This window comes from Pleurodeles waltl, chromosome 3_1 (assembly GCF_031143425.1).
Source record: "Pleurodeles waltl isolate 20211129_DDA chromosome 3_1, aPleWal1.hap1.20221129, whole genome shotgun sequence".
Lineage (NCBI taxonomy): Eukaryota > Metazoa > Chordata > Amphibia > Caudata > Salamandridae > Pleurodeles > Pleurodeles waltl.
This window is the reverse complement of record NC_090440.1, coordinates 880,656,454-880,728,542: the sequence shown is the minus strand read 5'-3', so window position 1 is coordinate 880,728,542 and position 72,089 is coordinate 880,656,454.

Sequence of the window (72,089 nt, the reverse complement as noted above, 5' to 3'; positions counted from 1 at the left end):
TTGATGAGATAAGAGTTGACTGGATGATCTTATGGAAATAAAAGTGCTGCCTTTGCTTTGTTCTCACTGAGCACTGACATGCTGTGACTCCCTGGGTCTCTATGTGCGGCCCTGGGAGAGATTTTCACTTGAGAGGACAGGGATCTGTGTTCTTTGGGCTGCCACCAGGGTGCGCCCACTTGTGCACACTTGTTGGCGCTCCCTGCGACCTGCTACTGGACGCCTGGTGGGCACAAAAGTCAGAAAGCCCTTTTAGATAGATATACTGGGTGCCTGTGGGAGTCTGGGCCTGCTTATATCACCGGTGGAGGAGGCGCCATGGTCAAGCATGCCTGACTGTGATGCAACTGGGCCTACCTAAGTGCAACTAGGCAACACTGCTTTCCCCAGACCAGCTGATCTACAGCAACTCCATCCATAGTGAGTGCCATTCTGCCCTCCTGCTTGGGTTTTGTGGCCTTTGTCTTCACGTGCCCCCATGCTAAATTTACTCTCCAGGGGGTGAGGCAGGACTCAAAGTGGGCTGTACGACAACTCTAAACGGCTCTACTTTAAATTGCTGGCACTACCTTGCTATGGTTAACACACCTTGGAATACCATGGGGAAACACAATACCAAGCAGGATAAGCAGCTCTTTTAAATTTTTTTAACTTTGCAAACATACACGAGTGGCGGACTTGTTATCAGAGCCTTCATCACTGACCCAGGACCCTCCCCCGGAACCAGACATACACACCATGATCACAGACCTCAAACATAGCCTCAGTGCAATCAACACCACAATTGATTTACTGACCAACAGATTTGACTGGTTGAAAGATAAGGCTGATAAGCATGTTGAAAGACTTCAACAACTAGAGTACCGCACCGCGGAGGTCAAAGATGGACACCAGGCAAGCTGGTGAAAAGTTACCCAAATGGAAAGAGCCTTGGAGGTCATGCATAATAAAATGAGGACCAGGAGGCACACTTGAGGAAGAATAACCCCTGTATCCATGGAGTGCTGCAATCGACAGAGATGGGACACATTAAGGACTACATAGAAAATATGCTCTGCACATTGTTTGAAGACTCACCTTCCCCCTTGTTCATTGTCGAGCAAGCCCATCTGTCATTGGGCCAGAGATCCCCACTTGGAGCACCGGCCTGGCCAATAATACCTGTCTGTTAAATTACAGGGATTGAGACATGGTCATGCACCTAGCAAGAGATTGGAGCACTCTTCAGTATCAGGGAAACAAGACATCTTGTTCACCTTCCCTTTCCCCTCATATTCACTCAGTGCTGCAAAGTAGGTTCCCCCTTCTGATGCTTCCCCATCATGTGGAAAGTGTGCTTTTATTTAATCTTACGCACAGATGCAGCAAATAAAATGCTTGACATGGAATATTTGTTGTCTTAATAACTGTCATGAGGCACAACACATGCTTACCTATCTCTAACAATAGCTGATTGACATATGCATGCTGCAGGGGTTTCACCTCACAGAAATAAATAGAACCCACTTGAGAACAGGCTGGGTGGGGGAGTGCCATATGTCTTATTACTACAACTATTCCCACAGAGTTGTCATATTGATTCACAAGGGGTTACCATGGTGTTCGTGCCCCGTCCTCTGTGACCCACAGGGCAGATATGTGGTATTGTCCGGCACACTGCAGGGACACCCGATTTGACTGCTTTCAGTCTATGGACCGAACATAGATGACCCTTACTTCTTCTCTGAGGTGTGGAGGGTGGCATGCGTTATAGGCCCAGGAGTGGATCTGTGGAGTGGGGACTTTAATGTGGTCCTTCACCCCAGGTTTTACCACTTTACCGATACCTGGTGACCCCATCCAAATGTGGTGACATGACTGCACTTATTAATGACTGACAACCACCTATTAGACGTGTGGAGGGTTTGTCATACTGACAGTATGAAGAGTACATGCATAGCTGCTTCATACATTACATGATTGTGTATTGATTATTGGCTTGCTTCTTACGATATAGATGCATGGACCTCAAAGGTTGGACACTTGCTGCAGACATTTTCTGATCATGTGATAGTACTACTTGAAATGCAGCCTCCGGATGGCATCTCACGTGCCTTTACCTGGTGCATCCTGGCAGGAGCCTTGCACATCCAAATATTTTGAGAGACAGTCAGAACACTAATAGGCGAATACTTTCAACATAATGAAAAGTCAGTGACTTCACATTCCAAACCATGGGAGACCTTCAAGGCAGTGATACTGGGGTTTGCATTGTGAAGCAGGCAGGAGTGTTGCGAAGCAGGCAGGAGTGATGTGAGTGATGTGCGGGGAGCTGGCATGTCTTGAAAGTGAGATCTGCACCCTGGAGTGCCAAAATGTGTCATATATCTACCCATCTCTACTAGCCACTATCAGAGATAAGCTGGGAGAATGTGAGGAAGCGGCGCAGAGAGAAGGGCACTATTTGGGCAAGGAGATTATTGCAAGAAACTTTGGGGAGGGGGACCATGCTGGTAAATCCCTGGGCACCATTCTGCATAGGCCCTGGGCAAGCAAGTGCATTGTTGAGCTGGAGGATGACCAGCAGCGTGAGCATGTTGGTACTGTAGCACTGCAAAAAGAAATGACTGCCTTTTTCAAAAAGCTTTACACAGCAGCTCAATCTGAGCCTCCACCAGACCTTTATCCCTAGTTCGACTCACTACTGCTACTGAGGCCTGTCAACAGCCATTGGCAGTTCTTAGATGAGCCTTTCACAGTGGAAGAGATTGTGCGAGTCACTAACTTCCTGCCAGGAGACAAGGTCCCTGGGCTGGACTGCCTCACAGCTGCTTTTTACAAGGAGTACACGGATATTCTCACTCCACATCTACTAGCACTACAAGAGGAGTCCCTTGCTGAGGGCACACTCCCCCCTCATTGCACAAAGGTTTGATTATGACAATATGCAAACTTGAAAAGGACCTTTGCCACTTCAAGTCTTTCGGTCCCCCATCCATGATAAATGTGGATAATAAAATCCTTGCACAATGAATCGCCTTGTGACTATGACCACTCCTGCCTATTATCACACACCCAGACCAATTGAGCTTTGTACCCTGAAGGTCAACGACACACAACTTGTGCACCTTCTTTGCTTTGATCCACACCATAGATCCTGACCTTTGCATGGCTGTGCTGCTTCTAGATGCTGCGAAAGCATTTGACCCCCTAGAATAGCCCTATCTGTTTGTGTGCCTTCCGCTTCTGGATATGAGCCCAAATTTATCCAACTTATTCACCTGCCATATGCCCAACCTGTGGCCTGCCTGTGGATCAACGGAGAGATTACTTCTCCCTGCCCAGTATCTGGGGGCACACGCCAAGGGTGCCCCTTATCTCCACACTATTCGCTATTGCTGTGGAACCTCCTGCATGCACCTCCGACAGCACCATTCACACCTGGGTCAGACATTTACTCACCAAACTTTGGTGTCCAAGTACGCAGATGATGCAACTCTATTTGTGCGACACCCACAGGATAACTTGGGTCCACTATTATGAGAATTTCTCAGATTAGGTTCACGCTCAAAGATATCAACACATACATACAGACACCTTTGACAAAATTCTTCTTCTATCTGAATTCCCCTTTCTGCCACAAAGGGGATATTCTAAAAGTAGGCAAGGAACAACTGTGCCACATAAATATGAAACTCGGCGTTCACATTTACTTGTGAAAGCATAAATCCTGCCATTAATTACCCTGTCAGGAAACATCAAAGGTACCCACCTCGAAAATTCCTGAAAACAGTGCAGGCTTCCATTAATTAATTCTCACTCTCCTAGAAGGACGAGAGGCAGGACCAGTGCAAACAGAATAGTTATGTACGTGCTTGTGCCAGCTGTTAAGGAGATGTAATTTCTCCTACATGAAACTGATAGCAGCTCAACACTATTGAGCTAAAATAATCACCCTTTCTCCATACTACTTTAGACACACTGGTGTTACATTGTCGATTGTTGTACCCCACTTTCTTTCAGAGGGCTAGGCACATGCAAACAGTGGAAACACAACATTGATTGGCCAAGGTCTCCGGATCATGGCATAAGGCAATGAGATGCCACTGACTTTCAATGTTTTAACTACTGAGCAGATAGTGCATATGCCAAACATGCAAAGGACTGACTTCCAGGGTTGTCATGCCATGTTGTTCACTCCTACCTGACCCCTAATGGGAATGGCCCCATTCATCTCTCTGGAGTCAACTACCATCCATCTCTGGTCCCAACAACCTTCACACCCATATAAATCTAGCTGCATGTCCCAGAGTCGGACAGATCCTTGACATCCAGAGGCATTATGGGTGGCTGAGGAGCAGGCAATGGGGAGGCCCTGAAGTGACCAATGGCAATCCGAAGGGCAAAGTGCTAGGCTACAAAACTGATATCAATATGATATGGGGGAAGACGGGCATAAAATTCTACAACACAATGAGTGCAGGCTTTTGGGTACAAGAGAGAAAGAACAAATGCCTGAGGAGCAGCCACCAGGAGATGGAGGGCAAAGCAGAGGCTGCAAATACTCCAACAGTTACTAATGGCCGGGACCTCAGCAGTGCAGGAAGACCACCTGAACAGGCCCACAGTGCAACAAGAAATGGCGACAGTCGAGAATGCTACCAGAAGTTTTAAATTAGCAGACCTAGGGTTTTCAGCAGAAAGCATCTTCAATTGCTGCCAGGGAAGAGCATGAACAAATTAAAGTTGCATGTTTAGCTTCATAATGTTGACACAGAACTGTGCTGTTAGAGCTGGCATCCATGGCATAGTTTCCCCTGTCTTTTTGCCTCTGCTTCCTCTATTTTTGACTGTGTGCTGGATTTTGCTTTTGCTGGTTTTTGGTATTCTGGGCACTTCACCACTGCTGACCAGTGCTAAAGTGAAAGTACTCCCTGTGTAAATTGTGATTATGATTTGTTATTCATGATTTGCATATTTGATTTACTAGTAAGTCCCTAGTATAGTGCACCATGTGTGTCCAGGGCCTATAAATCAAATGCTTCTATTGGGCCTGCAGCACTGAGTGTGCCACCCACATGAGTAGCCCTGTAAACATGCCTGAGGGAAGGATTAGGCCTGGCAAGCGGGTGCACTTTCCCAGTCGAATTGACAGTTTAAAACTGCACAGACAGACACTGCAGTGCCAGGTCTGATCCATGTTTACAGGGCTACTCATGTGGGTGGCACAATCAGTGCTGCAGGCCCGATAGTAGCATTTGGGTTACAGGCCCTGGGCACCTATAGTGTACTTTACTAGGGTCTTACTAGTAAATCAAATATGCAAATCATAGAAAGCCAATTACACATACAGTTTACACAGAGAGCACTTGCACTTTAGCACTGGTCAGCAGAGGTAAAGTGCCCAGAGTACCAAAAACCAGCAAAAACAAAGTCCAACACACAGTCACAACATAGGAGGCAGAGGAAAAAAGGCAGGGGAGACTATGCCAAGGATGCCAGGTTGAACAGTCAATATGCACTACATCTTCACATGGCGATATCGTTATGTTTTTTAATTTTGTATTACTTTAAATCTTGTAATGCATAATAATAATAATAATAATATTATTAATAATAATAACAGTAACCATTACACGTTTGCCATTGCCTATTAGCTTTTCCACTGCTAGTTTATTGCGTGCCCAGTGCATCAGGTGTAGTAGCAGTGGGACCCTCTGGACCACACTTAAGGTTGTATTTTCCTACCTAACTATGCCACAGAAGCTTGGGTTCCTTGTTTGCACGTGGGCACATGGCACCCTTGCCAGGCCACTGTATATGCCCCTCTAGAACTTCTGTAAAACTCAGCAGGGTTACTTGATGGGGGTGTTTGTAGTAATCCCTCTATTCAGAAAGGATCACCCGAGGAAAGCAACTATGTAGAAATGGCATTGGTGGCCTGCTACCAGGGGCTGGAGAGCCCACTATACGCTGGAGAATACTATCTAAAGACATGTTAGTCCAATATAAAGAATTAACAAGTCAGTACAATTAGTCGAAAAAGAAACTGTCTCGAAAAGTAGCCCTGCAAGTGCTTGATCAGACATCCCACGTAGCTGTTGCTAGGGTTGACAATCTTCTGTAGGCCACGAGTGCATCGTATACAAGAAACACTTAACCGCACTGACATCATCAGTGGAGTGAATCTGCTGAGATCACTCTCCCTTGACAGCTAATCAGTAACGCCTGAAGCGGTAATGCGTATTTATGGCAGCGGCAGGCACTGCTGCGGCTGGCTGACCATCAGAGGCATTCTTCTGCTGCATTCCTTGACATGTGGGAAACAGGGGCCCTAAAAATGGGAAATTACGATCGTGTCCAACGAGGAGAAACAGAGACACAATTTATTTTGTTTAAAAACGTTTGATTGTTTTAAATTCACTCGTATGAACCACCTCAAACTTGCAACAAAAGTACTTGTGCTGCAGAAATTCACATGGGCATGGGCACATTTACAAGGCCCTATCGCCACTGGAGCATCACTTTTTGCAATGCTCTGGTGGCGCTAACTGCTCCATATTTACAAGGAGGTGTAACATCACTTTTTGTGGCGTTACTCCTTCTTGGAAATATGGGGCTCTCAGACAGTTTTCTTGGTGTTGCGATGGGTGTTGCGATGTGTTGCAGTGGGTGTTCCATCGCAACACCCATTGCTTTTGATGCTGCCCCAAATTTTACAAGAAAACCCCAGAGGTGGCGTTAGCATGGCAAAACGAGGGGGAATGCTTTTATTCCTCCTCGTTTTTTGCTTTTTCTATGTGTGCTGCATTCTGCAGCACATATAGAATACGCAAAATGTACTGAATCATTGTTTATGTGCAGGAAGTTGTCCCTTCCTGCACATAAACGATCATTCAAAAATTACGCTTTGCTACTTCTATGTGGGCTGCATTGTGCAGCATGCATAGAAGCATGCATAGAAGTGCCAAATCTCCATTGTAGATTGTTTATGTGCAAGAAGGGATACCTTCCTACACATAAACAATCACTCCCCTCAACGCCGACACCCTTGCACTATGGTGCAAGGATGCCTGCGTTGGTGCAGTCAGCGTAATTTAGCACTGGCGCAAGAGGAAATGCAGTGCTACACAGATTTCTTGTGAATATGAAATAGCCCTGCGTTTCAAAACTGCTGATTTTGGTGCGGCACCGTGATGCACCAGTTTCTTGTCAATCTTGCCCTGTATATTTTAGTGAAACATAAATTTTTGTCCCCAGCCCCATCCCAGAGAAAAATCATATGCTTCTACATATTATCAGTGACTTATTGTCCCAAAACTACCCTCAGACTGGGAGGCAGTTTTGAGAGATAGGCCCTCATTCTGACCCTGGCGGTCCTAAACCGCCAGGGCCGCGGGCAACGGAAGCACCGCCAACAGGCTGGCGGTGCTTCAATGCCCATTCTGACCGCGGCGGTAAAGCCACGGTCAGAAAAGGGGATCCGGCGGTTTCCCGCCGGAATACCCCTGGCAGGGCTGAACCTCCATGGCGGCGTTGCAAGCAGCGCTGCCATGGGGATTCCGACCCCCTTCCCGCCAGCCTGTTTCTGGCGGTTTTGACCGCCAGGAACAGGATGGCGGGAATGGGTGTTGTGGGGCCCCTGGGGGCCCCTGCATTGCCCATGCCACTGGCAATGGCAGTGCAGGGGCCCCCTAACAGGGCCCCAGCATGATTTTCACTGTCTGCATAGCAGACAGTGAAAATCGCGACAGGTGCAACTGCACCCGTCGCACCCCTGCAACACCGCCGGCTCCATTCGGAGCCGGCTTCTATGTTGCAGGGCCTTTCCCGCTGGGCCGGCGGGCGCCCGCCGGCCCAGCGGGAAAGCCAGAATGGCCTCCGCGGGCTTTTGACCGCGGAGCGGGCAAATGGCGGTCATGACATGGCAGGCGGCTACCGCTGCCCGCCGCGGTCAGAATGACCGCCATAGTCTTAAACTACCACAAAACCCTGTGAGCACCGTGGTGCAGGCACATCCTCCCTCACCATGAAGGTCTTAGTTTCATAAGCAACTGGTCCTCAGAGATCAAAATATCCATCATCCACTCAAGGGTAAACATTAGCACAAAAGATATCTGATAACTTGCTGCTATACAATGATCATATGCTTGAATCCGGATCATAAGTCCTAAAAAAGGAAGTGGTGGGCTACACAATTTAGGCATTATGCAGAATGACATCATGGTGCATGACATCGCACATGGCATCACAGGAAGTGGCATCACAACCAATGTCCTCACAAGAAGTGACATCACAAGAAGGGACATCAGATCTTAACACCTCAGAACTATGTTTAGTAGTTCTATCACAAGGACATCTGAGGGTGTAACGAGATTTAACAAGCAAGATTTTGCTTCTGGGTTGTGACAAAAAGTGATGCAGCCTGGACACAAAATCTGGGCCTCAATTTATACATTTAGGCCCCACTTTATGGGGATTTGGTGCAGGTCAGCACAGCAAGTCATCTTGCAGTGCTGCTCTGTGTCAAAGAGAAAGGGCAAGAATGTGCTGTAATAATGGCGTTCAGCGCATTCCTGCTCTTTCCCCCTCCACTGGCACTGTTTCGGACCAAAAAACAGGCATGTCCCATCCGCCATATTATTAGTGCCAATGACTAAACTGCACTTGTAATATGGCAAGTGGGATATCTACCCTGTTTGTGATATAGTATCATGTCCACTAAACTCTAAATAAGGCCCAATGTTCGCTCACTCATTATACTGCTCAAAATCTCAGTTGTCTTCAACATCATTGTTGAACTTGGCCCTCTCTTAGGGTCACTCAAAACTTTTTGCCTTCACTCCCTTTTCTCGCTGAACCCATTTTTGTTGGCTTTTAAGACTCTGTTTACTTTACCACTGCTAACCAGTGCTAAAGTGCTTGTGCTTTCAAACATGGTGAGATTGGACTACACCTAATTGGCACATTTAATTTACTTGTAAGTCCCTAGTAAATTGTACTACATATACCCACGGTCTGTAAATTGAATGTTGCTAGTGGACCTGCAGGACCCATTGTGCCACCCACCAAAATATGTCTCAGGACTGTCACTGCAGCCTGTAGAGCTGTTTTAAAATGCCATATATAAGCCACCCCAAGGTAGGCCTCAAAGTATGATAGTGAAGGGTGCATTGTATTCAAATGTAAGACATATGTATTAAAGTCTTTTTCACTGTCGTAAGGTCTATTTCTCCCATTGACTAACACTGGGTTGCCCTATTACATTTAATAAGATGTAACTTTGGATTGCAAGCAGATAGAGATATGCTATTAGACTCAAATACTGGTAAGTGAACTCATAACTGGACAGTTCATCTTTGTAATGGGTACAGACATCTTTACCTATACTGCTGCTCAATATCTCTAAGCCCTCTATGGTCGTTGTACTCAGAAAACTACAAAAGCACATAACACTAGGGGTAGGTGATTAGATCCTGTTTTGCCAGTGGAGTTGGAGGAATTTTGGTCACTCCACATTTTGCTTGTAATGAGGAATTGCAGCCAAATTCTGCCAACCACCCTATGGCAGAGTTTTTTCTTCTGGGGGTCTCACCAACAGTACGTCGGAGAGCGCACCCTAGATTTGGCATCCCATAGCGTGTTTTTCTGTCGCTAGGAGGGCACCCCTCAAGATTTTTCCAACATGGGCAGTCATTGGTGCTCGGGACCATTGATGCTGCAAAAACTGTAGCTTGACCAGAAATTCTACTAGAGCAGCAGTAAATCTCATTTGAGAAGCAATGCCCTCTGGCACGCTGTGCGGTGCCGTCCGTGTTGATTTTGTAGCATGGAACGAGCTCCTGGAACTAAAATTCTTAATCTCTATGATTAAAATGAATTGTAATTTGAAATCTTCTTTAATCAGTCTGATTTAAAGACCCAATTCTGAAAATGCTACTTTTAGAAAATTTAAATTGACATTTTCTTCGAACCAATTGTGCCTGCTGGCAGTGTCATGGGCCACGTGACTGTGAATGGCTCTGCTGCTGAAGTTTCTGTTTTCCTCCAAGACAGTAGCACAAAGGGGAATAGGCATGGGCAGGATGGGCAATTGTGCCGGGATGGCTGAGGGCGGAACTGTGTCCTGCTCTCTTACACTTCAAACGGCTTGCCTCAAGTATACACAAATGAACCTGACAACGATGCAGGACCTTGCATCGCAGCACCCCGCAGCTCTTAACCAATGCAGCACAATGCAAGTCGATGTGGGACCGCAAATCAAAGCCCTCACAGATACTGTGATCCTGATAATTTATTTTTTCTAAATTGGGTAAATTGGGATTGGATTCTTCTTGAGTTGTGTTTTCAATTTATTACTGATTGTGTGCTAGGTAAATACTTAACACATTGGGGCATATTTAAGAGCCCCTAGGGCCACCGTAGCATCACTTTTTGCGACACTCCGGTGGGGCTAAGCACAGTTCCATATTTACAAGGAGGTGTAACACCACTTTTTTTGTGGCGTTACGCCTCCTTATAAATATGGGCCCCTTCGATGCAGGTCTCTGCATCAGAAGAACATGAAATGGGTGTTGCTAAGGGCATTCCACTACAACACCTTTTGCTTTTGATGCTGCCTCTGATTTATGAGTTGTCGTAAACCTGAGGCAGGGCCAAAAACTAATGCCATCCTAGAGATGGCATTAGCATGGCAAAACAAGGAGGAATGCTTTTATCCCTCCTCGTTTTTTGCATTTACTATGTGTGTTGCATTTTGCAGTACACATAGAAGAAGCAAAATTCCATGGACAATTGTTATGTGCAGGAAAGGGCTCCTTCCTGCACATGAACAATCATTCAAAATGATGCTTTGCTCTTCTATGTGTGTTGCATTTTCCATCACACACAATAGTGCCAAATCGCCACTATAGATTGTTTATGTGCAGGAAGGAGTCCCTTCCAGGCACATAAAAAATCTATCCCATCAAAGCAGACACCCCTGCACTATGGTGCAAGGGTGCCTGCGTTGGCACTAGTCAGCTTAATTCAGCGCCAGCGCAGGGGAAAATGCAGGGGTGCGCTGTATTCCTCTAAATACGGCATGCCCCTGCATTTCTAAAGTGGCTCAGCGCTGTACTGCTATTTGTGGTGCAGCATCGTGCTGTACCACTTTAGCATAAATCTGGGCCATTGTTTCTAAGTTAAGCCTGACTGATTTGTGCCAAACTGCCATTTGGTTCAGCACAGGTTTATTTAGTAGCTTATGTGGTTCACCCTGATAGGGACTGTGGTTGTTGCCTGAGTGGGGCTTCCACCTCCCTCAACCAGTGATTCAGTTTCTTACTAACCATCATCCACCCTTATCGCATTCACACCCTGATAAGTGAAACATGATTTCCCAGACGTCCTCTACTGGATCTCCTCCAAACTAACAAATCCCCAGTACAATCTCCAGATAAATACCTCAGGGTCCCAAAAGTTCCCCTTCACCTTCCGCCTCTACATGAAACTCCCCTGCACCCCCTCTCACCAATTAAAACATAACAATGCAATAATGCACCTACCTGAAACACAATCCTACCAATAGATAATTCATCTTTTTCACCAACAAACACTAACTTGTCCTGAGTCACTGACAAGAACTGGATGATTTCAACACTGCACCTTTGCCAAGTCATTTGGATTTACTCTCAACTCTGACCTGTCCTGCACAGAACACATCTCCATAAAGACCAAGACAGATTGGTACTAGCTCTCCCACTTGAAAAAATTGAAACCATTTGACAGTGGAAACAATTTCAGAACTAAATGTCAGGCCCCTTTTTCTCACACATAGGTGCACCATACCATTTGTTCTGTGGCCACCCAGACACCACAGTGACACATTCTTCAAGCCCAAATGACCTTCTACACACCACAACATTCCTCATCAAATGTCCAAAGAAGTTCATCCTTATCATCCCATTCCTCGTGAGATCCCACTGGCTAATACATCACTTTCAGCGATCAGCGGTATCACCAAAGAAGCACTCCTTGCTATCTTTCAGACACCCTCGCCATCTCTAGCAGTTTACTTAAATGCCCATAGCCAATGAAAAACAGCACAAAAGAAAGAACAAGAAAACACATATCCTCCGTCTAGGCCCCCAGGATCTGTAACTATAGCCTCACATCCATCACTAATATCACAACCTTTTTCCAATTGAGAAAATAATGAAGACTCACCTCTTCAAACAAGACCGTATCATTACCATTTACTGGCCACTGGCAGCCTCCTCTCCTCTGCGATGTAAACAATCTTGGATTGTAATCATGGCCCTGAGCCTGAACAGCCCTCCACTGCTTCCACCCAAGTTAACGATCTACAATTACCTATATGTTTCCATGCATACAGATATATACATACACACATTTGTCCAGGCTGAACCCTTTTAGGCATGTAAAAAAACAATAATCTGTTCTCTCTTAACCTTCTCAAAGTGTGACATTTTTCAACAAGATATTGAGTTTTGACTGTCAACTGTGACAAAGTGTAAATCCAATTTCATCCATTTTCATCGCACTCCCAACTACTGAAACCCTCTGGTTGGCTATGATTTTCATAAAGATCTTCCAATTAATGCTTAGAAGCATGGTGGCTCAATTTGGCCACATTTTGTTGGGTCATTTGGAAATTTCCTGAAAATACAGAGATGGTCCTCCTTTAAGGTTTTCAGACATAATCCAAGAGTCTAAGGGGCATATTTATACTCCATCTGCGCCGAATGTGCATCAAACATTTTGACGCACATTTGGCGCAAACCTTGCCCCATATTTAAACTTTGACACCGAGCCCGCGGACGTCAAAATCCCACTGTGTGCATCATTTTCTGGATGCGGGAAACCGCCTTGCGTTAATCATATGCAAGGTAGGCGTGCCCGTCCAGAAAATGACTTAAACGTCGTATTTATGCTTCCGGGCAAAAATCCTGCACGGCCGGGAGGCGAAGTTGGAAAATGACGCACAGCCCGATTTGCGTAAAAAAAATAACGCCTGGGTCAGGCGTTAAAATGGGGCAAACACCTGTATATAATCAGAACACACAGAAGCAACAGCAGAGCAGCAAAAGGGAGACATGGAGGTGTTTCTCATCCAGCGTGCATGCAGACGCAGAGCCCAGCAACAACAACAGCAGCTACCACAACACCAGCAGGGACCCCAAAGACAATGCAGAAGGCAGGAGAGGATATTCCGCACCAGGACAACCCTTCATGGCCTCAGGTAACCTAACATCATCCAAGGTACAGGTTGAATTGGCAAGCCATTCAGCAGCTGCTGCGCAACATAGAGCCACAGCTGGCACCCAGCTTGCTGACACCCCGCACCATCCCAACAGAAACCAAGCTGATAGCTGTACTTCACATGCTGACAAGTGGCTCCTTTCAAACTACTGGCGCCCTGGTTGCCGGGATATCACAGGCATCATTCTCTGCCTTCTTGCCCAAAGTACTGGATGCCATCATTGGACTCATACCCCACCACATCTGCTTCCCAAACACACAGCAGAAACAGCAGGAGACAAAACAGGGGTTTTACCTCATTAATGGATTCCCAAATGTCCTTGGTGCCATTGATTGAACACATGTACGCCTTGTGCCACCTGCTGCAACTGAACATCTAAACCGCAACAGAAGCACACACATTCCATCAATGTGCAGGCCATTGTGGATCACCAAGGATTGATCATCAATATTGTGGCAAAGTATCCTGGGAGTGTCCATGGCTCATTCATCTTCCATCACTGTACCGTTAATCAACACTTCCAGGATGGATGATATGGCAATGAACTACTTGTTGGTAAGTACAGAAACCTACTTATATACACACTGCACAGCAACCCTCTAGGACACACAACACATACACCACAACAGCAACATGTGGACAGGAACACACTGAGGTTGTGACACCGCTAGCCATGTTTGATAGGTCTGCAGTGAACGTGTCACACATCTGAAATTAGTGTACAGTCTAATGTCAATACGTCAATGATCACAACATATGGAGAGGTTTGGCTAATTGTCACCTTGCAAAATGTAAGCGTCTCACTGGTGTTTAAATTAATCCATTGCATATGTCTAAAGGTATGGGATGTTCAGGGTACATAGATGCTAACGTGTTACCACCACTGTCAAATTGAATCTGTGTATGGAACTATCATCTCACCCCCAGTGAAGACACAGGGACACCTGTACCACAAGTCACAATGCTAGGGAGTGCACACTGTACTGCAAATCCCAAAACATACTGCTGACAACCGGTCAGCAGGCAAACACCTGTACACCCTAGAAGCCTAGGAATCAACACAATAACACAAAAGAGCCACAGACAACCCAAGACAACTACTGCCATGCAAGGTGATATGAATTGGGCAAGATACGTCAACATGATCCCAATCATTTTCTCTATCAGCTGATCAGGGGTATGGGATCCAGCCATGGATTATGACACCATTTGGAAACCCAAGCACTGCAGCAGAGCGTGCCTACAATGAGGCACATAGGAGGACACGCACCATAGTCGAGAGGACCTTCGGCATCCTCAAGTTGAGATTCAGGTGCCTCGACATCACTGGTGGCAGCCTCCAATATTCCCCAGAAATGGTCTGTAAGATCATTTTAACATGTGCCATCCTGCACAACATTTGTATACGAAGGAACATTCCCCATATTGGAACCAGAGCCACAAATGCCTGAAGAGGAGGAAGAGGAGGATACTGGCCTGCAACATGAGGGGGAACAACAAAACACAGCTGCTGGATTGCGTAGGCGCCAACATATTGTGAACAATTTCTTTTAAAACAATTCACCATCACCACTGTATCTACATATGTAAATAAACACCTATAATAATCACCATATCATAGTCTGGGTAATCATTTTTGCTCACCTTTATCTCTAACTATCAGAATAAGAGTGTAGCCTCATGGAGCATTGCTGATATACCGATCAGGACACAGACATTTCCGATGCAAATGTGATACGTATTATTCAACAGTCACATTCACACACACTGTAAATTACATATATCCTGCACATTTCACCTTTGAAGGACAATAGCAGAGGACCACACCTATTTCACACATACATGTTGGCAACATGGTTCATTGCAGCATATGGCACACAACTAAGACACCATCAGTCCGTAAGGGAAAAATATGCCTCATACATGAGGCAGTGGATGTGCTATTGCATTGGTAACAGGAATGTATGACCAGACTCTTGACAGCAGTAAGTCGGACAGCACCTATCTTTGCAAGGACTATCTGTGACTAGAGTTCCATATAAGCAGAACATAGACAGCACAAGTGCCACACCTATAACAAGCATTGCGCACATGACATTCCATGTACATGTCAACCCATGTCCTAACTCCTGACACACCCATGCTCTTGGTCTCACCCCACCTGTCTGAAGATGTCCCTGGAATGGCAATATGTGTACGCAGAAATTCCCTCCTCTACACACACAGACTAACAATAGTAATCCAGTGTGCTTCACCCTTTCGTATGGTATGCCATAGTCATAGTACATCTGACTGCATGGACGTCAGGTCAGGTTAATTAATATACTGGCTTGTAGTCTCTAAGCCCTGTTCTCACCTGTAGTTTGCTTCCCATGTGAAAGGTACTGTTGGCCATTTGAACTAGAATCTCACCTACAGGGCTTGTGAGAAACTGATGCAGCACACACCTGTGAGCACCTCAATGCAGACCACCCATTTGAACATGCACTGCCTTTTAGATGCTTTGAACAGCATAGAAGCTGCCATTTAGTCTATTACACTGTTATGCATTGCTAGAAAAATAAGTCATGTAACACAGCCCTTGGGTTTATGTGTCATCTTCAAAAACACAGGACAAACACAGTCTTCCATGTCAACTGTCTTGTTCTTCCTCCGACCAGTGTAAGTCAGACCACTGAGTATGTACCTTGTAAAATTGGTGGATCCTGATTGACCCTGCATCCTGTCAGCCTGACTGGCACCTGTCTGTGTGTTACCCTAAAGGTTCCTTGTGTCTACATATGTACCACACTTGCTTTCCCAAACCTCACATTCCTCAGGGGGTATTTTGTCAGGTGCTTCCTCAATGCATACTCAAATACATTGTATAGCATCATCTGCTTTTTTTATTGTACCATAATTGTAAATTTGTCTCCAAATACCAAACTCATGGCCTATCCCTTGTCTGGGTCTCATATATGTATGAACAACAAAGTGTGACAGTGTACCAGGGCCATATGCAGGGATTGGGTATGGTGCCTCCAGCAGAACCAGCTACCTCGGAAAATGTGCATGAAAATTCCACACATGTTAGGACCTTGACAGTTCACACGCTGAATCAGATCACTCACAACATATTGATGGCCTGTGCGTGCTGATTAGCTGCAAGATTAATCATTACAGAGGCTATGATGTTCCCAGATGCAGTGGAAACTTTACAGGCCAACCTGTGTACAAATGTTGCAATGACACCTGCCGGAACATGCCTCCTGAGATATGATCTCACTCAACACACCAAGGTTGTCCTGTTGACAGTCTCATAACACGTCTGCAGTAACAGGCCATGTAGGTTCTCATGTCCTCATCCACTTTACTTCCATTGATCTCCGAAGGATACTCAGTAGATACAGGAATGGCCACCACTGACTCATGATGAGACCTGGACGTAACTGTGACAACATAGACCCCTAAAAATATACAGGATCAACATTGGACCACACACATGAACCAGGCACCTCTGTGCAATTGATCACTGGAAATATGTGGCCATGTACTGCCTCGTCTGCTGGTGCACCACTGCCATTCATACAAGCATATCCAGCCTATCTCAGTTTTGTCACTAATGTTACATAACATTAAAATGGTAAAATGACCCAAACCCAGTTAATGCCCTGAAATGTTGACGCATTCGGGTCAAAAAATGGTGCACAAGCGTCAAAAAATGACGCTTATGCCTGAAAAACAACACATAGGGGGTGATTCTGACCTCGGCGGTAAAATGCCCTTACCGCCGGTCATAAAACCGCCATAACACCGCCGCGGCCGCGGTCAACCGCCACGGTCATTCTGACCCACAACGGCCAAACCTCCAAAAATCCGTCCTCCACTGCAGCCCGCCACATCGGCGGGCAGCGATAAACTGGAGATGACCAAACCTCCACCGTCACGCCAACAGAAATACGCCCATGCCATTACAACCCACGAATCCACACGGCGGTCATTCAAACGCGGTATTCCATTGGCACTACACACCGCCGCGGTCAGAATACACACACATCACCAAAACACAGCCACATTGGACAATTTGAAATACACACACCTGATACACATACACACACCACTCCCACACAATCAACCAACTATAAAACACACACCCACATCACCCACAAACCCCTGCGACCAGAATTACTGAGAGAAGGAGAGAGAGACACAGCAGACAATCCCTAGCAAGACACACTGAGGCACACTACACCATCACACACACCACATAGTAGCACAAAGGACCACACACCAACATACTCCACATCACATACACCACCCCACACCTCACCCACACCACCCCATGGCACCCCAAAGGCACCCACGCTTTTCGGACCAAGAACTCCGGGTCATGGTGGAGGAAATCCTAAGAGTGGAACCCCAGCTCTTCGGCTCGCAGGTGCAGCACACCAGTATAGCCAGGAAGGCGGAGCTATGGCAGCGGATCGTGGACAGGGTCAACGCGGTGGGACAGCATCCCAGGAATAGGGAGGACATCCGCAAAAGATGGAACGACCTACGGGGGAAGGTCCGATCGATGGTCTCCAGGCACAACATCGTGGTCCAGAAGACTGGCGGCGGACCCCCACCCACCCCTCCCGAATTTACATCGTGGGAGCAAGAGGTCTTGAACATCCTGCATCCTCAGGGCCTCGCTGGAGTAGCCGGAGGAATGGACTCTGGTAAGTCCCATCTCAACTACTATATCCCCCCCACCCCACCAGCATGCCAACCCACACCCCCACCCTCACCCCCAACACCCCAGCACATATCCTCCCTGACAATGTCTCACCAGCACAACCCACCCATCCCAACACCAACTCCTGCATGATAACACAAATCATGGGCACCCATCACCTATGCATGACCACTGCACCAACCCCTCCCCCCCACTAAATACCCTCACAACACCTCCCTCAAGGGAATGCCTGCACTGGGGAACAAGGGCACGCTATTGCACACACAGAAACAATAACCAAACTCTCTTACCCCATGCAGGACCCGAACGACAACACACCAGCCAGGAGGGTCCAGAACTGTCCATCCCACCACCGGAACAGGCCCACACTGAGGATAGCAGCTCTGTCGACAGTGAACCTGATGACCAGCCCGGACCATCGGGGACCTCTGGGCAGTCGGTTCCCCTCAGGCAGCTACAGGCCACACCAGACCCGACCCCCTCTGCCGACACCAGCACAGCTCCCACCCAGCGGGCCCATGCCTCTGTCTCTAGGACAGCTCAATCAGCGGTGTGTCTGCCACTACAGGGCACCCAGGCTAACCCAACACCCCAACAACAACAGGGACCTGGGGGCAGTGGGAGCGGGCACACCGGCCAGGGGACAGAGGCCGGGGGAAACCGGGCAGCTCGGAGGGCTGCTGTGCGACAGGGGGGGGAGGAGAGGCCCAGGGAACCCACTCTCCAAGAGGCCCTCACCACCATCATGGCAGCCTACCACCACTCCCAAGAAACGATGGCGACGGTACTGGCCAGGTTCACTGAGGTCCAGGCACAGCAGGAAGAACGCTACATGGGGTTCAGGGAGGAGCTGAGAATCATCGGGACCGCAATGGGGACCATCGTCCTGGCCCTCCACAGGATAGAGGACGCGTTGCGGGACCATGGTGCACCACACAGGGCCCCTGTCACTAGGCCGGACCAGGAACAGCCTACCACCTCCGCCGGCGCTAGTGGACAGGAGGTCCCAACACCTCGACAGCCCCCCAGACCCCCACCTCCTGCTGAAGAACAACCACCCCGTAAGAGGAGCCTGAGACCAAAGAAAAAGACAGAGTAGGATGTCAAGACCCCCGCCAGCAGGACATACCCCCTGAACTCTTCCCACTGTCCCACATTGCCACCCTGTCCAACCATGAACTGCCTATGCTCCATCCTTCCCCAGGCAAAAGAACAATGCACCTGTGAGACTGAGAACTGGACTCTGCCATGGATATTCCTCCACCCCCACCCATCACCCTTAGAATCACATGTACCGATATCTAGCACTGTAAATAAATCACATTTTGCACAATAATCTGTTTGGAGTCATGCTGTCTTATTAACAAATGTATTACATATCACTGTACAATTTCTGTTCTGTCAATTAGTCATGACAACATACCAATGTCAATACGCTGTATTTCATGGGCGAACCAAGCAGAAGTCAGGTACTGAGTCAGACAGCACTGAGAAGGGAAGGGAAAGGCAAAAATTACTGAAAAACATCTGTGGGGTACTACAGAAAGTACAGATGCAGGAGGCTAGAAGCAATTGGGAGCTGGCGTGGGTGAATCTTACCTGGGTGTCACTGGAAATACTGTTGTATCACTCTATCCCTATTGTCTGTGTCGTCCTCTGAGTCTTCCTCCTCTTCACTCTCCACAGGCTCCACGGCTTCCACAACACCACCATCTGGACCATCCTCCTGCAGGAAAGGCACCTGGCGTCGCAAAGCCAGGTTGTGAAGCATACAGCAGGCCACGATGATATGGCACACCTTCTTTGGTGAGTACATTAGGGATCCACCAGTCATATGCAGGCACCTAAACCTGGCCTTCAGGAGTCCAAAGGTTCGCTCAATCACCCTCCTAGTACGCCCATGGGCCTCATTGTAGCGTTCCTCTGCCCTTGTCCGGGGATTCCTTACTGGGGTCAGTAGCCACGGCAGGTTGGGGTAACCAGAGTCACCTATTAGCCACACACGTTGTCTCTGTAGCTGCTCCATCACATAGGGGATGCTGCTATTTCGCATCACATACGCGTCATGCACTGACCCAGGGAACTTGGCATTTACATGGGAGATGTACTGGTCAGCCAAACAGACCACCTGGACATTCATCGAATGATAATTTTTTCTGTTTCGGAACACCTGCTCATCGTCTTTTGGGGGTACCAAAGCCACATGGGTCCCATCAATGGCACCAATGATGTTGGGGATGTGTCCAAGGGCATAGAAATCACCCTTCACTGTAGGCAAGTCACCCTCCTCGGGGAAAATGATGTAGCTCCGCATGAGTTTCATCAGGGCAGACAACACTCTGCTCAAAATCTTAGAAAACATAGGCTGAGACATTCCAGATGACATGGCCACTGTGGTCTGGAATGACCCACTGGCCAAAAAATGGAGGACTGACAAAACCTGCACCAGAGGGGGAATCCCTGTGGGTTGGCGGATGGGGGACATCAGGGCTGGCTCCAGCTGGGCACACAGTTCATGGATAGTGGCACGGTCAAGTCTGTATCGAAGTATTATATGGCGTTCTTCCATTGTCGACAGGTCCACCAGCGGTCGGTACACGCGAGGATTCCTCCTTCTCATCGCAAGTCCCAGCGGACGGTGCCTAGGAAGGACAACATGGAGCACAGAGTCAGCCAAAACACAGGTACGTACAGACAGCTTGCACAGTTAAAGAATGGCAATGGGTTGAAAGGCGTGTATGTGTGGCAATGCAAGGCCTAGGCCTGTGTGTCGCAGTCAAAATTAAGCCATGTGGGCCCTTGAAATGGCGGCTGCCTGACCTGTGAAGTGGGACAATGGGATGTGAGGTCAATGCGCTGGCGGGGCACACCGTGGCGGTAGGCGGTCGCAGACCGCGGCGCAAAGCCGCATTGGTTAACATTGAAGCCTATGGGTTTCAGCAGCCAATAACGAAGTGCGCTGGCGGTCGCGGTACGCACCGCCGCGGGACGCACCGCCGCGGACGTGACCGCCATTTTCTATCTGCTTAATCACTCGAGACCTGATCATCCACAGGAGAGGACCTATACTGCAAGTGCTGCTGTGACCTCGGTCTGGAAGATACAATGGCTGCTGCGCCTGGGGAAAGGGCCCCTGCCTTCACGTCTGAAGAGTTGGACAAGCTCGTGGATGGGGTCCTCCCCCAGTATGCGCTACTCTACGGTCCTCCAGACCAACAAGTGAGTACACCGGGTGCTAATGGAATGGGCTATGCCTGTGTGGATTGGGGTGGATGTAAGTTGGTGGGGTGGGGGGCGAATGAGGAGTGCAACGCCCGACAGATGAGAGCATGTGCCATATGGCAAAGTGGGTGGGGGGGGGGCCAATTACATCTAACATACAGGTCATTGATGAGTTCCTCCTTTCCACCCTGTACATGTCTAATAGGTCAGCGCCCATCAGAAGATCGACATTTGGCGTGCCATCGCCAAGGAAGTCCGGACCTTGGGGGTCCACAACAGACGGGGCACCCACTGCCGCAAGAGGTGGGAGGACATCCACCGCGGGACAAGTAAGACCGCAGAAACACTGCTGGGGATGGCCTCCCAACCTAGGAGGGGTGCCAGTCGCACCATGACCCCCCTGATGTCCCGGATCCTGGCGGTGGCCTACCCTGAATTGGATGGGCGCTTTAAGACATCACAGCAGACACAAGGGGGTGAGTATCAGCACATTCTCCTATCTTTCTGCGCAGTGGAGGCGTCTGGGTGGGGGAGGAGGGCTGTGGGTGACATTAGGCCAGGGCGCTTTCTGTAGTGTAGTCCTCTCCCTTAGGCATGGCCCTGTGCCCCCGGCCCCCACCTCTGTAGGGTGACAAGTACAGCCATTGAAGGTCCAGCATCTCCCATGTGCGCGTTTGACGTCTCTTGGCCTGTTGTCCTAGTCAGTAGTACTGAGTAGTGTACCCCGAATGCGCGGCTTAGTGCATTAGGCACCTGTGTCTGTCCCCTCCGCCAACGGTGTTGACATTGCATGCACTCAACCTGGTCTTCTTTTTTCTCCCCCCACCCTTTCTCTTCATCTTCTTGTGCATGTGTGCATTAGCATCATCAGGCGGAGGAGATATGGCATCGGAGCACGAGGGAGCTGCAGGACACAAGGCCCCGGTGGGCCCAGGAACAGACACCGAGGGCACCAGTGATCCGGAGGGCGAGGGGAGCACCACGACGGGGACCGCTGGTGAGAGCAGCGAAAGCGACACGTCCTCGGATGGGAGCTCCCTAGGGGTGGCGGCAACATCCGTGCCCCCCGCCTCTACAGGTACAGCCGCCACCCAGCGCACCAGCCCCGCCCTCCCAGCAGCCCCTCAGCCTTCGCTCTGTGCCGGTTCGCCCAGGAAGGCGCGCGTCTCCTTCGCCCCAGGCACCTCAGCCCCTGCCCCTGTTGCCCCTGCTGCCCTCAGTGCGGAGCTCATTGACCTGGTAAGGACGCTCATTGTTGGGCAGACGACCCTTTTGAATGCCATCCAGGGTGTGCAAAGGGAGGTGCAACAGAGCAATGCGTACCTGGAGGGCATTCATTCGGGTCAGGCTGCCCATCAACGAGCGTTCACTGCTCTGGCCTCAGCACTGACGGCAGCCATTGTCTCTGTTTCCAGCCTCCCTCTTCTGACTGCCTCCAGCCTGTCTCTGTCTCCTGTTCCTCAGCCTATCCCATCCACACCATCAGACCAGCCTGCACACACCTCAACACCCAAGAGCAGCTCATCCAAACACAAGCACCACAGATCCCGCAAACACTCACCCGAGCAACACCCAGATGCAGACATGCCAACAGCCACTGCCACCCCTGTGTCCCCCTCCTCCTCGTCTCCCTCCTCCCTCCCTGTGACGTCTACACTCACACCTGCATGCACCCCAACATCAGCCAGTGCTTCCATCACCACCTCACCCTCCAGTACAGTCCACACTCGTGCAGTCACCACCCCCACTGCCATGTACACGTCCCCTGTGTCCTCTCCCACTGTGTCTGTCACCCCCTCTTCCAAGACACACAAACGCAGGCAGCCACCCACCCAACAGCCATCCACCTCACGACAGCCTACAGCACCAGCACCTTCACCCAATGACAGCACACCTGACTCTCCTACAACCACCTCCTCTACCTCCACTTCCATCTCCACTCCTCCTACCCTTTACCTTGGCCCTAAAAAACTTTTCCTGGCTAACCTTAACCTCTTTCCCCCCGATGACCTCCCCCATCCATCTTCAAGGAGTCCCAAGAGCACCGCAGCCACCACCAGCCCAGCTTCGGGTGTCACTGTTGTGCCTGGGTTCTGGAGCCCACCCTTTGCCAGCAGTGACACATCGAGCTGCAGCAAGGACACGTCCAGCCCCCCCCCCGGCAAGAGGACCCGCCAAACCAAGGACCGCCGTGCGAGGACCGACAGGGCTGCCCCCAAGGAGCAATGTGCGGCCACTTCACCACCCACACCATCTGGGGGAGGCAAGGGCCCGAGAGCCCCATCAAAGGAGCGGAAGGGCAGCAGGAGCGCGGAGAAGGTGGACCCCACATGCCACATCCCAGACGGGAAGGAGGACACTAAGGAGGCCAGGAGTCCGTCCCCGAAGGGTCCAGAAACGTCACGGTCCGAGGGCGACTGAGCAGGGAGTCCAGGCCAGGTCTGGCTCCCTTGACCTGCTGGATGAGCACCGCTGAACAGGGCCCGCGGTGGAGATAGGCACCGCTGAACAGGGCCCGCGGTGGAGAAGAGCACCGCTGAACAGGGCCCGCGGTGCAGAAGAGCACTGCTGAACAGGGCCCGCGGTGCAGAAGAGCACCGCTGAACAGGGCCCGCGGTGCAGAAGAGCACCGCTGAACAGGGCCCGCGGTGGAGAAGAGCACCGCTGAACAGGGCCCGCGGTGGAGAAGAGCACCGCTGAACAGGGCCCGCGGTGCAGAAGAGCACCGCTGAACAGGGCCCGCGGTGGAGAAGAGCACCGCTGAACAGGGCCCGCGGTGCAGAAGAGCACCGCTGAACAGGGCCCGCGGTGCAGAAGAGCACCGCTGAACAGGGCCCGCGGTGGAGAAGAGCACCGCTGAACAGGGCCCGCGGTGGAGAAGAGCACCGCTGAACAGGGCCCGCGGTGCAGAAGAGCACCGCTGAACAGGGCCCGCGGTGCAGAAGAGCACCGCTGAACAGGGCCCGCGGTGCAGAAGAGCACCGCTGAACAGGGCCCGAGGTGCAGAAGAGCACCGCTGAACAGGGCCCGCGGTGCAGAAGAGCACCGCTGAACAGGGCCCCGCCGTGGAGATAGGCACCGCTGAACAGGGCCCGCGGTGGAGAAGAGCACCGCTGAACAGGGCCCGCGGTGCAGAAGAGCACCGCTGAACAGGGCCCGCCGTGGAGATAGGCACTGCTGAACAGGGCCCGCCGGAGATAGGCACCGCTGAACAGGGCCCGCGGTGGAGAAGAGCACCGCTGAACAGGGCCCGCGGTGCAGAAGAGCACCGCTGAACAGGGCCCCGCCGTCTCAAGCACCGCTCCACTGGGCCCTTCCTCTCAAGCACCGCTCCGCTGGGCCCCGCCGTCTCAAGCACCGCTCCGCTGGGCCCTTCCTCTCAAGCACCGCTCCGCTGGGCACCGCCGTCTCAAGCACTGCTCCGCTGGGCCCTTCTTCTCAAGCACCGCTCCGCTGGGCCCTTCCTCTCAAGCACCGCTCCGCTGGGCCCTTCTTCTCAAGCACCGCTCCGCTGGGCCCTTCCTCTCAAGCACCGCTCCGCTGGGCACCGCCGTCGCAAGCACCGTTTATGGTTCACTGTGCCCACCATGCCTCCTCCTTGACCAGTGGAGACTGTCATCCACCTGATGGACTGTGGCTTTGCACTCCCCAGGATGGCCCAGTGGGCAGCCCACCCACTGTAGAGACATTGAGAGACTGTGGCTTTGCACTCCCCAGGATGGCCCAGTGGGCAGCCCACCCACTGTAGAGACATTGGGAGACTGTGGCTTTGCACTCCCCAGGATGGCCCAGTGGGCAGCCCACCCACTGTAGAGACATTGAGAGACTGTGGCTTTGCACTCCCCAGGATGGTCCAGTGGGCGATCCACCCACTGCAGAGACTTGAGAGACTGTGGCTTTGCACTCCCCAGGATGGTCCAGTGGGCATGGTGGCTCCTCGTGGATCTGGCGTCGTGGACTCATGTGGCTGTGGTGCCCCCCCCTTCCCTTCCCCCTGAGGTGCCTGTAGTTTTTACATCTGATGCCCCTGCAGTGTTCTCTCCAAAGGACTCAGGTCTCCTGTGTGGGCTTTGCCCTTGTTTCGCAAGACTTTGGCCCACGGACATGCTGAAATCGTAGGTTGTGCAGGACTTGGTACTTCAGTTATACACTGATGTGTGTGTAATTAGTTTTGTTGTGGATATCTTTCATGGTTGTACGCTAATTTTCTGGAGCTTTTTGGTACATAAATATTTATTCCAAATATGATTATGTCCTAGCATTTTTCAGGGGTGTTTGGGTGGTGTCACTGTGACTTGGTGCGCTGCATTGGTGAGTACGTAGTTGGGGGGGGAGGGGTCGCATATGTGTGTGGCCGTAACCTTTCGTCCTCCCCCTCCCGTGTGTCGTAGGTGCAGTACTCACCGTTGTCGTCTGCGCCGGACTTCGTACTCGTGGTAGATGAGAAGGTAGACGAGAGCAGGTAGGATGTTTAATTCGGGTTCCATGCTGTCCTCCTTCCTCCTGGAGTGCGTAGTGGTGAGCGTTTTCCCGTCCGTAGTCTGTTTCCGCCGTGTTTTTATCGGCGGTGCTCCCGCCCCGGAAAAGGTGGCGGATTGGTGAGTTGGAATAGTGTGGGCGGTACATTGTCTGCCGCCTGTCTGTTGGTGGTGACCGCCGCGCTGTTTGTTTGTACCGCCGTGGCGGTCGGAGTGTTAAGGTGGCTGTCTGTGTTGGCGGTTCCCGCCAGGGTCAGAATCCCATATTTTTTACCGCCAGCCTGTTGGCGGGTTGGCCGCCGCTTTAACACCGACCGCCAGGGTTAGAATCACCCCCATAATGCCCTGAAAACACCATTGACTCTTCCACACTACCTCAGAAAATTGGTTAAGTGTTAGACTATTTCCAAATATATGGATGGAGGCTCATTTTTACTCCTGTGCGTCGAAAGAAATGACACCCAGACTGTATGCGTCAAAATGGTTTGACGCATAACGATAAAAACGGCCTCCATTTTAGGCAGGAAGTGATGTAATAGGATATCCTGTTTACAGATTATGTACAGTGGGTGTACTTTCACTTTCACTTTGCAGTCTGTGATTCTTTTAGACTGTGTGGCTGTGTTCAGAGTTTTATCTGGTCAAATTGTGCTTTTGTCTCTTGTGTGGTCCATTACTTGTCATTTTGTGAATAAAATATTGTTGTTGTATCCTGTTTGAGTGTTTATTTTGTACATTTGTCTAGTATTGTATAGTCTTTGTTGTTTTTGGCAGTCTGTTGTGGGTAGTGATAGTTTGGGGATAGTTGGGCTGTTTTAGTTGTTTAGTTTACGTTTTTCTCATTCTACTTTCTCCCTATTCTCCTTTGTTCTCCTTTATCCCCTATTACCTTTTTTTCAGCTAAGATGTTGGGTAGGCCACGTCTTGGCAAGATGGGTGAGGAGGAGCTTGGGGATTTCATATGGCTGGTGTGCCATTTCCTCCCCCTTATGATTGAAGCAGGTGGGCGGGTGATACAGGGGTATCACACCTAGGCACGGAGGCTCCGATGGGGGAAGGTATTGCATCACTTGCAACGTGTCTATCGGACCCCAAAGAATGACCACCAGCTGTAGCACCGCTGGGCTGACCTCATCTCCAGGGAGCAAGATATGCTGGACCACCTGGGAATTGTGATTGGTGGCCTTGTTGGTGAGTACAAATCATGTAAATGTGCATGATTAAATGCTCTGTAGGGACATCAGATGATTTGTACAATATCTGCCGGCAATGTTGTTGAGTGTGTGGAATGCTTTGGAAACATACAGGGTCATTCATGGACTATGTTAAGGACCACAGTTGCTAGCTGTTAGGAAGCAAGTGCTCTTCAAACGTACTGAATACTTTGGCTTAATGTAAGTTGGTGCCGCCTTTGTGTCAAACAGCAACTCAATTCAGGAGCCAATTAAGTATAGATATAGGTCACATTTGCCTGTGAGGTATAGATTTTCAAAATCATTACCAACATTTGTTGACGCAACAGCTAGACTGACTTTTGAAACACTACATGAGGCTGAAAATGAGTGCAGGCTTCACGTCAATTGTTGATAGCAATGTGGCCCAAACATATGTCTCATGTGTGTCTGGTGAGTGTGTAAGGAAAGCGATCACGGAAATTAAAAAATTCTTAGGGATTATTGTGGCCCTTCGTCTTTTCGGATGCATGTCAGATCTGGATTTGGAGACATTGGGAAAAAGTTCAAGGTGCCCTCAGCTAACATCTTAGACTGGTATTTGGTGTTTGTTGTTCCACCTTTCGTTTAAGGATGGCTGGCCAAAGGTATGCACATGGGTTCATATCTCTATGGTTGGTGTAACTGATCATAGCTGGGCCACATCAAACGAAGAAATTGTAACAACGTGAGGGCTTTCAACTGCCCCTGCCCCTCTGTACATTGTACCTGTGTGTCATAAATTTGTCATGGGCACAATGGCTGTTTGACTGGTAATGCACTCCTCAAGGAAAGTGGCTTTGGATGTCCCTCGTGGATACACATGATGAGACGAATACACTCCATTATTATGTCTGCTCACTAATGAAGGAGCATGTTTGCCACCACATGATAGTTAGGGCCACTGAATGTGTGCAGATATTTGGGTAAAATTCCCAGGAGACCCATGGTATGTACATGTTAGCCGTGCTAAATCGGATGCAGTATCATCATGTCTGAGTGGCTTTACCTAATTATGTAATCTTACACATAGTATTTGTCTTTGGAATTGTTGGACAGTGCACAGAATATGAGCACATTTCTACCTTCCATGCCTTACAGGTGGACCAGCACCCTACACTGTGGGCGAGGTGGCTTCATTCGAGGACCCAGACAACTCCAGTAAGTGTTGATATGTCTGTTATGAGTTGTGTTTGCTGGTGATGTGTGATGGACTCCTGTGTGTTGAACACATAGCAAGGTGTGATGCACTGGCCCATCATTTGTCTTGTTCCATGAGTGGGATTTCATTTTATCACCATTTTAGGGTTGGCCAATGCTTATCCTATTGTCTTATTTAGGGATTCTAAGTCAGTCCTGTCGGCCCGCAATGTGAATGTGGATGAGTCATGTGGATAACACTTGTATCAGCAAGAGTCGCACTGGACCTAATCTGTGATTTAGTAAGCCTGTCAGACCCACATTCTCCCAGAATGGGGCTGCTAAATGCTTACCCACATACTTCGGCTTCCCAATTCACTAATGTACTTATTAAACTTTAGGTTAAACTTCCTAGCAGCATGTAGCTCCACATGTAGTGCTACGAGTATGGGGCACTTGAGTGCAATGGCCTAGGTTGTGCATGCAAATCATGGCCAGTGGTGTTCTTGCATCTCTGTGTTTGTTGTAAGTCATGGCTTACTGGAAGTATATAATGTGGACAAAAGTCTGCATTTCCAAACATGTGTGGCGCTGGGATTGGTCAAGGGTTTGCTGTCTACTATTTGTAGACACACCTTACCTGCGGTGTGTGTGTAGAGCCAAACACATGTCTAGCTTTCATAAGCTTCCGGGGTATCCATGTTGTTTGAAATTGTTAGTTGTTAGTCCACCCCCCCACCCTCAAACACAGGCATGGTAGTGTACCTAGGACTGATGATACAAGTTTGGCACACAGACATGAAAATCAGTGAATCTTTTGTCTGAGCCTAGTATACACACTCATTTTTCCCACATGAGTACTATACTAACTAAGTCCATTTGCAACTTGCAGATCATGTGGCCCTAGATTTCCATCCCGTACAATGACATTTGTAGCCCTGGCACTGGCGGAGGATGTGCTGCATGATTGTTAGCTGACAACTAGCAGAACTCTGATGCCAAAACATGCCAGAGAGTTTGGATGTGCTATGTGTGATAGAACCTTTGTAGGCTGGCCTGCCATGTACTTCCTCAGGGACACTCAATGATCTGTATGATGATATGAGCTGTTACAAGTACAGTAGATGTATTTTCTGATTTACTTCTTGTGCCATTTCACACAATGCAGTTACTAATGTTATTTTTTCGATTTGTCTTCACAGCTGCAAGTATGACACCCATCCAGGTGAGGGAATTCCAAAGGCGGGCAATGAGGCACGAGCATATACCTCAGGTAGAGTCTGGGTAATGAAGAATGGCCCGCAGATACCAGAACGAATGGGCCTCCGGAGCCTGGAGGCCATTCCCACAGGGCGGCCCCACTTTGCCCACCACAGCCACCACCAGCACCACTACCACTACCACCCAGGTGGCACCACCAACAGCTGCGACTGTTGTGGCAACCACATCAGCAAGGTCTCTAGGCCCAAGCACAGCACCACCTGCAGGGCAGCCCACAGACATGGACACTACATGGCCCCACACATCAGCAGGCACCCAGACCACCCCAGCTATTGACCCTGCTGCTTTTGTTGACATGTAGCATAAATTGGACCGTGTCCTGCGCAAAATGAGTCGCCTGCGGCAGGATGTGCAACATATTAACCGGCGGGTGCAGTCCATTAAGCGGACCCTCAGGAGGGCCGACCTATAAACATTTTGATGGACATGAATTCCTCCCCTCCCTCCTCTTTCCTTATTCTTATACTTTGTGGGTTTAGGGTGCTTAGTGTTAGGTTAGTATAGGCTGTTAGTTTAGTTAGTGTTAGTGGTTGGGGGGTCCTGATTATTTCTACTGTTTCTTTTTGTGTGTGTGTGATTGGCAATGTTGGGGTTCTTGTGTGTTTAATAAAAAAAATATATATAAAAAAAAAATACAAAAAAATATATATTTGTTTAGTATAGGATAGTATGTGTTTAGGTTAGTATATGTTGTCCTCCATGTGTCCCTTCTCATAAGGGGGGTGGGGGGTTGATGTTTATAACGTTTCGTTACAAGTAAGTTTAGGTTAGGTTAGTTAGGGACAGCTGTGGGTAATGAGTAGTTAGGGTAGATTAGTGTAGGTAAGGCTTTTCCCTGAGTTTTCTCTTCTGTTTTTACAGTTTAATATATATGTAGTTAACCCTTTACAGTATGTGTGACATGCTTGTAGATCAGGGCCTTGGCATGAGTGTACATGATTTCTTTGGTATTACAATTTGTGTCCTATGCTACAAGCAAATCCCAAATTAGCTGTAACATTGGCAGCTACCCTAAAGCAACCTTGCAAAGATTAGACCATTCATTGCAACCACCAATCACAGTTACTATGGATCCCAACGTGTTTTTTTCAATTAAGTATGTTTTCAAAATCACATACAGTGCTTCCAGATTTGGTATTGGGGACACTGTGTTATGTCTGACTGCAGTCTGATGTTCAAGTAAACCCTTATAAGGTGAGTGGTAGTAAGCACTCTTGTAGTATCGTGTTCATGACTCACTTAGATCATTTGTTACACTGTTCAGCATGATTACTTATTTGGATGTAAACTCAGACACCTCCATTCATGCATTTTGGTGACTGTTCGCTTAGATTTGTGGGCAATGTTATCTATGTTAGTTTTGCATGGAGGCAACATTTTGCATGCACTATTAATGGCTTAGATATCCCTTGAGGAAGCATTATTCTGTCCAGTACAGCATTATGGTGTATAGTTTCACTTTTCATCAGATATTACCCTCATGAAGGGCAGAGTATGGTAGAATCCAGGCCACTGTGCATAGTTAGCAGTCTAAATTATTTCAGGACAGTTGTATTGACAAGCTATGTAATTTGACTGGAGGCAAAATTCAGTGGTGTACTGCACGGCTGATGTGTCACATTACACAGAGACAAAGTGGTTGTGGAAGTGCTATTTATTGAAAAGTGCTGTAGTGCTATATGTACATTGTTCATGATTGTGAGTCCATTATAGAGACATCTTCCATTGTGATCATACACAAGTGCTAAAGGAAAATGCATTTGACATGCTGGGGTGAAGTGTCAGACAGTGCAGAGGGACAGGATTTGCTAATAAGTAAGTGAGAGACAATCACAAGGCAGGCTGACAAGATATACAGTGGTTTGCAGAACAGTCGTTGAGTACAGTTGTTGCAAGACTGGCATGTTACAAAGTGCAGGACCTTGGTAATAGGTGGCCATGTAGCAGAGACTGGTGCTTCTGGGTACTTTTACATGTGAGGGTGATCTGTTCCATGTCCTCCTCTTCTGATGTGTGTGTTGCCTCCTCTGTCCTAGGTGGTGGTGGTTGTGAAGTGGGAACAGACACCTCAGTATTTGAAGACGTGGAGTCAGACATCCCTGTAGCTGCTACCTGTGAGGGTCTTAAGGGCAGTACTGCTGCAAGGAGGATCTATTGGTTCTTCAGAATAGCAGCCACATCACGATGGTAGGCAGCCAGGTCGGCCCTGAGGGGGTTATGATTGCATTTGTGCATGCAGTGGAAGGTTTGGGGTGCGAGGTGTTTTGGCAACTCCCTTACTGCAGTGGTGAATTCCTTTACAGTTTGTTGTAGTCCTTGCAGGATGGATGTTAGCACTTGCATGGCTGCTGCCTGATCTGCAGATGACATCATGCACAAAAACATCCCCTCAAGGCTGGCTGCCATATTTTGCATCCCCACCCGCACCTCCTTGGCCAGCTCCCGCTGTACTCCGACTACAGTGCCTGTGTCATCTGAGTCGTCAGCTGTATTGGAGCTGGCAGGTCTTACAATTGGGGTGGTGGGTGGGTCCTCTGTGATGGCTGCTTGTTCTGTGCTCCTCCTTGTGACTGAAGGTGGGGTCTGGAGGGTTAAAAGGACATCTTGGAGGGTCTGGTGGCTGATGTTTGTCAGCTCGTCATTCATGTCATCAGGGTAGTCCCAGACAGGCATATCCGCAGGAGATCCATCATCCTCTGCAAAGAAATAGGGTACAATTAGTGTGTCTGTGTTGTGGCATTGGTGATGTGACATGCCTGCCTTGTGATGATTTTCACATTGTGATCTTGTTTCCTGTTCATTGCTCCAGTCTTTCAGATGGGCATTCTCCCAGGCCTATGCTCCACCTGCACGTTACATGTATTGTGGTCAGTTTGTGGACTTGTCAGCATCATCTCCTCTAGGTGTTGGTTCAGGCCAATTTGTGAAGTGACACCTTCTTGTCCTACTCAACCCTCCGTCTACATCCATTCTCATGGTGAGACCTTTCACTGGCGGTGGGTGCTCTGATGGCACATGCAGCACACTTAACAATCTGGACCTGCCCCAGTCTCTGATCTTTCACATCCACTTATATGTTGTTGAAATGGAGCGTATACTATGCATAGCATTGTGATGGCACGATATGGATGTCAGCATTGGTCATGTGTACAGCTGATTTTGGGCAATGTGTGGTACATTGCCCTGATAGTCATTGCAGTGTCCTATTTCCTCTTCTGACTGTGCAGGTGTATTTCAGTGACCAGTTACATGTGTCCTCCCCCTCAATGCTGTTGTCTGAGCAGTATGACATTTGGGATGTTGCATTGTGACCCAGGCACAGGATGGACCCTGACATATGCAGCATGGGTGTGACCTTAGTGCTGTGTAGCTCCTAATGTTGATGACATTGGCTGATGTTTGCTGCAACTATGGGCATTCACAATTGACAGGACTCGAACATTTGTCTTGTTTCTGGGGATTGTTAATGTTGTCATCCTCAACCCTCAAATTTAAGTGTGTATGATCCATGGGGACGTTACTGGCATTGGCTACTTGAGCTGCACACACAGCGGAGGTGGTAGTGGCAACTGTTGTCACTGTTACATTCCAGTTGTCGGTATGGCTAGAGGTTGTTAATTGGGCCCTAGTTAATGTAGGGGGTATAGTGGCAGAAGTGTGACAGGATGTCAGTTTGATGTTGTGCTCTTCCCTCCTGGCGTGGGTTTACCTTTGCTACATTGTTGGTATGGCAGCATACCCCCATGGAACTGTTGTTGGTGTTGTGTTATGGTGTACCCCAGCTTTTCTCTGTACAGGCCAGGCCCCCTTGCCGTACCCCTTTACCCATGCCACTCCATGTATATGATGACTTCCATGCATTTTGTAGCCGGTATCTCCCCCCCCGGTTGCATTTAACATTAGTGCATTTTAATTCCCCATGCGAATTACCCTGCATGTGCGTTGTCTCCTGGTAGTCTGCGCTGTCCTGTCCTTGAATCCCTGTGACGATCTCCTCAGGGATGATGGCTGCAACCATCTCCTCCATGTGGTCCAGGGGCTCCTGGTGTGCTGGACTCCCAACTCCAGTCTGCAGTGCTGCCTTCCTGTTCCTGGCCATCTTTTCCTTGGTCCTGCGCTTGCAGTCATGCCAGCGTTTCTTGCACTCGATGACTGTTTTGCGTACGTCTGCCACACTGTTAATCTTGTCAACAATTTGTTGCTATATTGCCTCTCTCCTACTGATTGGCAACTTTGAGATGACAAACAGTTGGTGTTTGTGTTCCGTCACCTCTTTAACCAGAATTTCCTGCTCCTCTGCACTGAAGTAACACTTTCTTTTCTTCTCCTGCCTGTCCTGGTTCTTGTGTGGGTCCTCCTGGCTGGTTCCTCGTCTGTTGTCATCTTCCTGGGGTCTGTACAGGCATCTGGAATCCATTTTGGTTCTCCTCTGCTGAAATGGCTGTGTTTGCGGGGAATTTTGACGCTATTGTGTCAAAAAACACCACATATCTGGTTTGTGGTGTCATAAATCGTCTCACAGTCATTTCCGCTGCGTTAAACTCGTTTTCCTTTACGGCGTGACACTGCGGTATGCGGTTGGTGCAGTTTTGCGTCAAAAAGTATAAATATGGCCCTAAATATGCTTTAAGGTAGTAGTAACTGGGCAGAAAGCAGTACTTTGCATCTATTTGAATAATGTGGATTTTTTTGTGAGTGTTATCAGCTCTTTAAGTGTACAGTTCCAGATTGCAATAATAATTCATTGCTATTGGCTCGTCTTTCATGTTCTTTGAAAACCTACCACCCAATGCAAACCACACGTAGTACTGCTTTCAACCAAACCCATGTTATTTGAGGATTTTTTTCCTTCCTATGGTCATTTTCAAAGAACACCCCTATAAAAGATGCAACTGTTTTTCTTTAAAAAAATATATGAAAAGGGGGACTCTGATCCTCGATCAATCTCTACTGAGATGTGCCCTTCCATTTCTTTCTCCATGATGACCAAGTAGGAATCACAGAAAATAGCTGGCAAATAATCAATTAGACTCACATGGGGTTCTGCACTTACTAAAAAAGAGTCTAGTCAGCTCTCAGTTCTAATTTTAGACATTTTATGCAAATAATGTCATTTCAGAAGGTGTTTTTCTTGCCAGATAGCTGCTAGCTCACATTTCTTCCTTAGGTCTTCTAGATGAATCACAATCAATGTTTTGGAAATTTTGGCCCATGCCCTGGGACCAGATACATTGAAATTTGAAAGAGTATGAACAAAAGCTCCTCAGAAAATCATAGAACAGAGGCAGACTGCAGGCATAACTTTTAACTTTGTTAAACCCTCTGAATAATCAGATATTGGGTCATAATAAAACACTAGTGTTGAAGACATATAATTAATAAGGACATGTACACAAGTCACTTCCCTTTTATATCTAGTGTTAGAAATTGGGTTTTGATTTAGGATGTTTGATTACCCAATTTGAGGAGTAATCCTTGTAAATGGGAACTTTCAAAGCCACCAGATTTACCTCGGCTGAACCCCAGGTAGCTATGGCACAGAGCAGACAGACTTAACTTATGGTAATGTGTAAAGTTCCTATGCTGTACCAAGACAGTCAGTGATGAAGTCAAAATGTAAAACAATAAAAATGCCAAACCAAATTAGAAAAATTAGTGAGAGTGGTCCTTGGCAATGCATATCACTCAGGATTTTCTTTTTGAAAAAATAAAATGTCATGCTCCCCCACCACAGATGTTTTTTCCAATGATGGGGGAGTATTATAACAATTTTACTGTCCTTAAAGTCAGATTTTACCTCCTGGTAAGAAACAATAATAAAATAACAATATGTCCACCTATCCAAATTTCTACAAAGGCCTTACTACCCAGGGCAGTCTGAGTCGTTTGTTTATGGCTGGGACAGAGCAGCCTCCACTGTGGCCAAACTGAAGGTCTGCCCTCATTTAAATTATTCAGGCTGACCTTCATATTGTCACTATGTGTACTCTGTCACTATTGGTGCAGATTGTTCAAAGTGCTCTTGGATCTGCTTGGCTATTCATCTCAAAATCTTTGAGATGATCTTTGGGTTTTTACAGTCTCAACAAGAACAACACTTTTACCCAATTGCTTCCCAGTGTCTCTCACAGCTAGTCCCCCTCAGCAACCTATATTCGCTCTGCAGCCACTCATGCTGTGCAACAGGTGTAGGGCATTCCCATCCATATAGAGCAGGACAATCTCAAAGGACTTGGCTCAGGCAGGTTCTCCAAGGCTGCTAACCAGTGCTTCAACTCGTGGGGATGAACCTTCCAGACCACGCCCTCATCTAGCAACTAGCTAGTTGCATCCAAAAAACTGGTTTAGGGCTTCCTGGTTTGTGGGGGGCTTAAGTTATCCAGTTAGCAGAAGCTGCAGCAGCATCAGTCACCTCAGCTCTCAGCAGGCTGCCAGTCCATTTTGTCATTGCATGTTTCTGGTATACTTTTAAGTGGAGTTGTAAAAATACTCCACAAAGAGACCTGAGGACCCTTCCTCAGTGAAGGTTACTTCTGGATCGTGGTTCACTCCTAGAAACCTTCCTCAAGTTGCCAATTTCCTGATGGTACTCCTCATGCTTTGAACATACTATTCTTTCTCAACAGCTCTTCTAGCAGAAGGTACAGGCTTCAGATAATCTTACCTTACTTCTTGGAGGTAAACAGGTTGTGAGGCAAATATCAGCCCTGGTTGGGTAGTTCTCTTTCATGTCCCTATGTCAGGTTGCTCTCCAGATACAGCCTTGGAGAAAACTGATTCCTCTTGTGGCATATAACTTTGGGGCTACCACTGGGACTATCTCCAAGCAGGAGCCCCTGGAATATGGGCACAGTGAATTGTGAGTTTTCTGCATTTGGCTTCACTAGCCTTCCTGTAATCAGGCTCAGACAAAAGGACAGGTCTGTCCTAGAAACATCCTCCCCTTAAACAACCAAAAGTGTAGTTTCATCATTCACCCCTACTGTGTGCCAAATGGCAGTTCTCAGGGAGAACTAATCAGCAGCTCTTGCTGAAAAAATCTTCATGGGCTTTCCAAAGGTAGTCTTGACTTTATACTCTTTGCTTATGCATTTGGGTCATGACCCTTCACCCACAATAATGCACGCAGTACACTTCCAATGTCAGAAGAAGCTACTTTAACACTCCATTTTGTACCACGCCATCCCAGGAGCATCAGAAAAAAGGATCCCAATTGCTTCAGTACTCCTACTCACACACACAGTCCTAATACTTTAAAAGTGTCCCAGGCTCCAGTACTGCTCACACCCTCGACGTACACATGTTAACGCAACGATATATAAGTGGAGCTTTGCATGAGAGAGGTCAATTGGCTGCACTTCCTTTGAATTAGATAAAAAGGTTTGGTCAAACAATATATTCTCCCACATAATAGCCTGCCACCACAGCGTTCCACAATGACAATAGCCAACATTCACTATGAAGGCATACTTGCCTTCAACCATATTTTGTAAGCGACACACTTAGGACTCTGCACACATGCTAGATTAGTGTAATGCCAGGGCCAAAATAAACATTGATATTCCAGATTGCCGCATAGACAGTCACTCAGGATTTAGGAATATGCTGTTATAACATGCAGGGCACATTCCTGTCCCAACAGCTCACAACTAAGGCAACACTCTTCCAACCACAGCAGGCAGTTATACCAAACATTCAATTAACACCCAGCTGATCTATAGCATTTCTGCTGATGCAAAACAATATCTTTATTCTGCAGCCCACATAGGAAGGGGAAATCACAATTTAAGATTGTTCTTATGTGGGAAGGTGTCCCTTCCTGCACAAAAACAATCTCCCCCTCAACACTGCCATCCTTGCACTGTGGCACAAACGTGGCTGCGTTTGCACTCAGCTGTGAATTTATATTCAATGAAATATGGCACATCCCTGTGTTGTGAAAATGACAGAGCGTGGTGGTGCCAATTTTGGGGCAGCATCGTGCTCTGTCATTTTCTGTTAAATATGGGCCTAAATGTGTTGAAATTGTATTGTTATTGTGAGTAATTGGGTTGTTGGTTGAGGGGGGTGAAACTCTACTCAAGTAACAGCCACAAGAGTGCAGGTCCAGTCTTCCAGTCAGACCTCAAGGCGGTTGGGGTGCAGGTCCAGGCAGGTCCAGTCAGTTCAGCAGTTCAGCTGAGCATTCCTTCTTCTGTAGTATCCACAGGTCCAGGAGTGCACTAAAGAGTGGGTCTGAGGGTTCCCTTTTTATACCTGGTGCCTACTGTAAAGTTGGAGAAGCTTCTGCAGTTTCCCTCTTTGAGAAGTGTCTGGAATTTCCTGCCTCCCTCCCTTGCTCCCAGTCTGTTTTCAGACACAATAGACTAGTGTGAAGTCCTTTGTGTGTGAGCTGGGCCACTGCCTTTGAGGTGCAAGTTAGGAAGGTGATAGGTCTGCCCCACCCCATCAAGCCAGGATGGCCCATATGGCAAGCATCCAGACCCTCTAGTATGATGGTGTCTGGGAGGAATGTATGAAGGCCAACTGCCACCTGCATCTAGTCATGTGGCACAGGAAGAGAACACAGGTACCAATAGGATAAGGCTGAAAATGCCAACTCTTTATTAGAGGCAATATTCAGAATCTGACTTTACCATTAAAGAGGGTTTTAAATTACAATTCCCCAGACAGCAAACATGATATTCCTACCTGCTCCCAACCAAATGCTATCACTTATTAAATGTATCAAGGTATGCCAATGTTATCCCATGGGAGAGGTAGGGCTGCAATACTGAAAAATGAATTTGAGAATTTGTCACTACCAGAACAAGTAAAACTTAAAAGTACATGTCCAACTTTCTACCTGCAATGTACCCTGCCCTATGGCAGTCTTTGACCTACATAACGTGTGATGTACATGTATTACGAAGGAAGGTGTAGAGCTGTCAAAAGGTTTATTTTGCCAGGTCGAAATGGCAGTTTAAAAATTGCACACACAGGCTGCAAAGGCAGGCCTGAGACATGTGTAAAGGGCTATTAACATGGATAGAACAACAGAGCTGCAGGCCCCATTGAGCATTTAACTTGCAGGTCCTGGGTACCTGTAGTACCACTTAACTAAGGACTTGTAAGTAAATTCAATAGGCTAATTGGGGGTAAGCCCATTTTACCATGAATAAACGAGAGCACACAATTACTTTGGCACTAGTTAGCAGTGGTACAGTGTGCAGACCTTAAGGCTAAGAAAAACAGGTTAAAAAAAAGGATGGTTCAGGTCAAATGTTTGTGGAAAGCCCCTCAAAGAGGGCCAAGTCTAACAGTTATGTTATTTTATGTCATGTCATGTCATGTTTTGTGTACTTATAAAGTGTGCATATTACCCAGGAGAGTATCCTGGCACAGCCTAGAAGGGGGGATGCTGCCTTGTCTGGGGCCTATGTGAAGAGCCACATTTTCAGTTTCTTCCTAAATTCAAGGACTGAGCTGGAGGTGAAGGGCGAGTTTGTGCCAGGCTTTAAGAGCAAGGTACCAGAAGGTGTGGCTGCAGACTCTGGCTCTTCGGATCTGTTGGTCATGTGAAAGCTGAAGCAGCTGTTCAGGTAAGCAGCGCCTAGAGTGTGAAGTGCTTTGAATGTGTTATGTCATGTCATGTTTTGCTTGTGTATGGGAAGCCAGTGGAGGTCTTTAAGGTGAGTGGAAATGTGAGTGTATGGAGGGAGGTTGAGTGTGCGTGTAGCTACTTCATTCTGATTGACTAGAGCTGCTTGGTGAACTAGTTGGATATTCTAACATATAGTGCATTTCTATAGTCTAGCTTGCTAGTGATGAGTGCCTGGGTGATTGTTCAGCAGCTGTTGAGAGGAACACACCTCAAGGTTTTCCTGAGGGTCTCGAGAATGCAGAAATAGGAAGAGGTAATTGAGTTGACTGGGCAGGGCATCAATAGTTTCTTGCCAGCCATGCTTCCCAGGTTCCTGACTTGGCTGGACAGATGGGTGTGGGTCCAAATTTGGATGGCCACCAGGCTGAGGCCCAGAGTGACAAGTCCTTTCCGTAGAGTACTACCACCATCTTATATGAGTTGAATTTAAAGCAGTTGGATTTCATTAAGAGGGTAATTGCAGACATACACTTGGTGAATTTTGCTTAGGTGCTGGCAGTCTCCTTTGAAATGAAGAGGACATGTTGTGTGTTATCTACGTAGGAGATGATGCTGATTCCATAAGTTTGCACAATGTTGGACAGTGAGGATGTAGATATTAAACAGTGTAGGGCTGTGATAATCAGAGGGGGATCTCTATAGACCTACTCAATGGGATTGGAGGCGTAGGGGGCCAAGCAGACTTTCTGTGTTTGTGTCCTGTGAGAAAGCAGCTGGTCCATTGAAGAGCTATTATTCAGGTTCCTGACATGTGCAGGCATTGTATTAGAATCCAGTGGGAGACGGCATTGAAGAAGGTCCAGATGAGTCGGGGTATAACCTAGATCCATGATGGTCCTGATGCCATCAGTGGAAATGAAGAGGCATGTTCAGTGATATTGGTCTGAAGCCTGGTTGGGAACAATCCAGGAGGTAATTGTACTTCGGGTGGTTTACTATTCTCTTGTGGATGAGTTTCTCCAACACTTTTGCTAGGTAAGGTATCAGACAGTTGGATCTGTAGTTAGCTAGTGAGAACTACTGCTGTAGGTTTCTTCGGTAGTGGTAGGATGGAGGCATATTTTCAGTGGGCTAGGAAGATAGCCATAGTAAAGGAGTTTTAGGTGCTGTTGTCTAATTACTCGATCAATGCTTTGTGGCTTTTAGAATCTGATGGAATTGCTGGAGGGCTGATTTGTAGGTTTGTATTTTTGTGTCCTCTTGGATGAGTCTACATTGCTCCTCAATTGATTGCAGTGACTCCTGATGCATTGAAGGCCATCACTCTACCAGATTCCTTGTGGTCTGATGCTTGTGGTGTCCTCATTTTGAGAGATGCCAGGGTTTATGCACAAGACGTGATTCAATCCAGTGGTTGAAGTTGCCGATAGAACAGACAAAGTTGTCTTGGTGCAACTGGTAGTGTTTTTGCATGTCTGTGTACCAGGTTTCTTCAGAGATGGTGTTACAGTTGCAGCAGGTGGTCTTGGAGGGAATGTTCTTCATTGGTAGACAAAGAGTAGATTGAAGTAGATGAGGGTATGCTCAGTCTTGGTGAGGGGAGTAGGCTTGTTCATCTAGATGGCAGTGAAGTCGGTGAAGATGGGGTCTTGGTGATGGCCAGCAGTGCGTGGCGGAGAGTTCTTCATCCATTTCGTGAGTCAGAGTCAGTTTATGTTGCCTAGGCGGTTGGTGGGGTTTGAGTCAGTGAGGTCCTCCAGGTGGAACTTGAGGTCACTCAGCAGGATGAAGGAGGCAGAGTTCTCCTAATTGTAATTGTATTGCAGTCTAAAAGTATTTATATTTTGCTTACTACAACTATGTTAGTCAGTATGCTGCTCTGAGAACCCAAAGTTAGTGGCTAGTCTAGTGTTATTGTTTATTGTTAGTTATTGGGCTTGGCCTTTACACTCAAACTAACCAATCCATATATTCACTTCAGTTTCTTTGTGGTACATTGAATTAAGTGGAACTAGGTGTGAACCTTATTGAAGAGGAGGGTATTTGAGTTCATGCAGATGGTGGTAGGGTTAGTAGATTTGCTTGGAGAGATTAGGTATTGTTAGGTTGCAGGCATGTGACTTTCAAAGAAGGAGAGGTTGTGTTCTTTGATATGAGTTTTGGCCTATTCATCAAATAGAAATAAGAAATCAAACATGCAATTAAAATTATTCAGTAAAACATGCATGTGACTTTGAGAAGGTTGTACTCAGAGAAAGGAGGCATGCTGAGGATGGAAGGGAAGCAGAGGGGCATACCAAAGAAAACAAGCATTTCCAATACAGTCGGTCTCGCGTTTGCATGAGCTAGAACAATTAGCATTGTAAACTCCTAACCAGACTTTTCTTGCCACATAAATTGAAAATGAAAATACCACAGTTTCACATAACTAACTGGACTTTTCTTGCCATAAAAATTGAAAAATAAAAGTTTCACATAAGCGAGCTGATGGCCACCATCAGTGCAAAGCAGACATACAAAAGGAAATAAAAGTTAACTTGTAGTGAAACCTTTCGGCAAAAGTGCAAGTATCCATGTAACCAGCAAAAGTGCAATTATCTACGTAACCGCAAAAGTGAAATCACCTATGTAACAGGGTCGATGTCATGCAAAGTGCTCGAGTGAGATCACTTTGCGAAAAAAGTAGTCCAGAAACCAGACGGAAAACGTTGAGCTTCGTATGTATTCAGTACTTGGTGGCTGCGCTCGTGGAGGGCTAAACACTGGAAAAGGCTTGACTTATGCATGCCTTTCACTAAAGAAAACAAGCAGATTTTCAAAGGCAAGCTTACGAACCAATGACAGAGACTGACGTGACATGGGTGTGGTTTGAAGCCCAAAGAGAGATTACAACACGGGACGGAGCGCTTTACACTCGCCTGTAAAAAGAGGGTTGAATATCAGAGTTCTTAATAAAGATCAGAGTTTCACACTGCACAATGTTTGTTCATGGTGAAGTGGACTCCCTAGGTGAGGGCCTGACGTTTGTCATTCTTTATCAAAGGCAAATGCAGAAACCTCTCATCTCCTTCTGCGTTCTCTTGGCTGGAGACTACCTTCTGTGAGGGGCATCTCTGCCCAGCAGCTTTGTGTAGAGAATAGCCATGAAAGGCCATTTACATTTTCGTACCAACATCTAAAATATTTGGTGTAGTGTTGGGTCCCCCGAAGTCTCATTAAGCCTATCGTTAACAATTTCTGAAATGCTGATTTCAAAGATGCACCTACACTTTTTTGTTTTTGCAAAAAGTCAACAATACATATTTTCAACACCAAATGTATATTTTTACAGAATACTAAAAACTTTAAAAATGCCTTCAACTCTTTGTATGAAGAATTCTTTTGCACTGTTTTCTTCCAAACAGACTCATTCACGCTTTCAAAGTCTCATTAACCCTTTTCAAACACAAGTGCGCACCTTTCAGGAAAAAATTAGTAGAGCATTCGAAAGAATTACAAGAAGGATCCGCGTTTTTCTAAAAAACTTTAGAGTGGCTTTTCAATTAATATCAAGCTCTTTTCCTAATACACATTTTCTGACACCATATAGAACTAAAAACCTCTGTCAATCTTTGCAAAAAATCTTTAGGTGCTATATTACGCTACATTTGGCAAATACATGCATTTGTTTGAGAGTTTTTCATCTTGTTTCACACAGAAAACAATGCTGTAGCTCCGTTACAGTAAAATACGGACGATGCCCAAATCCCACGTTGCACAAAAATAAGAAAAGTTGTCATAATGGAGAGGATGGGACAAGAATCATAAAAATTACATGGAGGAACGAAAATAGCTGCTGCTATTTAGGGACGATGGAACAGAGTACACATTAAAATAATTACTCCTTATTGTGATCTGAGAAGACGTGGCTTTCATAGTACAAGCACGGTAAAGACGTCGCTCTTAAGAGACTCAGGCCACGGAGTCTCCTTGCCTTCTCCTAGGAAACCCCATCCTGCAGGATCACAGCATCTCGAAGAGTTCCAGAGCTCACTGACTTGAGGTAGTATCAGGGTTCTGCCAACCTATATTTTCAACTTTCACCTCTTTCTCTTCCTACCAGGTAGTCTGAGACCTTTATGACGAAGAATGAAGTAAATTATTGCGATTCTATCCCCAGGTCTAAATACACAGGTCTCCCCCCTTCTGGTGTCCTTAGGACTCCAGGGAAGCTGCTCAATTTAGAGTTTTCGTTATTATTCCAAAGTGTAGCAGCAATCAAAGCATGTTTTTATAATGTGAATATTCTAATGTCCATTACCCCTTATAATTTAGTTTTTGTTTATCAGCATAGCCCTTCGTCAGGCGAATATTCAAAATGCAATAGCCAGAGTCATTTTTAGGTTGAGCCTAGGCAGCGCGCACACGCCTTCTGCAATGCATGCTGTGTTCAGTCTATGGGCTTTAACAACATCCACTACAGCCATTCATTATTTGTTGTGCTTGTCTTAAATGCTTCCTTTTTATTGATGCATTTTTCAAAATGTCCTACCTTTGTGTGTTTAATTTCCTACCAGGCGATTTCACCAAGAGAATATTTTTGTTGGTCATCACACCAAGTTCAAGCTTCCCCCTGTTACAGCATGTGATGCCCCTCTTCCCGCCTCTCGTCTGGGCATTGAAACCTTAGTTCTTAGGAGGGGGTAGCATTGGTTTCCGTGACTGGAGTGCCAGCTTGGTGCTTAACTTCTCTTATTTTTTTTATGTTTATTTATGTTAGCAGTGTATTTATGAAATGATTAGCCAACAGCTTGTTTTAATGAACTGCAGTGAATCTGAAGGGTGTGCCCCTTGCCTTGTGGTGGACATTATGAGGATAGAGCCATGAGCGTTGACTGACAGTCTGACATAAGCACTTCATAAAATTGTGCAATCCTGGGCTAATTTTCTGATTTTCGTATGGCTAAGACCATTATGAGAACAATTTGAGGCACTTAAAAAGAGGCTAGCGACAATGTTAAGCACTAAATGCAAATGGGATGCTGTATGGATCTGACAGCACATATCTAATCTCGCACCCACATGAAGTGTGAGTTTCTTCATTTCAACTCCCTGCGCATTCCAATCCTGGCACACGAAGGCACTTGGAGCAGAATTCTGAAGTAAATTAATCAGCGTCTCGTTGGAGCTTGAACTTTAGAAACCTAAAGTCACATAACTTGCATCTACCCAGCACTTCAAAGACCAAGTCAAATATATTTGTGTCTAGCTATTATTGACCAGTCATTAAATTATTTCTAATTCGCTGTCTAACTTTGATGTTCATGTAAAAATAATCACATCATTGTGTAATGAGATTTACAAGAGAGCTGACAAAAAGGCTCATTAGCCCAAGCTAACGGTAGTCCAGACTCATTCACAGACACGACTTACAGTGATGAAGCCATGGGCTGGTTTTAGTTATAGATTATTCTAAATTGGCTTTAATGTGGGACAGTTTTAGTTAGACACAAGGAGTTACTTTGTAGTTATTGTAACATTGCTTTCATCACACACAATAAAATGTACACCTACCAACAGCTAACCCTTGACTTGTCTTCAAAAAATTAAGCAGGTTGATTGGAAATGCAACTGTCCTACTCAGCTCTTTAATATAAAGTAAATAAAATTCCTCGCAAAATCTGCATGGTTGCCAGCTGTACCCCGCTTCCTCAATACTCGGGTCACCAGATGACCCCATGCCAGAAAGGCAGGGGCTGGCAGCAGGAGCGGCTCACGTGGCTGGGTGGGGGCGCAGGGTGTGTGGTGGGGGCATAAAGGGTGCAGGAAAAAAATAATTTTAAAAAACGTACCTGTTTTGCTCCTGGGCCGCAACGTGTTGCTGGGCTGGAGAGAGCCCTGTGCGCATGTGTGTTTGGCCGCCCCGGGAGACATTTGCTTGCTTTAATAAGAACAGGAAAGATGAAAGATTACAGCTAAATGCGCGCCAGTTATAATGTGAACAGCAATGTGCCCAGAACCATTTGGGTATTTAACTCTACTATAGAAAAGTTATAACTGGGACTAAGCAACATCTAAAAGTACATGGGATCATGATGGCGCTGCTAGCTGTGTGATTTATGGGGACCTTTTAGTCCTTTTTTACGAGGATCATGAAATAATAATGAAGGAAAACTATTTACCTGTGAGTAAATGTCTATTTCTTTACCGGCATTTGAGAAAGGCAATCTGCTGAAACGTGTCATGCTGGGTGTAATGAATGTGGCTGAGAATCCAGAGAGTGCTCCTTTTTGGCTCTGAAGTGGAGCCTGTTTGGTTGCTATATTTCATGTACATGACACTGGCACGAAGGAAGCACCCAAAAGTGTTCGCCAATATTGGTGGCATTTGTGAAAGGATATATATATATATATATATATATATATATATATATATATATATATATATATACACACACACACATTAATTACCCAGTGGAAGTCACCAGTAGGTATAGTTAGGACCATGTTTCCATAGAAAAGGCATTTTTTTGACTTGCCTACAGATTTGGCACTTTTGACAAATCTTCACAATGTATTTTTTTTAAGTGTGCCCATGCTTCTTGTTGCACATGAAAAGTTTCAGGGTGATCTATAGAGTCGGGGCTGACTAAAGGGGTGGGGGGGAGTTATGTTTCACATGTTATTACCCTAGGACCTTTAGACAGGACTACAGCCTGAACTGATGGACGGAATTACACCAAATTTGGCAGAAAACTAGCTTTCGGTATGCAGATTGTGCATTCGCTTATTTCGAGTAAATCCATTCAGTAGTTTTTAAGAAATGTAAGGAAATCCGTATTTCCATATCTTTGGCTGGTACAACTTCGCAAATAATTACGAGTTTGTGCAGGGAAATGCACAGCTCTGACTGGCTGCCAACACTTTAAACCAGGAAGAGGTGGCAACCATTTTGGGACTTGGCTTCAGTTGAGTTCCAGAAAAAGCATTAAAAAAAGTGGGCCAGGGTAGGGACACCCTGACCCCTTGGCTCTGGTGCTAAGAACCCCACCCCCCACAGCTAAAAAGCATTTTTTTTGTATTATTTGCTGTGGCTCACAGCAGCAGATCCGTGAATCTGGGGTAAAAGTGCTGGCTCCTATGCTTTGTTTTTCATACAGCCCCTGAGTGGGCCAGGTCCCTGGGGAACTGATTTATATATGCAGAGGGGTTTGCCCGCCCACCCCTCAGCCATTGAGACCGGCACCTCCCAGGGCTTTAAAAACATGAACTTCTGGGTGTCACCTGCCCCCCCAACAGCCCAGGGGACCACCACCTCCCCGGGCACATTTAAAAAGAAATAGGGGGTCTGTTTCGGATCCCCCACAGCCCCACCTCCCTGGAGCATTCATTATATTGTATGCAGGTGGGCCCTGGAGTCCCCCTCCTCAGCCACAGGGACCACCACCTCCCCAGGGCATTAAGTAAATTTGGTGTCGGTGCACCCCACCCCCGAAGCCCAGGGGACCACCACCTTCCAGGGCATTACGTAAATTTGGTGTGGGGTGGCTGTGCCGACACCCCGCAGCCTCAGGGACCACCACCTCCCCAGGACAGATGTAAAAAAAAAAGAGATCTGAGGTCTGTTTCGGACCCCCTGCTGCACCGGGGCGCACAACCTTCTTGGGGCTATGTATGTTGGAGGGGGGCCATTCCCCAGTGCCAGCTCCTGTTAAGTCCAGGGGTGCCCACACCTGGGACATAGCTGTTTGCTGTGGCTTGGCGACAGGTTTGAAGCTGTCGCCAATCCACAACAACTATGTTCTGATGAAGGGAGAGCTGTCAAACAGCTCTCCCTTCATTATAGTGGAGGGCTCCTCTGTCTGCCTGCCAACGGAGAGGTAGGTAGGCAGACAAAGGAAACATCCCTCCCTGTGACAGCAATGCTGGCTCTCAAAGGAGGTGGGGAGTGAGCTGGGTCCATGGGGGCCTTCAGGCTCCTCCCACAGTTCCCAATACCTAGGTCACATGACCAGGCCCCAGGGGATGAGGTCCCCAGGGCTGAGATCAGTCCTGGGGGATGGTAGCCATGTGGCCCCTCTCCCCCCAAAACAATTAGCCCCGGCCCCAGGGGATGGGGTCCCCAGGGCCAAGATTGGCCTGGGGTAGGCCGGGCCCCAGGGGATGGGGTCTCCGGGGATAACATCAATCTGAAGAGGAGGGCCGCACTGCCCCAATTCCCCCCAAAATATTAATAATTAGGCTGTGCCCCGGAGAAAGGGGTCCCCAGGGCTGAGAACGGCCTGGGGAGGGGGAGCCATGAAGGTTTGGGTAGTCATACGGGTTGGCTGCAGGCACTGGCTGGAGGCCAGGCCCTGCAGCCAACCCCTGCTACGTCTGGCCAAAAGCCATGCACAGTGCAGGATTGGGTGGTCATAGAGGTTGGGTGCAGGGTCTGGCCACTGGCCAGGCTCTGCGGCCAGCCTCCGACGTGCACAGCCGTAGGTTACAAGGATGGCATAGTTAGGAAATAGAATTAAATAAACCTTATAAATTCACTGAAAAAACAAAGGTTACAGAGACATTATAGTTAGGTTCTCAATTTACTTGTACAAAACCATAGAAGTTCAGCAGTTATAGCTAGAGATCTTTTAAGTAACTGTAACTCGTGCCCTGAGTTAACTATAACTGATGTCCTTACCCTGCACTGTTTTTCCTTCAAACATGTGACTGCCAATGTTTCATTGATATTTTTAAGTTGTCATGAGTGCTGAAATATCTGGGGCAATTAGCAGGGCATGGTGAGGGCACTGTCAGGTGTATCTTTCAGACATACATGAGTTTGAAGAATGAACCATGTTGTATTTTATGAATTCATGTGCATAAATAGTATTTTATATGCAAGCCTTATATTCATCTTTGTAAGCAGTTTTTATATGCAAACCCTGAATGCATGTGTGTAAATATTATTTTATATGCAAGCCCTGAATGCATGTGTGTAAGAAAATTTGTAAATGTAAGACTTGAATGCATGTGTGTAAGCAGTATTTTATATGTAAGCCCTGAATGCATGTGTGGAAGTAGTATTTTATATGCAATCCTAGCTGGAAAGCTAGGAGACCCTATGCTTCTCTTGTGTGAATCAGGCTTACCCCGATGACTCCACAGCACTGCAGTGTCTTGTTTTCTAGTCCTGGTCTTTCACGGTAGAAACGTTGCAATCAAGTGTGTCAGTCAAATTGGTTCAGTTCAACTTAACAAAGACTGCAGTTCCCAGAATCCTTTGGTTTGTTCAATGGAAGACCTGGACTGGAAGTCTGTTGTCCAGTGACACAGTGTCTTCTCAGTACCCCACAGTCTCCCTTCTTTGACTAAGGCAGTAGTACAGTTTTCCGTGAGATACAATCAATAGTGCTCCTACAGCAGGGGTGCACTTAGAAGCCTTGACATTTCTCTGTCCCACTACCTCTGAGGGAGGCAAGGGCATTCTGTGTGACTGAAATGCATGGACTTTTTTTGGCAGTGTTGGTTTTGAGTCTGATAGCAGGTGAAGCACCCCACTGCGTACCAGTCTGCTCTGGTCTGGTCTGCATTTGATTCACACCTTCTGCTAGGTCTCCAGCTTTACTGCTGACTCGCTTGTTCCTACCCCTGCCAGTGTTTTGAATGGAAATGTAGAAGCGCAGTAACTCACTATTCAGAGTACCTGTTTGCTCCTGAAAAGTGTCCGTAGGTACTCATCCATTGCGCTGTATTGCAACAGTGCTGAGAAGTGAAGGCACTCAGTACCGGACAGTACCTGCCCAGTTAAAGCACTGCTCCCAGCCCTTTCATGAGTCTTCTGAGTCACCCTGTGTTGGTTGTGTGGTCTTGTTAGTTGTTCTTGCCTTTGGTAGCTGTGGTGCCATTTTTCATGCTGTAATTGCAGATCTGCAGACACTGCAGTGCCTGGAACAGGTGATGAACTTGCACATGGCATGAAACCACTAGCAAGCTTTGTTTTTGGACTAGTTCAATTTACGCCGGAGCTGTTGCAGGCACTCTCTGGTGTTTGTGCCGTCTGTTCTCTAATGTTACTTCAGAGCATGCTGTTGTCTTGGATTGTGATCTCCTGCTGCAAGGCAGTCACCCGTAGACATGTGAAGCTTGAACACAGGGCATAAAAGGCTGGCACACTGAGGGTGGTGGAGTGCCTGCTGCTGCTCCCACCAGAAGTAGGCCCCCTCTCCCCTCCAGACCCCTCTCCAGTGAAAACAGGTGCCTCAAACACTGCCTTTCACTTAGGTGCAAAATATGTCCCTCACATTTGCCTTTTAGTATTAGGTCAATCCTAGGCAGTGCGCATGTGCTATCTCTAGACATGCTGTAATCTACTTCTTTGGGGTTTCACCAAGCCCATCGCATGCCCACCATTTTCATGTACTCCTTAGCCTGCCTTTCACAATTCCTTTGGTTTGCTAGGTGAATGTTTTAGGTTTGTCCCGCCTTGAGGCTATTTATTTACCGTATTTGAGACTGACCCTGTTACATGGATTATTGCAGGATCGGACATATAATTTAATGTCGGCGCAGTACTTTTTTCTTTTGCCTCTCCACTTCGTGCTCATGGTGGTGGCATCTCCTGTTTCTTTGCAGTGTCTGCACCCGACAAAGGCTGCAAGCTGAAGGGGGGTTTCTTTTTTATTTATTTATATAGTGCAAACTAGACCGGAAGATCGGAGCGCTTTATATGAGCACCAGTTAAATTTGCAGCTCCATTTCTAAATTCTTCCCAAGTTTAGCAGTTGAAAAATAAACAAACTGGTGCCTTTTAAATAGAAAAAACACAAGGGAAACCCTCAAAGTGGCTTCCCCCGCACAGCGGGAGAACAAGTACTCAAATATTTACTGCACTAGGGAAACTCGCCCCATAATGCTTTGCAAGGCATTAGTTTTACAATACTTTTTTGCCAATAAAACAGCCTGTGGTGGTGGAACTAGGACAATGGGACTACCGCCAAAACGTTCAGCACAATGCGATCGTTTTGTCCAGCTCATATTCAGGGTGTCTACATAAGGTTGGGGAGGGCAAAATCAACCCCTCTCCCACAATTCAATGTCTTTTCAAGCTCTCTCATGGCTGGAGCTTTAGCTTTACAGCTGGGAGTAGTTTGTGTTTTAAGGGCCTTATTTGTAATAATATTCTTCTGGGCCTGCTAGGCCTGAAAATGTGTAATGTACTATGCCCTCTAGGACTGTGTATATGAGTACACTGCAGTGTTCTCACCTCTTCTTCTTTCATGTGGTTATGACCTCTAGGGCTGACTATATTTTTACATAACAATGTTTCTGCCAAATGTTATTTTTATTGTGGTGCCCTCTAGGGGATGTTCTGGCCATTGTAGTCTAATGCCAAGTGTATGAGGAAATGCACAGTTTATTTCTGATAAAGGTTTAATGTGCTGCATGGTTAAATACTTATACGGTCCCAAACACAGTTTATTTCTGATAAAGGTTTAATGTGCACCTTCACTAAATACTTATAAGGTCCCAAAGATCAGACCTATTGGCTATGCCAATGCTTGTTTTTTATATGAGGCAGTTTTAGTCACCTGACAAACTTAAAAATCTATATGAACTCCAGGGCCCATATTTATACTTTTTGACGCAAAACTGCACCTGAGCAGTTTTGCGTCAAAAATATTACCGCCGGCTAATGCCATTTCGGTGCGACGTAGGGGCGCCAAATTTATACTTTGACGCACAGCGGCGCAAACCACAGGTGTAAGACATTTTCTTTTTACGCACACCGCAGCATCAAGTCGTAAAGCAAAACAACGTTAACGCGGCGAAATTGACGCAATAGTGTAAAAATTCCCAGCAAACACAGCCATTTCAGCAGAAATGGATCCTAGATGCCTGTACAGACCCCAGGAAGATGACAACAGACCAGGAACCAGCCAGAAGAACCCACACAAGACCCACAACAGTTTGAAGAAGAAAATAAAGTGTTGCTTCAGTGCAGAGGAACAGGAAATTCTGGTTAAAGAGGTAACGGAACACCAGCACCAACTGTTTGTCACCTCAAAGTTGCCAATCAGTAGGAGAGAGGAAATATGGCAACAAATTGTTGACAAGATTAACAGTGTGGCAGAAGTATGCAGAAGAGTCATCGAGTGCAAGAAACGCTGGCATGGCTGCAAGCGCAGGAGCAAGGAAACGATGGCCCGGAACAGGAAGGCAGCACTGCAGACTGGAGGTGGGAGTCCACCACACCAGGAGGCCCTGGACCACATGGAGGAGATGGTCGCAGCCGTCATCCCTGAGGAGATCGTCACAGGGATTCAAGGACAGGACAGCGCAGACTACCAGGAGACAACGCACATGCAGGGTAAGCTGCATGGGGAATTAAAATACACTAATGTCAACTGTAAGCAGGGGGATACTGACCACAAATTGCATGGAGGCCATGATATACATTGAGTGGCATTGGTAAAGGGGTATGGCATGGGGGCGTGGCCTGTACAGAGAGAAGCTGGGGCACACCATAACACAACACCAACAACAGTCCCATGGGGGTATGCTGCCATACCAACGATGTAGCAAAGGTAAAGCCACGTCAGGAGGGAAGGGCACAACATTAAACTGACATCCCGTCACACGTCAGCCACTATACCCCCTACATTAACTAGGGCCCAATTAACAACCTCTAGCCATACCGACAACTGGAATGTAACAGTGACAACAGTTGCCACTACCACCTCCGCCCTGTGTGCAGCTCAAGTAGCCAATGGCAGTAACGTCCCCATGGATCATACACACCTAAATTAGTGGGTTGAGGATGACAACTTTAACAATCCCCTGAAACAAGACAAATGCTCCAGTCCTGTCAATTGTGAATGCCCATAGTTGCCGCAAACATCAGCCAATGTCATCAACATTAGGAGCTACACAGCACTAAGGTCACACCCATGCGGCATATGCCAGGGTCCATCCTGTGCCTGGGTCACAATGCAACATCCCAAATGTCATACTGCTCAGACAACAGCATTGAGGGGGAGGACACATGTAACTGGTCACTGACATACACCTGCACAGTCAGAGGAGGAAATAGGACACTGCTACGACTATCAGGGCAATCCAATATCCACACATTCCCCTACATCAGCTGTACACATTACCAATGCTAACATCCATATCGTGCCATAACAGTGCAATGCATAGGATACGCTACATTTCAACTATATATAAGTGGATGTGAAAGATCAGAGACTGGGGCAGGTCCAGATTGTTAAGTGTGCTGCTAGTGTCAACAGAGCACCCACAGCCAGTGAAAGGCCTCGCCATTAGAATGGATGTAGACAGAGGGTTGAGTAGGACAAGAAGGTGGCAATTCACTATTTGGCCTAAAACAACACTAGAGGAGATGATGCCGACAAGTCAAATAACTTACCACAATACATGTGACATGCAGGTGGGCCACAGGCCTGGGAGAATGCCCATCTGAAAGACTGGAGAAATGAACAGGAAACAAGATCACAATGTGAAATCATCACAAGGCAGGCATGTCACATCACTAATGCCACAACACAGACACACTAATTGTACCCTATTTCATTGCAGAGGACAATGGAACTCCTGAGGATATGCCTGTCCAGGACTACCCTGAAGACATGGATGACGAGCTGACAAACATCAGCCACCAGACCCTCCAAAATGTCCTTGGAACCCTCCAGACCCCAGCTTCTGTCACTGGGAGGAGCTCAGAACAAGCAGCCATCCCAGAGGACCCACCCACAATATCAATTGTAAGACCTGCCAGCTCCAATACAGCTGAGGACTCAGACGACACAGGCACCAGCTTTGAGAGAACTGTAGTCGGAGTACAGCAGGAGCTGGCCAAGGAAGTGCGGGTAGGGATGCAAACTATGGTAGCCAGCCTAGAGGGGGTGCTTTCGTGCTTGATGTTATCTGCAGATCAGGCAGCAGCCATGCAAGGGCTAACATCCATCCTGCAAGGACTAAAACAAACTGTAATAGGAATTCACCACTGCAGTAAGGGAGTTGCCACAACACCTCGTACCCCAAACCTTCCACTGTATGCACGAATGCAATCATGACCCCCTCAGGGCTGACCTGGCTGCCTACCATCGTGATGTGGCTGCTATTCTTAAGAACCCGCAGATCCTCCTTGCAGCAGTACTGCCCTTAAGATCTTCACAGGGAGCAGCGACCGGGATGTCTGACTCCACGTCTTCTAACACTGAGGTGTGTGTTGCCCCTTCACAACCACAACCACCAAGGACAGAGGAGGCAACATACACATCCGAAGATGAAGACGTGGAACAGATCACCTTCACATGGAAAAGTACCCGGAAGCACTAGTCCCTGCCACATGGCCAACTATTACCAAGGTCCAGCACTTTGTAACATTCCAGTCTTACAACAACTGTACTCAATGACTGTTCTGCATGGACCGCACACGCCTGTTGATATGGCTAACATCCCGCCGCAGGTGACTCATTTTCCGGAGGACACAGTCCATTTTGCGCTGCACGTCCCCAAAAGCAGCAGGGTCAATTGTTGCAGCTGGGGCGGTCTGGGTACCAGCTGAGGACGTGTGTGGCCGTGTATTGTCAATGCCTGTGGGCTGGCCTGAAGGTGGTCCACGGCTAGGGCCTGGAGCACTTGCAGATGTTGTTGGGACAACGGTCCCAGCTGTGGGTGGTGCCACCTGGGTGGTAGTGGTGGTTGTGCTGGTGGTGGCTGTGGTGGGCAAAGTAGGGCCACCCTGTGGGAAAGCCCTCCATGCTCCGGAGGCATGTTCAGTCCTGTATCTTCGGGCCATCCTTCTGTACCCCGACTGTACCAGCAGGATATGCTGGTAACGCATTGCCCGCCTCTGGAATTCATGGACCTGGATGGGTGTCATATTAGCAGCTGTGAAGACAAAGGAAAAAAATTACATTAGGAACTGCATAGTGTGAAATGGCACAAGAAGTAAATCAGACAGTACATCTACTGTGCTTGTGACAGCTCCTATCATCATACAGATCATTGAATGTCCCTGAGGAAGTACATGGCAGGCCAGCCTACAAAGGTCGTATCATACATAGCACATCCAAACCCAACAAGATGGGTAACAACTGGCATGATTTTGGCATCAGAGTTCTGCCAGTTGTCAGCTCACAATCATGCTGCACATCCTCCGCCAATGCCAGGGCTATAAATGTCAGTGTACGGGATGGAAGTCTAGGGCCACATGATCTGCAAGTTGTAAATGGACTTGCTAGTATAGTACTCATGTGCTATACCTGAGTGCGTATACTAGGTTCCGACCAAAGATTCACTGATTTACATGTCTGTGTAACATACTTGTATCATCAGTCCTAGTTACACTATTCACAAACCCATGCCTGTGTTTCAGGATGGGTGGGGTGGAGAAACAACTAACAATTTCAAACAACATGGACACCCAGGAAGCTTAGGAAAGCTGGACATGTATTTGGTTCAACACACACACACCACAGGTAAGGTGTATCTACAAATAGGAGACAGCAAACCCTTGACCAATCCCAGCGCCACACATGTCTAGAAATGCAGACCTTTGTCCACATAATATACTTCCAGTAAGCCATGACTTACAACAAACACAGAGTTGCAAGAAGACCCCTGGCCATGATTTGCATGCACACCTAGGCCTTTGCACTCAAGTGCCACATACTTGTAGCACTACATGTGGAGCTACATGCTGCTAGGAAGTTCAACCTACAGTTTCATAAGTACATTAGTGAATAAGGAAGCAGAAGTCTGTGGGTAAGCATTTTGCAGCCCCATTCTGGGAGAATGTGGGTCTGACAGGCAGACTAAATCTGAGATTAGGTCCAGTGCGACACTTGTTGATACAAGTGTTATCCACATGACTCAACCCAATTCACATTGCGGGGCCTACAGGAATGACCTAGAATCCCTAGATAAGACAATAGGATAAGCATTGGCAAACTCCAAAATGCTGAGATAATGAAACCCCACTCATGGAACAAGACAAATGATCGGCCAGCGCATCACACCTTGCCATTTGTTCAACACACAGGAGTCCATCACCAGCAAACACAACACATAACAGACATATCAACACTTACTGGCGTTGTCGGGGTCCTCGAATGAAGCCACCTCGCCCACAGCGTAGGGTGCGGGTCCACCTGTAAGGCATGGAAGGAAGAAATGTCCTCAAAATCTGTACACTAACCAACAATTCCGAAGACAAAAACTATGTATAAGATTACATAAGTAAGTAAAGCCACTCAGACATGATGATACTGCATCCGATATAGCACGGCTAACATGTACATAGCATGGGTCTCCAGTGACATTTACACACATATCTGCACACATGCAGTGGCCCTAACTGTAGTGGTGTAATGTGGTGGCAAACATGCTCCTTCATTAGTGAGCAGACATAATAATGGAGTGTATTCATCTCATCATGTGCATCCAAGAGAGACATCCAAAGCCTGTTTCCTTGAGGAGTGCATTACCAGTCAAACAGCCATAGTGGCCATGACAAATGTATGACACATAGGTACAATGTACAGAGGGGAAGGGACATTTGTAAACCCTCATGGTGTTACAGTTTCTTCATTTGATGTAGCCCAGCTATGATGAGTTGCACCAACCATAGAGATATGAACCCATGTGCATACCTTTGGCCTGCCATCCCTAAACGAAAGGTGGAACACCAAACACCAAATACCGGTGTAAGATGTTAGCTGAGGGCACCTTGCACTTTTTCCCTATGTTTCCAAATCCAGATCTGACATGTATCCAAAATGATCAAGGACCACAATAATCCCTAACATTCATAGAACTTCCGTGAACGCTTTCCTTACACACTCACCAGACACACATGAGACATAGGTGTGGGCCACATTGCTATCATCAATTGACGTGAAGCCTGCACTCATTTTCTGCATCATGTAGTGTTTCTAAAGTCAGTCTAGCTGTTGCATCAACAAAGGTCGGTAATATTTTGGAAAATCTATACCTCACTGGCAAATGTGACCTATATAGACAGGATTGGCTCCTAATTTGTGTTGCTTTCTGACACAAAGGCAGCACCAACTTACATTAAGCAAAAGTATTCAGTAAGTTTGCAGAGCACTTGCTTCCTGACAGCTAGCAATTGTGGTCCTTCACGTAGTCCATCAATGACCTTGTATGTTTCCAAAGAATTCCACAGACTAAACAACATAGCCGGCAGATATTGTACAAATCATCTGATGTCACTACAGAGCTTTTAATCGTGCACATTTACATGCTTTGTACTCACAAACAGGGCCACCAATCACTATTCCCAGGTGGTCCAGCAGATCTTGCTCCCTGGAGATGAGGTCAGCCCAGCGGTGCTTCAGCTGGTGGTCATTCCTCTGGCTCCAATGTATGCGCTGCAAGTGATGCAGGACCTTTCCCCACCGGATTCGACGTGCCTCGGTGTGATACCCCTTTATCACCCACCCCCCTGCCTCAATCATAAGTGGGAGGAAATGGCACACCAGCCATATAAACCCCCGAAGCTCCTCCTCACCCATCTTGCCAAGATGTGGCCTACCCAACATCTTAGCACCGAAAAAGGGGAATATGGGATAAAGAAGAACAAAGGAGAAAAGGGGGAAAGTAGAATTACAAAAAAGTTAACTTCACAACTAAAAGAGCCCAACTATCCCCAAACTAACACTACCCACAGCAGACTCCCACAAACAACAAAGACAATGCAATACTGGACAATAGTACACAATAAACATTCAGACAGTGTACAACAACAATTTTAGATAACAAACTAACAAGTAATGCAGCACACTGGAGACAAAAGCACACTTTCACTGGACAAAACTCAGAACACAGCCACACAGTCTAGAAGAATCACAGACTGCAAAGTGAAAGTACACCCACTGTACATAATCTGTAAACAGGATATCCTATTACATCACTTCCTGCTTAAAATGGCCACCGTTTTTATTGTTATGTGTCATAATTTTTGACGTATACAGTATGTGCGTCATTTTTTTCGTTGCACAGGGGTACAAATTAGGCTGCATCCATATATTTGGAAAATAGTCTTAACATTTAACCAATTTTAAGGGCGTAATGCATCATTTTTCGGGCATGAGTGTCATTTTTTGATGCTTGTGCATTATTTTTTGATGCATATGCGTCAAACTTTCAGGACAGTAACTGGGTTTGGGTAATTTTGCCATTTTAATGTAATGTTACATTTGTGATGCAACTGAGATAGGCTGATTGCACTCACTTTGGTGTTGACGGTGTATGGTCACATGTGAGACATCATACTGCTGCGGACCATGATCCGCTACTTCCTTAACAGGATTGTCACGCTTGGCTGATGCACTAGATGGTCATATGTGTGGCCTACATATATGTATTGCACAAATTGGGCATGTTTGGCATCAGGAGAGGATAGCAAGGTGACGCACATAAGTACAATACCTCAATGCCTATGGCTCAATGTGTGTGCATTGGCTACTAATGTAGTTGTCGACCCTTTGTGTGTGCATCACAAGATGAATTATTGAAAATATGCTTGTATGAATGTGAAGTCAATGTGTCCAAACCTTAGATGCAAGTCAGTGTGGAAATGAGAGAGTACATGTGCTAGTCATACATGTAGCAACATCTGTTGTGTGCACTTCCAAGATTTTGGTTAACGTAGATACCACAAATGACAAAGCATGCACCGGATAGATGGCAGACGCTTGTTCATGTCAATGGTCTACAAGTTGCCCTTCCCATGTCCTAAAAATTTGGTAACTGCTTCCTAGGCACTTGCTGGTGAACCCACTGTGAATCTGGCACATGTACAGACTAAGTGGGTACCATGTTATTGGCACAGACAGCCAAAGGTGACCCCCAACTGTTATATCACGCCACAGTTGTGGTCATATGACTGAGCCACAACTCTGCAGTGGCAGTGGTGGACCAGCAGACGAGGCAGCACATGGTAACATATTTCCAGTGATCAATTGCACAGAGGTGTCTGGTTGATGTGTGTGGTCCAATGTTGATCCTGTATATTTTTAGGGGTGTATGTTGTCACAGTTACGTCCAGGTCTCATCATGAGTCAGTGGCGGCTATTCCTGTATCTACTGAGTAACCTTCGGAGATCAATGTGAGTAAAGATGATGAGGACATGAGAACCTACATGGGGATGGTCCCACCCTGTCACTGCAGACTTGTTATGAGACTGTCAACATGGCAACCTTGGTGTGCTGAGTGAGATCATATCTCAGGAGTCATGTTCCGGCAGGTGCATTACAACATGTGTACACAGGTTGGCCTGTAAAGTTCCCACTTCTTCTGGGAATATCATAGCCTCTGTGTCGATTAATCTTGCAGCTATTCACCACTCACAGCCCATCAATATGTTGTGAGCAATGTGATTCACCGTGTGAACTGTCAGGGTCCTAACATGTGTGGACTTTTCATGCACATTATCAGAGGTAGCTGGTTCTGCTGGAGGCACCATACCCAATCCCTGCATACGGCCATGGTACACTGTCACACTTTGTCGTTCATGCATACATGAGACCCAGACAAGGGATAGGCCATGATTTTGGTATTCAAAGACAATTTTACTAATATGGTACAATTAAAAAGCAAATTATGTAATATAATGTATTTGGGTATGCATTGAGGAAGCACATGACAAAAGACCCCCTGAGGAATGTGAGGTTTGGTAACGCAAGTGTGGTACATATGTAGCCACAAGGAACCTTTAGGGTAACGCACAGACAGGTGCCAGTCAGGCTGACAGGATGCAAGGTCAATCAGGATCCAGAAATTTCACAAGGTACATACTCAGTGGTCTGACTAAGACTGGTCGGAAGAAGAACAAGACAGTTGACATGGAAAACTGTGTTTGTCCTGTGTTTTTGAAGGTGACACATAAACCCAAGGGCTGTGTTACACAGCTTAATTAATAGCAATGCATAACAGTGTATTTGACAAAATGGCAACTTCTATGTTGTTCCAATCATCTGCAGGGGCAGTGCATTTTCAAATGGGTGGTGTGCATGGAGGTGATCACAGGTTTGTGCTGCATCAGTTTCTCACAAGTCGTGTAGGTGAGATTCGAGTTCAAATGGCCAACAGTACCTTTCACACGAGAAGCAATCTACAGGTGATAACAGGGCTTAGAAACTACAAGCCAGTGTATTAATTGACCTGACGTCCATGCAGTCAGATGTACTATGACAATAGCATAACATAGGAAAGGGTGTAGCACACTGGATTACTGTTGTTAGTCTGTGTGTGTAGAGGAGTTAATATCGGGGTACACATATTACCATTCCAGTGACCTCTTCAGACAGGTGGGTTGAGACCTGGATCATGGGTGTGTCAGGAGTTAGGAAAGGCGTGAGTGAGCACAAATGATCAGCTATACCATGATATGGTGAATATTATTGGTGTTTATTTACATTAGTTAATACAGTGGTGAATGGTGAGTTGTTTTAAAAGAAATTGTTCACAATATGTTGGCGCCTACGCAATCCAGCAGCTGTGTTTTGTTGTTCCCCCTCATGTTGCTGGCCAGCATCCTCCTCTTTCTCCTCTTCAGGCATGTGTGGCTCTGGTTCTAAGAGGGGAATGTTCCTTCGTATGCTAATGTTGTGCAGGATGGCACATGTTAGAATGATCTTACAGACCATTTCTGGGGAATATAGGAGGCTGCCACCAGTGATGTCGAGGCACCTGAATCTCGACTTGAGGATGCCGAAGGTCCTCTCCACTATGCTGCGTGTCCTCCTATATGCGTCATTGTAGGCACGCTCTGCTGCAGTGCTTGGGTTGCCAAATGGTGTCATAATCCATGGTTGGATCCCATATCCCTGATCAGCTGAAAAAGAAAATGAATGGGATCATGTTGATGTAGCTTGCCCCATTGATATCACCTAGCATGGCAGTAGTTGTCTTGTGCTGTCTGTGACTCTTTTGTGTTATTGTTTCCTTCCTAGGCTTGTAGGATGTACCATCTGCATTGGGTTGTTTCCTTGGCTTAACGAGTGGTTGCCTGCTGACCGGTTGTCACCAGTATGTTTGGGTATTTGCAGTACAGTGTGCCCTCCCTAGCATTGTGACTTGTGATACAGGTGTCCATGTGTCTTTACTGGGGGTGAGATGATAATTCCATACACAGATTCATTTTGACAGTGGTGGTAACACGTTAGCATCTATGTACCCTGGACATCCCATACCTTTAGACTTATGCAATGTATAAATTTAAACATCAGTGAGACGCTTACATTTTGCAAGGTGACAATTGGCCAGACCTCTTCAAACGTTGTGATCATTGACGTCTTAACATTAGACTGTACACTAATTTCAGATGTGTGACAGGTTCACTGCAGACCTATCAAACATGGCTAGCGATGTCACGTCCTCTGTGTGTTCCTGTCCACATGTTGCTGTCGTGTGTATGTGTTGTGTGTCCTGAAGGGTTGCTGTGCAGTGTAAAAATAAGTAGGTTTCTGTACTTACCAACAAGTAGTCCATTGCCATATCGCCCATCCTGGAAGTGTTGATTGATGGTAGAGTGACGGAAGATGAATGAGTCATGGACACTTCAAGGATACTTTGCCACGATGTTGGTGAACAATCCTTCGTGATCGACAATGGCCTGCACATTGATTGAATGTGTGTGTTTCGTGTTGCGGTAGTGGTGTTCAGTTGCAGCAGGTGGCACAAGGCGTACATGTGTGCAGTCGATGGCACCAAGGACACGTGGGAAGCCACTAATGAGGTAAAACCCCTGTTTTGTCTCCTGCTGCTTCTGCAGTGTGTTTGGGAAGCAGATGTGGCAGGGTGTGAGTCCAATGATGGCATCCAGTAATTTGGGCAAGAAGGCAGAAAATGATGGCTGTGATATTCTGGCAACCAGGGCGCCAGTGCTTTGAAAGGAGCCACTTGCCAACATGTGAAGTACAGCTAGCAGCTTGGTTTCTGTTGGGATGGTGCGGGGTGTCAGCAAGGTGGGTGCCAACTGTGGCTCTATGTTGAGCAGCAGCTGCTGAATGGCCTGCCAGTTCAACCTGTACCTCTGGATGATGTCATGTTCCCTGAGGCCATGAAGGGTTGTTCTGGTGCGGAATATTCTCTCCGGCCTTCTGCGCTGCCTTTGGGGTCCTTGCTGATGTTGTGGTAGCTGCTGTTGTTGTTGCTGGGCTCTGCGTCAGCTTGCACGCTGGATTAGTAGCACCTCCATGTCTCCCTTTGGCTGCTCTGCTGTTGCTTCTGTGTGTTCTGATTAAATACAGGTGTGTTTGCCCCATTTTAACTCCTGCCCTGACCCAGACGTTAATTTTTTACACAAATCGGGCTATGTGTCATTTTCAGACTCCGCCTCCCGGCCGTGCAGCATTTTTGCCTGGAAGCATAAATACGACGCACGGGCGTTTAAGTCATTTTTGGGACGGGAACGCCTACCTTGCATATGATTAACGCAATGCGGTTTCCCGCATCCAAAAAATTACGCATGCAGCGGGATTTTGACATCCGCGGGCTCGGGCGTCAAAGTTTTAAAATGGGGAAAGTTTTGCGCCGAATGTGCGTCAAAAGTTTTGACGCACATTCGGCGCAGACAGAGTATAAATATGCCCCAAGGTGCGCAAAAGAGTCCTGTTCAAAGCTGCCTACTTCACCACCAGATAGTGTATCTTTCCCAACACACAGATGTTGACATCATTCAATCTCACTTGAAGAAATTCTCTGATGCTTTTCACTGTTACTACATTTTCAAATATGGGAAAAAGATCCTTTTATGTCCAAGTCTCTAAAATGTGGAACTCCATGCCCGCACAGCAAAAAGGCAAGCCGAAGATACCTGTCTTTTGCCAACTTCTTAAGACATGGCTCTTTCATAAGTGATTCTTTGACAGTCAACCAATCAATCAATCGAACAGGAATTATACAGGATATTTAGATAAATTAATAGAGGATATCCTGGTGCTGAGAACAAAGCTGCTAAGGGGTTCAGTTGAACAGCTAGGTTGTGAGTCCTTTCCGGAATTCCAGAAGAGAGGATGAGGTCCGCAGGTGAAGGGGGAGGCTGTTCCAGGATTTCGCTGGCTAGGTAGGAGAAAGAATGTCCTGCACTGTTGCTTTGGTGGATGGCGGGTGTGTGTGCAAGGGAGAAGGAAGTGGAGCGTAGATGTCTGGAGGGTTGGTGGAAGTTCAGGTGGTGGGTGATGTATGCTGTTCCTTGATTGTAAAGGGCTTTGTAGGTGTGGGCCAGCATCTTGAACTGACATCTTTTCTGAATGGGAAGCCAGTGGAGGGTTTTGAGGTGGCTGGTGGTGTGGGCCCATTTTGGGAGGTCAAGGATGAGTATGGCCACTGAATTCTGTTTGGTGAGAAGTCTCTTCAGGAGGTGTGTAGTGATTCTTACATAGGGTGTGTTGCTGTAATCCAGCCTGGTGGTGATTAGGGCTTGAGGGACGGTTCAACTGGTGTTGTCAGAGAGCCATTTGAAGATCTTATGGAGCATGCAAAGAATGAGGAAGCAAGTGGAAGAGACAGTGCTGTTCTGGTTTTTCATGGTCAGCTTGCTGTCTAGGATGATGCCAAGGTTGTGTGCGGGGTCTGTCGGAGTGGGTGCTGGTCTTAGTTCAGAGGACCACCAGGAGTCGTTCCATGGAGAGGTTTTGTCACTGAAGATCCGCACTTCAGTTTTGTCTGTGTTGAGTTTTAGGCAGCTGTTTTTCATCCAGTTGGTGATGCCCATCATGTAACTATGGATGTAGACCCTCATGGTGAAGGGATTTTCTGATAGTGAGCGGATGATCTGGGGGTCATCTGTGTAGGATATGATGTTCATTCTGTAGGTTCTCAGGATATTGGCTGGGGGGGTCATGTAGATGCTGAACTGTGTAGGGCTAAGGGATAAGCCTTGAGGGACGCTGTAGATGATGTTCTTGGGTTTTGAGGTGAAAAGGGGTAGGCAGACTCTCTGGGTTCTTTTGGTGAGGAAGGAGGCTATCCATTTAAGGGTGTCTCCTTGAAATCCAATGTGATGAAGCCTCTTGATAAGTGTGTGGTGGGATACAGTGTTAAATGCTTCTGAAAGATCCAGAAGGATCAGACTGCCGTTTCTTCCCATTCGAGAAGGTTTCTGATGTCATCAGTGGCAGCGATTAGGGCAATTTGGATGCTGAGGTTGGTGCGGAATCTGACTTGGGGGAGGTCCAAAAGATTATTGAACTCCAGGTTTTATGTGAGTTGCTGATTGATAGTCTTTTCGAGGACTTTGGTAAGAAGGGAGAGCAGTGAGAAGGGATGATAGTTTTTCAGTTTGCTGAGGTCAGCAGAGGGTTTCTTAAGAAGGGGTTTGGCTTCTGCGTGTTTCCAAAGTTCGTAGAAAGTGGCCGTGGGTATGGATGAGTTGAACATTTTGGTGAGCTTGCTGCTGATCATCATGCTGCCTAGGTTCAAAATGTGGTGGGGTAGGGGTCTGTGTGTGCCCCTGAGAGGATGAAGTTTATGATGGCTGTGGTGTTTTGTGTGGTGAGCTGGTCTCAGGTGGTGAGCAGGCGGTCCGCGATCACTTTGGGTTTGCAACCATGGGATGCGAGGAGGCTTAGGATTTTGGCAGTGGTTGGTTGGGGTTCGAAGTTTTTGTAGATGATGGAAATCTTGTCATTGAAGAAGTCCACCAGGGTGTCGCAGAGTTCCTGAGAAGATATGATGACATTTTCTGTGGCTGAGGGGTTAGCGAACTCTCTGACGATGCTGAAGAGTTCTTTGTTGTGGTTATAGCTGGTTTCGATGTGGTCAGCTAGGGAGCTCCTTTTCATCTCTTTCAGTAGTTAGTGGCATTGCTTGGGGGACGACTTAGAGGTGGCTTGATCTGTGGTCTCATTGGTGCACCATCTCATTTCTAGTTGCTTGCAGTTGAGTTTGCCTGTTTGGAGGGTGCCTTGAGTTTGCTGGGCTTGACAGGGGCAACTACGTCAGCACAATCGATGAAACAGGTAGAAAGTTTCTTAACAGCCTATTCTAAGTTGGTTGCGGTGTCAGGGCCAGAGGTGTTTAGGGTGTCAATCCACTGGATCTCTGACACTTTGTTCCAGCTGTGGTGTGAGACGCGGGGTGGCTTGGTGGTAGTGCTGGGGGATCCTGTGATGGTGAAGTGGATGAAGGCATGGTCTGTCCAGGAGAGCTCAGTGACATGGCTGTACTTGACTCTGTTGCTGGGTGTGAAGATGGGGTAGAGTGCGTGCTCTGCATAGTGTATGGGGTCAGTGACTAGTTGGGCGAGGCCCATATTGTTCATGCTTTTGAGGAGGTTTGCAGTGTTGGTGTTATTGAGGTTGTCTAGGTGGAAACTGAGGCCTCCGAGGAAGATGTAGTGTTTGGAGTCGATGGCGAGCGATGTTGTCAGAGAACCTGAGATATGGACCTTGAAGTCTGTAGGTGAGGGGGCCTGTGATGGTGGTTTGGCCATCCTCTGGAGTTAGAAATTAAGGTGTTCCATGATTGAAACAGTGTCACCTGCAGCACTAGTGCAGTGTATGGATTCTTTGTGGATGATGGCTATTCCACCGCTGTGTTTGTTGATGCAGGCTCAGTGTGCTGTCTTGTAGCTGCCAGGTGTTGCTGAGGGACTGCTTGCTCTTAAACTACCCCACCAACACCCTTGAGCACCAAGAGCCCTTCTGACAATGGTGAATGTAGTGCTTTATTAATGGATGGATGGATGGATGCTATTGTATTTTTAAATTGAAACATTTACCTAGGAGCATTAACGACAGTGAACCACCAGCAACACTATTTCAGCTACATATGTAGAAGTGGAACAGATTCACAAGTGATACCTTTTAAAACGACAGATTTACATTAATATTGAATGTTTAGAGACGTATAGTGCAGCAGCACAATCTGAACCACTTCTTAGCGCTTTGAAAATGTGTTCATTTTGCTCAGTTCAAGGAACACATTTTATCATAATAATAAAGTTGCATAGCTGGTGTGTCATGGACCATAGTGCAAGAAAGGAAATGGGCCTCCTGGCTGATGTTTGAATGATAAAATACAGCAAAAATCGAGGTTCGGTGGCACCCTCATGGCTCTCGGCCCAGGTGGCACCTCCTGCACCAGCATAAGCTGCGCCCATGAAAATGCAAGACTGTTTCTTCCACCCTGAAAATTGAAAAGATGACCTCCAGTTACCAAGCAACTGTTTGCACAGAGTACTTTCGCCCAATGAGCTGTTAACATCCTTAGTAAAAGCTCAGTCCGAATTATTAACTATTGGATCATTTCCCCGATTACATTTTCTTGAGGGTCTGTCAATAAGGTGGCAGCAGCGCTTAGCAAAATAACATATTTTACAGGATGCTGCCGTTAACTATTAAACAGGCAAATCCTGTTTTTTCGCCCACATTTGTGGCAAGATACAGGCACTTTTTCAGCTGTAGCCTACATGGTGTGTTAGGAAGAGATAAGGACGCACATCAGGGCAGAGAGGGTTTATCGATCGCACCTACCAGCGTGAAATTCCATAACATGTTGGAACTAATAACCAGAGTTCGAGTGACCCCGAACTTCTTGGGAAGATAGCGCTACTCATCACTGTCGGCGTTAAACCGTGACATCGAAATGAAACCGACACCCGGGACATCGCGCTCGAGGTCAAATGCTGTTTGTCAAAGGGCAGCGCTTGGAGCACGAGCACAAGGAGACAGGAAGCAGGCTCACTTCTCATCTCTCCCGGAGGGGGACTTCGGGAAAATTTACTGGGTGCTTTTGTGAAAGACCATTATATACATAGCACGACATTAATCTCAGAAGAATTGAAAGCTGAATGAGAGCTCTCACTTCAGAATCTCCGATCTTAAACTTAATTACCTTAATTAACAAATCTCCGGATTTGTGCGTCCACACATTGTAATATTACTAGCCTACTACTAAGCTATAGCTCCTAGCCTCAGCTCAAGAGTGAATCAGCCATCGGGAAGACGGTTTTCATTTAGAGGGTCTCTTTCATCAAAAGCAGGACAAAGCCAAGAGCATTAAGAGAAAAAATGTTCAAATAAAATGCATCTCATGTAACGTACCGCCGTTACTGCAGACACAAGCAACTAACAGCAGTGGATTGTAGCACATTGTAGCGTTTATATAGTGCTTTACTGCCTCTAAAGAGACCTCAAAGTGCATTCTGGGTGGTCCAGTAAGTAGATATTCCCTTTTTGTGCGTGGGTTTGATGGGAAGAATGTTGGTGTTACGTGTGAGTTTCAGGAGTGAGTTCCAAATATTCTGAGGCACACTTTTATCTGTACTTAAGCATCTCATGAAGAAGTGCGATATGTGAGGGATAAAGTCTCATTTACATATGCTTACCTTTCTAACATTGCCATAATTACCACTGTCATTTTCACACTTGAAGGTGTATGAAGGTTTAGGTATGAATGTGGTTCCTGAGTAGGTGTACGTTTGTAGCCTGTTGAAATAAGATGCCATCCAGCAAATTAAACCCACACTGCATGTAGATGGGTCTAAAGCAGAGGTCTTCAAACTGGGGGCCTCAAGTGATCCGGGTTGCCAGAATATGGCCAAAAGAAGCATTATATGGACAACAGGCCTTAGTTTTAAGCAGAAGCATGTTATTGAATTTCTAAAAATATAACAGTACTTAACTGCAATGTTTCAATAGGTCTAGACATATTTAAACATTGCAATCTTTATAAAAATAATTGTGAAAAATTCTGAGGGGGAGGCCCAATGATTTCTATTGTTCAACAGGGGGGGGGGCGCGGCATTAAAAAGTTTGGAGACCACAGGTCTAAAGGGTCCTCCCAGAAGCAGTACAAGTTTCAATGAGGACTGACAAATAAAAACAACAGATACCTGCTTGCATATGGGTCTGATGGGTCCACCCAGGAGAAGTAAAGATGTGGTCTAAGACCAATGTACATTGGTGTATGGGTCCACTCAGGAGAGGTTATAATGTGAACCAGTGGAAATGAACAGGGCCCAAGAATCAAGCAACCACATGTATTTGATCTATTCAGATCTATCCAAGAGTGGTATGTGAGTGTAAGGAGTGAGCACAACGGACTCACGAGACACACAGTAGATTATATTAGAGATAGCTGGATAAGAAATTCTTCTGTAATCTTGATGAAGGAAGATGTTAGTTTAAGGAAAAGAGAAGGAGGGCTAGGGAAGAATAGACACAAAAATATGAAAGGGACAAAAAGGGCACATGTTTGGCCATTGGCTGTACCTGGTCCTAACAGAGAAGGTGCTACGGGAAGACACCCATAACCTTCCTGTCCTTTACTGGGAGGCCTGGGCTTTGCTCCCTGTTTGAAGCAGTAAAATAGGCGAGGTGAAAGTCAATTTCAAAAAGCAGTTGAAAGTGGCAAAGGAGATCAGGGCCAAGTTACCTGGCAGCACACATAATTGGAGGTGACAAGGAAAACACAGGGGCCAGTGAAAAAGAGATACCATCTGAATGAAAAACAATGGCACAGTATCAAGAAATCTATCAGGCAAACAACTATAAATGGCCAATATAACATCTTTTTGGTGCTAAAGCATTCTGCCTCACGGCTCACGTTGTTCATTTAATTTAAAAGTCATGAAAAACATATGGAAACAATTTATTTCTCTGCCAAACAATAATGAATCAGAAAATGCAGCCCCATTATCATCAGCGTCTTCAAGGCTCCTTGTTCTTACTCTCGAATCCTAATGGTTAGATTTAGTACCCTCAGGATGTCTCTCAAAAACAAAGTCTTTTAAATGAAATGATGAAATAAGCTATTTTCTATATGACATGTAGCTATAAATAAGACCTTCTTAAAAACACTTTCAAATTCAATGAGTAACGCTTGGCTATTCCCCATCTGAAATTATTTCAAGCACCTAGAGGTGATTCAGTTAGCATTCCATGCTATGCAAGAAACATTACTCGTATGTGAAGGTTTAATTTCCTATTTGATAGTTTGACAATATTTGATGAGGAACAGTGCACTGTCATACAAGTATTGAGAGGGCAGTAGTCAGAAGGCCATGAGATAAAGAGGATGGCCCCTATTTGACCACCTGTCAATAGATTCCAAGGACTGAAATCTCACTCAAAATTATTGCTATTGTAAGATAGATCAGTGGTTCCCAACCTGTGCTCTGGGGACCCCTGGGGTACCGTGACAGCTTAAACAAATAAGTAACATTAACAGGTTAGGTCCCCAACTTTCAGTAACGAATCAGTGGAGGGGTCCCCGGATTCCAATAATGATTTAGTGGGGGTCCCCTGTTCCAGTAATGATAAAGTGGGGGTCCACAGAAGTCAAAAGGCTGGGAACCACTGAGAGAGATTATTCAACAGCTCAAGCATCAGTTATGTATAGATTCACTACAGTAATGTATTCTAAGTTTCTCAATGCTTTGCTGATAGTCCAGGGATCCACAGCCTTTCAGCCTCTCCCTCCAAACCCTCTATCGTCCACCCAAGACAACCGGGAACAATAGCAATGCCTTGGGAAAAGGTATTGGGAAAAGAAAACAGCACAATAAAGAGAGTTACCCATACACTCCAGTCTGACTCTCTACCTACCGATATGTTCAGGAATTCTGTAGAAATCCAGATGTTCCGAGCTGCTTTTTAAATAAAGAAAACACATCCTCACTGATATTATGAAATTGGCGTAAACCTGGTTGACCCTCCAACTATCACCAGTACATTGTTTCTTATATTTTATCTTCCAGAGACACCCTATAAGCAGAGGAGATTAATAGCACACATACTACATACATCATATATGCATTTAAAATTACTTAGTTAAATTCAATTCATACTATAAAAAGAGATGTAGCCCAAAACTAATATAGGCCCTCATTACAACCCTGGTGGTCGGTGTTAAAGCGGCGGTAATACCGCCAACAGGCCGGCAGAAAAAAAAATGGAATCACGACCGTGGCGGAAACCACCAACATAGACAGCCACTTTAACACTCCGAACGCCACGGTGGTATAAACAAACAGCGCGGAGGTCACTGCCAACAGACAGGCGGAAGACAATGTACCGCCCACACTATTATGAGAGGCCAATCCGCCACCTTTTCCGGGGCGGAACCAACGCGAACAAAAACATGGCGGGAACAGGACTTGGAAGGGAAAACACCCACTTCTCCACACCCTACGAGGAACCAGGACACCATGGAGCCAGAACTCCAAATACTCCCTGCAATGGTATTCCTGCTCCTCTATCAGGAGCAACAAAGATGACAGCGATGACCACAGTGAGTACTGCACCTACAACACAGGGGAGGGGGGAGGGAAAAGAGAGTGACACACACACGCAACACCCCCACCCCCACCCTCATCCACAACAACATACACACAAATACATGCTGCAACATTACATTTACACCCCCCACCCCCTTTCAAGAACGCAAGGACAAAAGGAAATGAGTTGAACGATTGTAATCAGGAAATAACCAGTAGTCAAAACTCGAAATACAGTATATACAATTATGTACACCAACTACACAAGTCCGGATAGTGCACCAATAATTGTCCATGGACCACTGGGCCCAAAATGCATGGGCGAGGCCCACACTCGATACCAGACTTCAAACGGAGAGAACACTGCAGGGGCATCAGATCAAAATGAAAAAGGGCACCTCAGGGGGAAGGGAAGGGGGGCACCTCAGCCAGATGGGTGCACGACACCACTGCTCCACGAGGGGGCTCCATGCCCAGTGCTTTATCCTGGGGAGTGCAAAGCCACAGTCTCTCAAGTCTCTCCAGTGGGTGGTTTGCCCACTGCTTTATCCTGGGGAGTGCAAAGCCACAGTCTCTCAAGTCTCTCCAGTGGGTGGTTTGCCCACTGCTGCATCCTGGGGAGTGCAAAGCCACAGTCTCTCAAGTCTCTCCAGTGGGTGGTTTGCCCACTGCTTTATCCTGGGGAGTGCAAAGCCACAGTCACCAGGTGGATGCCTTTCTTTACTGGTTCTGGAGGGGGCTTTGTGCCCAGAGTGCTTCATCCTGCCAAGGACTGAGGTAGTGGATGCCTTTCTCTACTGGTTCTGGAGGGGGCTTTGTGCCCAGAGTAATTCATCCTGCCAAGGACCGAGGTAGTGGATGTCTTACTACATTGGTTCTGGAGGGGGCTTTGTGCCCAGAATGCTTCATCCTGCGGATGTCTTTCTCTACTGGTTCTGGAGGGGGCTTTGTGCCCAGAGTGCTTCATCCTGCTAAGGACAGAGGTAGTGGATGCCTTTCTCCCCTGGTTCTGGAGGGGGCTTTGTGCCCAGAGTGCTTCATCCTGCCAAGGACTGAGGTAGTAGATGCCTTTCTAAACTGGTTCTGGAGGGGGCTTTGTGCCCAGAGTGCTTCATCCTGCCAAAGACTGAGGTTGTGGTTACCTTTCTCCACTGGTTCTGGAGGGGGCTTTGTGCCCAGAGTGCTTCATCCTGCCAAGGACAAAGGTAGTGGATGCCTTTCTCCACTGAAGGTGTTGCATCATGGAAGCTGCCCAGGCTCCTGGAACTGACCAGCAGGCTCAGTCGACTGACCACTGGGGATGGCAGCCATGTGGTCAGGGGGTGGTGCCACTGGCTCAGGATCTCGCGGGGCCGCTGGCGGTGCTTGCGGCGGTGTCAGTAGCAGCGGTGCTGGCGGCAGTCTCTGTGGCATCGGTGCTGGTGGCAGACTCTGTGGCAGCGGTGCTTGCGGCGGCCTCTGTGGCATCGGTGCTGGCGGCGGACTCTGTGGCATCAGTGCTGGTTGTGGACTCTGTGGCAGTGGTGCTGGTGGCGGGCTCTGTGGTGGCGGTGCTGGTGCCGGGCCCTGTGGCGGCAGTGCTGGTGGCGGGCTCTGTGGCGGCGGTGCTGGTGGTAGGCTCAGTGACTGCGGTGCTGGTGATGGGCTCAGTGACTGCGGTGCTGGTGGCAGTGCATGTGGCGGTCTTCTCTGCCGTACCGGTTGGCGTCGACGTGGACAGAAGGTGTGACACTGGTCCCATAGTCGGTGCCACCATGCCCTCTCCTGACCTGCCCTTGATTTTCTGGCCCTTCCCCACCTTGGATGGTGGCGCAGCTGTCTTGCCACTATCCCCTTTTGTTTTCCCTGAGCCCTTGGTGGCAGGTATTTTCGCCTTCTCCCTCCGGGTTGTAGGCAACTTTTTTACTTTCGCAGGTGGGGAAATGTCCTTGCCCTCGCTCCGTGACACACTGGCTGCCCTGATGTTTGGCGCACTCCAAAAGCCTGCTGCTGCTGGGACCACTGTGCCCGGTGATGTGGTGGCTGAGGTGCAGGGTTGGGACCTGGAAAGCCTGGCCCTAAGGGACGGACGGGGGGGAGGTGTAGGGAAGAGGTCAATGATAGCCAAGATTTTTTTTTAGCCACACTGGGATGGGTAGATGGAGTGGGTTTGGGAGTGGAGGAAGAGGTAGTGGTTGTAGGAGGTGTACGATTGCTGAATTTGGGTGAAGGTGCATGGGCTGCAGGCTGTTGTGAGGTGGATGGCTGTTGGGTGGGTGTGTGCCTGCCTTTGTGTACTTCGGGAGGAGGGCTCACAGACACACTGGTAGAGGACACAGGGGATGTGTGCATGGTAGTGGGGGTGGTGAGTGCACATGAGCGGTGTATGGTGATGGGCGTGCTGGTGATGGAGGTAGTGGCTGAAGATGTAATGCATGCAGGTGTGAGTGGAGACGAGACAGGGAGGGAGGACGACGATGTGGAGGAAGGGGACACAGTGGAGGCAGTGGATGTTGGTATGTCTGCATGGGAATGATGCTTGTGTGAGTGCCTGTGGGATGTGTGGTGCTTATGTTTGCCTGAGCCACCCTTGTGTGATGAGGTGTGTGCATGCTGGTCTGATGGTGTGCTTGGGATAGGCTGAGGTACAGGGGATTGGGTCTGGGTGGAGGAAGTTGGAGGGGGGAGGCTGGACACAGGGACAATGGCTGCCATCAGTGCTGAGGCCAGAGCCTGAAATGCTCTCTGTTGGGCTGCCTGGCCACAATGAATGCCCTCCAGGTATGCATTTGTTTGTTGCAAATGCCTCACGACACCCTGGATGGCACTCAGAATGGTAGATTGCCCAACAGTGAGAGATCTCAGGAGGTCAATAGCCTCCTCAATGAGTGCAGAAGGGCTGACTGGGGCAGGGCCTGAGATGCCTGGGGCGAAGGAGATGCCCAACCCTCCTGGGTGAGCGGCCACAGGACACACGCTGATGGGCTGCTGGGAGGG